General features: G+C 37.7%; 1 protein-coding gene, 1 long non-coding RNA gene and 2 pseudogenes across 18 annotated transcripts; 1 reads left to right on the top strand and 3 right to left on the bottom strand.

Moving 5' to 3' along the window:
• Window positions 1–18,227: 18,227 nt before the first annotated feature.
• Window positions 18,228–23,920, bottom strand: LOC126623179 (protein ACCELERATED CELL DEATH 6-like; annotated as a pseudogene).
• Window positions 23,921–25,051: 1,131 nt separating this feature from the next.
• Window positions 25,052–32,280, top strand: LOC126623190 (uncharacterized). Of its 17 annotated transcripts, none has more exons than XR_007623688.1 (8): window positions 25,075–25,407; window positions 25,749–25,812; window positions 25,922–25,956; window positions 27,247–27,346; window positions 27,430–27,531; window positions 27,680–27,717; window positions 27,994–28,124; window positions 28,261–28,624. It is a non-coding gene; the product is annotated as an uncharacterized LOC126623190 (long non-coding RNA). The 17 variants fall into 17 exon arrangements; XR_007623687.1 differs by having other exon boundaries at window positions 27,237–27,346; XR_007623677.1 differs by adding exons at window positions 30,041–30,338; window positions 31,210–31,437 and having other exon boundaries at window positions 25,118–25,407; window positions 25,922–27,531; window positions 28,261–28,373.
• On the bottom strand, window positions 31,106–43,120 carry LOC126623178 (uncharacterized; annotated as a pseudogene).
• A 23,288-nt stretch (window positions 43,121–66,408) lies between these two features.
• Window positions 66,409–71,382, bottom strand: LOC126623182 (tubby-like F-box protein 8). The gene is made up of 6 exons (XM_050291982.1): window positions 71,133–71,382; window positions 70,616–70,750; window positions 69,697–70,129; window positions 69,370–69,457; window positions 68,513–68,645; window positions 66,409–67,328 (listed from the first exon to the last, which is right to left on the bottom strand). Exons 3-6 carry the CDS (start codon window positions 70,042–70,044, stop codon window positions 66,617–66,619), a joined length of 1,281 nt encoding a protein of 426 aa, XP_050147939.1. The 5' UTR covers window positions 70,045–70,129; window positions 70,616–70,750; window positions 71,133–71,382; the 3' UTR covers window positions 66,409–66,616.
• Between the last annotated feature and the right edge of the window lie 707 nt (window positions 71,383–72,089).

Genomic DNA, 72,089 nt, shown 5'->3' with positions numbered 1-72,089 from the left:
TATGCGCAAACGGATCGTGATTTGGAGTTATAACGAATGAGATATTAACATTTAAAGTAGGGGCATTTTGGTAAATTGGGTATTCTCTAGAAAGCTCCAGATTTTTGGAGATTAATCTGGATAGCCATGTGTGTGGCCTAGATTTAAAGAAAGAAAAGATAGGCGGTGGAGATGAAGGATAAAAGAGAGAAAGGAGGGGCGAGACGCCCAATTAGAAAGAAGAGAAAGAGAGAGTGACCAATGGGGGAGAGAAGAAAGGAGGGGAAATGAGAAGGAAGAGGTGCACCGGGTAACCTTGATCCGTTTCTAACCCGCTGACTCGGTTCCTTGACCCGGTCCTATCCCCTCCGTCCGATGTTCGTTTGAGGTGATTTCGGTGTCTAAGAAAAGCTCTCATCGAGCCCAACATCTCTATGGTGTTAAAATTCTAGATTTCTAACCCAAATTCACAAATTAAAGCCACAAACCCCCGGGGGCATCTGACAATTTTAACCTTTTTCCGGTGGCTCCAGCTAGTTTCACCGTTGATGACCACCACCAAAAGACTCCTCTCAACCCCAAGAGCAAGGCTCAAGCAATGTTTGAGGCATTGGAGTGAGTTTGGAGGTCAAACACACCCAAATCTAGCGTTCCAGCATATTTTCATGAAATTGAGGCTTTTGCCGGCCAAATTGACCTTAGTCACATGTATGAAAGTTGCTCCACTCATTGAGATCTTCATTCTTGTAAAATTTGAGAACTTTTAGTAATAGTTGATTTTTCTGACGAGTCGGGGTGGCTAACCGCCACCTACGGCGGTGCGTGCGGCGGCGTGTGGGCCGAGACATCCCCTGACATTCCTAGGTGAAATTTGAATACCCTGATTCCATTGGTGAAGTTCGATTGACGAATTTCCGTCATTTGAACGTAGTTCCATTAAGGTCCGCCAACGATCCAACCGTTGAATAGTCACCAAATTTTGGTACATTATAGTACATAATATTTGAGGATATTAGAAACTTACGGATCGGGAATCTGACTTACGAATCTTCCCGAATAGGATATGTAAGTTACGTGTTATATAGATAAGAATTTTGAGATGTGACTGAATATTTGTTCTAGGTGACGATCGTTAGTGACGCCTCGATATTCATGCTAGGGGGTTGTAGCGTGGACCTTAGGTGAGTGGGTTTTTGTTTTCTATATATATATATATATTTATGCTTTAGGATTTCTAAAAACTGTTTTTAAATGAATTTATGACTTCAATGCCATGTCAAGGAAGCATTATATTTTAATATTTGCATTAGAATAGTTTTGCATACTATTGAATGATGATGCAGAGGCCCAGGTAAGCTTCAGGTGAGTACATTATGATAATAGTGGTTGCATTGTGTATGATTATGCGTAGATGCATTTAAAGCTTATTATCCTGCACCCCAGTGTTAATGCTTCGCCCACGGCTAGGGCTTAGCCTTCAGGTGATTGTTCACCTCCTGCACCGCATGCTCAGCTTGGATCCAAGTCAGGTGTCAGCCTGTCGTACAGACCACATTAGGTGGTTCCGACTCATAGGTGACTTGCGATTTATCACACAGTCTTCACGTGATCATAGCACTTGAGCTTACTTATTTACACCCAGCCTGTTGTACAGACCATATTAGGTGGTTTCGACTCGTGTGCAGAAATTAGTTTATGAGCTATAGGTTCAGCTGTACAGGTCACATTAAGTGACTTTGGCTGGCATATCATTTTACATTGATTTATTTCACATGGCTTACTTATTTCATTGTTGAGATATTTGACATGGCATATACTTGGTTTTCACTACTCTCGAGCATGATTTCTATATACATATGTATTATTATTTTCTGGGAAATTATATGGGTTTAAAACTTTATTTTTAGGTCCATTCACCCTTGTTTTTGCGCCCCTCCAGGTTTTATCTGCTGAAAGTCGTATCGATGAGGATTCTTGGCAAATCTCAGTATAAGTGGCTACCTCCGAGGGTATGATCCTTACCCATACTATTGTACTTTACTTATGCTCTGACGTTGCATGTGAAATGGGTTCATCCCCCGCTCACAACGCACTCTTGTCTTTAGGTACTTTTAGGTTTAAAATTATTCACATTTTCCACATCACTATACTTTATGGCTCATCACCTTCTAGGTGTTGACCAATACAGCTCGATTCGGAGTCCTAGTGAATATTCCGGGTCAGGGTGTGTCATGTATCCTAGAATCAGACTTGTTCTAGATTAATGCATAAATTAGAACTTTATAATCCTAGATTATAATGCATGATCCTCATGGCCTGTGTATATGAATGCCAAGTTAATTAACAATTCATGGACAATTCTACATGTACCTCTTATGAAGTGAAGTGTCAAATTTTCAAGGACGCCAAAAAAGATGTTGAGACACCTCCTTTGTTTGAATCAAATCATTCAATCCAAAAGGCATGAATCAAAATCCAAAAATATCCATTCTATTTTTACTTTTATCTTCATCAATATATATGAAGTCTCACAATTAGATATCTTCTGTCAATCATTAGTACTTAAGAAGGTGGCAATTTTTCATTTATGCTGCCATTCTTCCTTTGTCTAGAGCGCACGAATCAAAATTTTAAAGGATTTGAAGATTGGGTGCGCTAGAAAAATTCTAGAAAGGTAGAAATTTGGAAAAGAATTGTGAGAGCTTCTTTGAGAATTAAATTAACCTCTTAATGAAAGCACCAGACTTGTGGTAGCAAAAATTATGTCTTTGACGAAATTGTTATTACAAAACAAATTAAACACATTTGGTTGATGCCTAGAACCATGCAACCTGAGAGAAGGGATTTGACCAATGAACATTCGCTAAGTCAAGTTATCTTAAAAAAGAGTGAGATTAGGGTTGAACTGTACTTCAACTTACTTGAGAAGTGTGTGGATTGAGTATTTATAGGAGCATGGATGGTCACATGTGTAGGGTTTTCATAACATGTGACAACATCTTGTTGATCAAGGTGTGTTATCAGATCGATTAAGTTGTACTTGTGCCATGATAGTATTGAGGACAATCCTTGTGGATATTATTAAATTTAATTGATAATATCCTAAGATTATCTTGGAGAATCTTTGGTATGATGTAATTAGGCTTCCTTACTTAAAACAATAAATCTACACTGAGGAAAGATTAAAGGTAGGAATTAGTTATTAAGTATACCTTTAATTCCCTTGTCTTATCTCCTTGTCATGAGCAGTGGAGCTTGAAAAAGTTGTAGTCAGCAACTTAGGTCTTCTTGATGGTTGAACTGGTGTGGAGCGAATGCGGGCCTCACCAAATGAATAAGGGCATTCTCGTCAATTACAGATAAAAGTCCACATGTTAACATGTTAACTCCATGATTTTCTGAATTATTTTTTGCTCCACATGTAGTTCATTAGTTTTTAGAGTTAAATGCATTTTACACCACAAGGTTTGGGAGTCATTTGAAAAATCCGCCACGAGGTTTCAACTTTTGCATTTTACACCATATGGTTTTAGAATTATACCATTTTATTCTCTCTGTCAATTTCGTAATCTTGTTAGACGTTGCGTGTTGATATGGCATAAACTTGTCCCACATTTTATAAAATTGATATCAACGTGTAAATTCCATGAAATGAGATATAAACATTATGCTTTCTAAGCAGTAAAATTCTGCAAGCTACGAGAAGCTAGTAGTATTTATCTGTACAATGTTAAAATAGGTCTAAGTTCAACTGTTTTTTTTTTTTTTTTTTTTTTTGTTAAATGGGAATATAACAACAAAGTTACTGTCCAACAGTCCAAGATGGAAAGTTAGTATTTTTTTTTTCCATTAAGGGAAGAGGTCCGAGGCTCCCATCCCACGGTTGATTGAAACCAAAATAAATCAAGCAATTTTAATGACCAAAGTTGTTTGTAGTATTTGAAACAGGTCTAAGTTCGAATCCCCTTCCCCCGTTCATCGAAGAAAAAACAATTTTAAAACAAAAATTGGTATGTCCCTTGAATGCGTTGATTTAATTTCCAATTTTGTGAAAGAGTCTTATCTCTGTTGTGCTATATATATTATCTTGAGTGGTACAATTTAGAGTATATAGAGCTTAAGCCTAGAAAAACAAGTGTATATAGGCAGCTCAATTCTTAACCCAGAAAATAACAATGTTTAGGCAGAAAGTGAAAGTAGCATGGGTAGAAAATGACAGGACTATCATGTTCCAAAAGAGGAAAAGAAGGTTACTGAAGAAAGTGAGAGAGCTGACCACCTTGTGCGGTGTCAATGCTGTCGTCATTTTCCGTGGTCCGCACGACAACAAGCCGACAGTGTGGCATTCCGGTCAAGTGACGGAAGAATTGCTCACCAGTGTTCAGAAGATGGAAGAGATCACTGACCTTGAGGAAGAAAAAACTAAACTTGAAGAGAAGTGACTGGCGGGAGATTTCTGGGTGTGAATCGTGTGATGGTCCTCACCACTTTGGGGGAGTGTAGGTGCTTAGCACACAACCATTGTTGAAGAGTTAATCTTGCATAATTTTTCTCAATTAAAAAAAAATCAGAAATAAATTGTACTTCCCCAGTTTTCTAGTGCTGTTTGTTGTTATCGTTTTTTTTTTCTTTCTTTTTTCTGGTTATCGTTTTTAATTCATGTATCAGTACTTTTTCATTGGTTTTATGCTAAAATGGAAATAGGGGTATATATGTAATGATCTAAAGAAGGAAAAAAATAATTCTGTATGTAATTAAGTAAAATATATTTTCAGGTTATATGCTTATCTTCTTGCTATTATACATCATTTACAACGACTTAGTATTACGGTCTAGTGGTGCAAGAAACACTTCAAGTGTTTTTGAAATCAAAAAACAATTTCTCTATAAACACTTTCAATCATTTTAAATACACTTCCAAAAGAGTCATTAATCACTTTGGTCCTAAAGAAAAATATGTCCATAATGTACGGCTAAAAACCAATGGTAACAAAGAAAATTCAAGATGAATTTGTTAAAATATGATTCCATGGTTTTTTTTTTTTTAAAAAACATTAAAATGATTGCATAGACTAAATTAGTGAATGGGGAAAAACCTAATGACAAAATGTAATTAACCCTATAATAATTTGATAGTATCAAAAAGTTTAATCTAATAACTAAATTGATATTCATTGATAATCATTTCATTTCTAGTTTTTAATATTGATTTCTTGTGTTTTTATAGAACTATATTTCATTCTAAAGGGTTAGAAATTGTACTAAAAATGCGAAGTGTGTAGATTCGGGTAGGGGTGGGTTTGGTTTTGTTTGGTTCGGTTTTTGGCTAAAACCGGAAACCAAACTGAAATTACTGTTCAGTTCGGTTTTGGTTCGGTTTCCTTTCGGTTTTTTCGGTTCAATTCAACTTCGGTTTTTGTTTTTTTTCGGTTCGGTTTCGGTTTGGTTCTTTTTTTTTCCTTCTGCAACTTTTTTAGGTTGAAGAATAAATCAGTTTGTTTCTAGATCCATGGATTGCAGAACAAATCAATAAACTGACCTTATCATTAAGCAAACGAATTTTCAAATTCAATCATCGAAAAAGTCCAAAATCTGGATTTCATCTAAGTTTTAGAATACTAATTTTCATATCACGAAAATCTTTCATAAAGAAGTGTATCTCTATATAATCAACCAAAACACAAGTCCTAGAAATTTAATTTTCCACAAATCTAAGCATGCATGCATAATATTCGATTAGGAAGACCTAAAGTCATATGAAAATTAGAGAAATCTAAATTCAAATTCCACATATAAATCTTTGAATAAATTTGTGAGGCACCGCTTGGTAGAATCGGCTATGGCGGGCTTGGTGGACTCGGCTATGGTGGCGGCGTCGGGAGCTACAGACGGAGTTAATTTGCTAGAGATCAAGCAAGAAGCGTAGAAATAGAGCTCTAGAATTCCGGGGAGGATAGAGTCGATGGGTGAGATTTGAAATTAGGGTGAGAAGAAAGAATATGTACCCTGTCTAGGGAAAAAAAGAAAGAAGAGGAAGAAAAAAAAATAAAAGAAGAATGAGAGAAGATGATGCGGCTGAGGTCTGGGGAGAGAGAAAAGAAGAAGAAAGAGGGACAAAAAAGAAAGAAAGAAAGATGGAGAGGAGAAGGGAAGGTATGTGGCTCTCTGAGGAAGAAAAAAAAAAGGACAGTGCTAGAGTTTATAACTGGGCTTATAAATTGGGTTGGAATTGGGCTTGGAATTATGGAGGGAATTTGGCTTAAAAATTAAAATACAAAAAAAAAAATATATATATATATAATAATTCGGTTCGGTTCAATTTAGTTCGGTTTCTGAACCCTCAAAACCGAAACCGAAACCGAACAAAAAGATTTCGGTTTAGTTCGATTTTTTCAATTTGATTCGATTTTTTTTTTCGATTTCGGTTTTTTCGGTTTCGGTTCAGTTTTTTGTCCCCTTTTTTTTTTTTTGGTTTTCAATTTTTAGAACCCACCCCTAAATTCGGGTATTTATAGGAGCAAAGTAACTAAGTTACTTGATACTAATAGGGTATTTATAGGAGCATGGCTGGCCACATGTGTAGGGTATTCTATGTCAAGTGTCAACTTCCAGTTGGCCAAGGTGTGTTATCAGATGATAGAGTTGAACTTGTGCCATGACAATACTGAGGATAATCTTTGTATATATTCTTAAACTTAATTAATAATGTCCTAAGGCTTATCTTGGATAGTTCTTGATAGGATGTTATTGGACTTTCTTGTTTAAAGGAATAAGCCTTCGATGAGGAAAGTTTAAACGTAGAGACTAGTTATTAATTCTACTCTAAATTTTCTTGCCTTATATCCTTATCAAGAGCAAAGGAGTTTGGAAAATTTGTAGTCAGCATGGTAGGTCTTCTTGATGGTTGAACTACATGTGAATCGAATGTGGGCCATGCCAATTGGATAAGGTTATTCTCGTTATTTGCAGATAAAAATCCATGTGTCAACTTCATGGTTTTTTGAATTATTTTCTTATGCACAGTTAGTTTTTAGGGTTAACTATATTTTACATCACAAGGTTTAGGGCTATTTTGCAAATGAGCCATGAGGTTTTAATTTTTGCATTTTACACCACATTGTTTCAGAATTATACCAATTTAACCTCTCTTTCAATTTCATCGTCTTATTAAACATTACGTATTGATGTGGCATAGAACTGGCCCGCATTTTAAGCACTTTTTAACTGTCAATTTCAATGTTAACTACTTTACTCTTTTATTCTTTTTGTGAAATATACAGTCAATATGTAAAATTTTATGAAATGAGATATAAACATTACGCTTTCTAAGTAGTAAAATTCTGTAAGCTCTGCGAAGCTAGTAGTATTTGTCTTTACAATGTTAAAATAGGTCTGGGTTCAACTCCTTTTTTGTTATAAGGGAATATAACAAAAAATTTAATGACCAAAGGTGGAAAGTTGTTGGCATTTTATTTCCATTAAGGGAAGTGGTCCAAGTTCGACGCCCCCATCCGCGGTGATTTTTTTTTTTTTTTTTTGGAAAACCTCGACGGTACGAGGGTAATTTTATTAATAACGAAAAAACAAGCTACACTTAGTCAGGGGGGACATAAACCTTACCCCCAAAAAACAGAGACAACAAAAAGGAAAAAAAAAAAGACCAAAATAAATCAAGCAATTTAATGACCAAAGTTGTTAGTAATATTTGTCTTTACAGTATTGGAAGAGGTCTAGGTTCGAATCCCTTAAGAACAAAAATTGGTATCGTCCTTGATTGCGTTGATTTTATTTCCAATTTTGTGAAGGAGTCTTTTCTCTATTGTGCTATATATATTCTCTTGAGTTGTACACAAAGTATATAGAGCTTAAGCCTAGATAAACAAGTGTGTATAGGCAGCTTAATTCTTAAACCAGAAAACAACAATGTTTAGGAAGAAGGTGAAAGTAGCATGGGTAGAAAGTGATAGGACTATTATGTTCCAAAAGAGGAAAAGAAGGCTACTGAAGAAAGTGAGAGAGCTGACCACCGTACGTGCTGTGCGAATGCCGTCGTCATTTTCCGTGGTCCACACGACAACAAGCCAACAATGTGGCATTCCGGTCAAGTAACAGAACAATCTCGAAAACTGATCGTGCATTTCGAACCGGACCTAGATCTTCCATCAAGTTCTTTCTCTCTTCATGAGGGTGAAGACGAGGAAAAGATGATGAGCAAAATAGGAGGCTTCAAAAACGATATGCAAGGGATATGAATGTCACGTAATGGTAACGTTAGAGGAAGTCCAAGAAATGGTATATGGCTTCCTTACGACGTTACCAAAACCTAGAAATTCTCTACTTGTTTAATGTAGAATAAGAAATAATTCATATAAAAAAAATCAGAAATAAATTGTATCTCAGTTTTCTAGTCTTGTTTGTTGTTATGGTCGAATTTTTTTTGTGGCTCATCGTTTTTAATTCATTGTATCAGTATTTTCTCTTCTATTATGAATTTTATATTTTATTGTCTCATCGTTTTTAGTATTTTCTTTCTTTTAATGCAGTGGTTGTTCTTTTGTTGGTTGAATGCAAAAATGGAAAAAGAGCTATATATGTAATGATCTAAAGAAAGAAAAAAAAAAAGAAGAAGAAAAAAAAGAAGAAGAGAGCTGATACGAAGCCATAAAGTGTGATGTTGTGGAAAATTGTGAATAAATTTAAACCTAAGAGTGCCTAATTACTAGAGTACACTGGTGAGCGGGAATGAACCCAATTCACACGTGATGTTAGAGCATAAGTAAGTACAGAAAAGTGATGTAAGAATCGTACCCTTGAAATAGTCTCTGATACTAAGAATCACCGTGAGTCTTTGGTGATAATAAAACTCAGCTAATAATACCTGGAGGGTGAAAACAAAATAAGAGTAAGTGGCCTTGTAAGTAAAATACTAATAGAGAACATATAAGACATGTAATCACTTGCTACAACACCTGTATAATTTCCAGACTTAGAATATAAAATATACATCTTTATATACGTATATTGATTCAAGTCATGCTTCACATATTTATAATCATATGTTAACTTATCGCATATTCATCACGTCTACTAGCCTATCACGTATTCACCACATATATTAGCTCATCACATATATTCATTATATATACTAGCGTGTAAGTCAGAGTCACCTCTAGCGACCTATACGATATATTCATATCTCATCACATATTTCATCAATCGTGGCTAGCATATAATAGTTGTAGTCACCTCTAGTGACCAATACGACATATTCATATCTCATCACATATCACATCAATCATGGCTAGCATATAATAGTCAGAGTCACCTCTAGTGACCTGTACGACATATTCATATCTCATCATATATCTCATCAATCATATATCTCATCAGTTATGGCTAGCATATAATAGTCAGAGTCACCTCTAGTGACCTATACGTCATATTCATATCTCAAGCAACAGAACAATCTCGAAAACTGATCGTGCATTTCGAACCGGACCTAGATCTTCCATCAAGTTCTTTCTCTCTTCATGAGGGTGAAGACGAGGAAAAGATGATGAGCAAAATAGGAGGCTTCAAAAACGATATGCAAGGGATATGAATGTCACGTAATGGTAACGTTAGAGGAAGTCCAAGAAATGGCATATGGCTTCCTTACGACGTTACCAAAACCTAGAAATTCTCTACTTGTTTAATGCAGAATAAGAAATAATTCATATAAAAAAAATCAGAAATAAATTGTATCTCAGTTTTCTAGTCTTGTTTGTTATTATGGTCGAATTTTTTTTGTGGCTCATCGTTTTTAATTCATTGTATCAGTATTTTCTCTTCTATTATGAATTTTATATTTTATTGTCTCATCGTTTTTAGTATTTTCTTTCTTTTAATGCAGTGGTTGTTCTTTTGTTGGTTGAATGCAAAAATGGAAAAAGAGCTATATATGTAATGATCTAAAGAAAGAAAAAAAAAAGAAGAAGAAAAAAAAGAAGAAGAGAGCTGTTATTCTCACTCCAATGTCTTATCTTCCCACCCACATTTTTATGAATTTTTTAATTACAAATTTGTCCATTTGTAAAATGACTAATAAGGACCTTAGTTACTCCCTTTTATGTTACTTTTTTCTTATATAAAAAAGAAAAAAGAAAAGTTTGGACGTGATAACTCTCACGCTATGTTTAGAAAATTTGTCTTCCTTAAACCCTAACTCATATTTCCCATCTCCTTTCATTCAAAGAAAGCAAAAAGAATGAACTTAGAGGATGACGTTTCTATGGAAGAAGTAGATGATTATGTTTCCGTCGAAGAGGTAAAAGATAATTTTATGTGGGTCATCTTGATTTGCTGACATCGTACAATTGAAGCATAGCTATGTGACTTTTTATTTGAATTTGCATTAGATTAAGGTGCAATTTGTTTTTTAATGAGAATTTCTGGAATTGAAGCATAGCTCTGTTGACATCGTTCATTAGGTTAGGGTAAATTTGTTGCATACTGCTGTAGGCGTGGTTGATTTAGAATTGAAAACCTAAACAACGGTAAGCGTGGTTGATTTTTCATTACCCCGTACTTACCACAAGCACCACCTCTCTCTCCCTTTAAGTTAGAATTGAAGCCGAATTAAGCTTCAATTGTTGCATAGGTACGGACTTGAGTAAGCTTCTCCATTTTCAATCCCAACCAAGCGTGTAGGCTGAAGATTAGAAGACCTTGTTTTTTTGTTTGTTTTTTTTTTTTTTGGCTTTTAGAACCTAAACAACGGTAAGCGTGGTTGATTTTTCATTAGCCCGTACTTACCACAAGCACCACCTCTCTCTCCCTTTAAGTTAGAATTGAAGCCGAATTAATCTTCAATTGTTGCATAGGTACGGACTTGAGTAAGCTTCTCCATTTTCAATCCCAACCAAACGTGTCGGCTGAAGATTAGAAGACCTTGTTTTTTTTGTTTTTTGTTTTTTTTTTGGCTTTTAGAAGAGAGTAATATTATTTGTTTATATTCTTTTCTTAAGAGAAATTTATCTCTAATTATATAGAGGGTTATTTTAGGAATAATGGTGGGTGAGAAAATAACATTTTAAATTTTTAACTTTTTATAGTGGGTGTAAATCTAACGTGGGTGGGGAAATAAGACAACGGGGTGAGTCTAGCAGCTCTCAAGAAGAATTGTTGTATGAAATTAAGGAAAATACCTTTTGAGGTTATATGCTTATCTTATCGCTAACTTACGTCCTTTACACCATTTGATCACTTTGGTCCTGAAGTAAAACATGTCCATCATCGGATCGGATGCACACAAGACCATGAAAAATTGTTCCACAACATTGGGGATTGAATTAATCTTAAAAACATAAACCATAATGTACGGCTAAGGGTTGATTTGAAATTGTTTAAACTTTTTTAAAGCAACTTCTTAAAAAAGTTGGGGTTCTAATTGTGTTTGGTAAATGAAATAAAAAGAGTTTTTTTTTTTTTCAAAATTATGGGTCCAAAACAGCTGAAAGCAAAAAAAACTCTACACAATCTTCTCAAAAGTGCTTTTCTTTATTGGAGGCATGTGTTAATGAAACCTTTATATTGACAATTCTACCCCCATATAGTTTACCAAACACTTACCTACTTTATTTTACAATTGTTTATTCTCACAGTACATCAGAAACAGTTTTGAAAAAAGTACAACCCCAAAGTACCCATAAAACCTTAGTCACCTGCATTCTTTGACACAAATTTGACAAAGTTACATATCTATGGTAACAGAGAAAATTCATAGATGAATTTTTTAAAATATGATTGCATAGCCTAAATTAGTGAATGGGAAAAGCCTAAGGACAAAATCTGTTTAACACTATAAGAATTTGATAGTACCAAAAAGGTTAATTTAATAATTAAATTTGATATTCATACATTTCGGGCTTGATAACCATTTCGTTTTTAATTTTTAATATGGATTTCTTGTGTTTTTATAGAACTATATTTCATTCTAAAGGGTTAGAAATTGTATTAAAAAATGCGATAGAGTTGAGCTAAGGCATATAGTGAGTCGACCATGATAATAAGTTATTAAACTTGTCATTCAAATGAAACAAATATGAGACGTCTCATATTAGAGATAAACTAATGATTAACAAATCCTTTTTTTTTTTTTTTCTAAAAACACCCTTATCTTACAGAGCGAAAAGACAACTGTGTTTAGTATTACAACTCCTTTATTAAAAGAGTGTGATCCTTACGCATCTCCTTCTCTATTAGGGGTGGGCACGGGCCGGGCCGGGCCCAAATTTGAAGGGACCGGACCGGACCCGCTTAAAAAGGAAACGGGACGGATCGGGCCGGGTATTGCAAATTTGATTACTGAAACCGGACCTAACTCGGCCCATTGGAAACGGACCGGTTCGAGACGGGTCCACGAGTCCTTCTTTTCTTTTCTTTTTTTTTTGTTTTTTTTTTTCTGGTTTCGAATTTCAATGTCCTCCCGGACTCGCCATCCTCAAGATTCGTCATCCTCCAAATCCTATTTTCTCAGTAGCCAAACAGAAAACAAAAAGGAATGACCATCGATGGTGACCAAACAAACAAAAAAAAAAATAAAAATCAGAAGGTTGGGGGAGAGAGAGATCGAGAGACTAGGGGAAAGAGATCGAGAGGCAGGAGGTTGAGAATCGACAGATCCAAGGTGTGAGAAATCAGAGATAGAGGTGTCGGGAGAGAGAAAAACTGTAGGGGAGAGAGAAAGAGTGAGGAGACTGAGGAGAGGAGAGTCTTCGAGAAGGTGTGAGACACTGCGGTGGAGGTCGCGGTGGAGTGTGGGTGTGGGTGTGGGTGTGGGTGTGGGTGTCGTCTGTCTGCTCCAGGAAGGAGAGTTGCAGAGATGGGGGAAGAACAAACACAGGGAGGAATGAGGGATAAGGATTGAAAGATTGGGTGTGTGTGTGTGTTCTCAGAAAAGCAAAAGTATCAAGATAAGAAAGAGGGATCAAGAGGTTGGGTGTGTGTGTGTTCCATCAAAAGCAAAAGCAAAAGCATCGGGACAAGGAGACAATCTGACAATGTTCACAAGGAGCCTGGGAGACCGAGAAAATATTATATTTAAATTGGGATGTTACACAAACGGGTTGGTCGGGTACCCGTTTTTTTATACTTCTGGACCCGGCCCGCCCCTAAAATTCTAAAGCCCCGCCCCGCCCCGCCCCGTTTCTCTTTTTAAAAATTAGGAACCGGCCCGTACCCGCCCCGAACCTTGATTACCCGCCCCGACCCGCGGTTCCTGTACCCGTTTGCCCACCCCTATTCTCTATAGTTCTCTCTAATTACAAAAGTGAAAATTAAAATGTAAAAAACAGAATGATAATAGCATAGATGACACACCCCGACCCGGAATGTCCACTAGGACTCCGAATCAAGCTGTGCTGGCTAACACCTGGAAGGTGACGAAGCCATAAAGTGTGATGTTGTGGAAAATTGTGAATAAATTTAAACCTAAGAGTGCCTAATTACTAGAGTACACTGGTGAGCGGGAATGAACCCAATTCACACGTGATGTTAGAGCATAAGTAAGTACAGAAAAGTGATGTAAGAATCGTACCCTTGAAATAGTCTCCGATACTAAGAATCACCGTGAGTCTTTGGTGATAATAAAACTCAGCTAATAATACCTGGAGGGTGAAAACAAGATAAGAGTGAGTGGCCTTGTAAGTAAAATACTAATAGAGAACATATAAAACATGTAATCACTTGCTACAACACCTGTATAATTTCCAGACTTAGACTATAAAATATACATCTTTATATATGTATATTGATTCAAGGCATGCTTCACATATTTATAATCGTATGTTAACTTATCGCATATTCATCACGTGTACTAGCCCATCACGTATTCACCACATATATTAGCTCATCACATATATTCATTATATATACTAGCGTGTAAGTCAGAGTCACCTCTAGCGACCTATACGATATATTCATATCTCATCACATATCTCATCAATCGTGGCTAGCATATAATAGTTGGAGTCACCTCTAGTGACCAATACGACATATTCATATCTCATCACATATCACATCAATCATGGCTAGCATATAATAGTCGAAGTCATCTCTAGTGACCTATACGACGTATTCATATCTCATCATATATCTCATCAGTTATGGCTAGCATATAATAGTCAGAGTCACCTTTAGTGACCTATACGTCATATTCATATCTAATCACATATCTCATCAATCATGGCTAGCATATAATAGTCGGAGTCACCTCTAGTGACCTATATAACATATTAATATCTCATCAGTTATCTCATCAGTTATGGCTAGCATATAATAGTCGGAGTCACCTCTAGTGACCTATACGACATATTCATATCTCATCACATATCTCATCAATCATGGCTAACATATAATAGTCGGAATCACCTCTAGCGACCTATACGACATATTAATATCTCATCAGTTATGGCTAGCATATAATAGTCAGAGTCACCTCTAGCGACCTATACGACATATTCATATCTCATCACATATCTCATCAATCATGGCTAACATATAATAGTCGGAATCACCTCTAGCGACCTATACGACATATTAATATCTCATCAGTTATGGCTAGCATATAATAGTCAGAGTCACCTCTAACGACCTATACGACATATTCATATCTCATCAATCATGGCTAGCATATAATAGTCAGAATCATCTCTAATGACCTATACGACATATTCATATCTCATCAAACATATATCTCATCAGTTATGGCTAGCATATAATAAGTTGAAGCCACCTCTAGTGACCTATACGACATATTCATCTCTCATCAATCATATATCTCATCAGTTATGGCTAGCAGATAATAGTCGAAGTCACCTCTAGTGACCTATACGACATATTCATATCTCATCACATATCTCATCAATCATGGCTAGCATATAATAGTCGGAGTCACCTCTAGTGACCTATACGACATATTCATATCTCATCAGTCAAACTAATACCGTATACTTACTTGAGTTTACCTAAACTTACCTGAACTTACCTGAGTGTCATGTATTCACCTTTGCACCTCAGAGCGTTCACAGCACCACAATTATATATATATACACACACACACATACACACAAACAATTCAACTCATCGATTACGCATTATTCAATAGGCATAGCATTTTTAAAGCATAAGTCCTTTAATTGCATTTTCTGGGAAACATCAAGCGTGTATATATATATATATATATATATATATATATATATACACCTAAAACCAAAAGCCCACACACATTGTTCAGTTCCTTAAACAAGACTATGGTCTCGATTATTTAATTTCATTTCTTATATGGCTGCATCTAACATCTCATTAGACTGCTTACGTACCCTAAATAGGGATCAAGTCATTCATAGTTCACAATCATTTATCTCATTAGACTGCATCTAACTCAACCATCTCATAGTATTTTATAACTTATAATTATATGTAAATATATATATATATATATATATATATATATATATATATATATATATGTCATGGTATAAGTTTCTCAGTTTTATTTAAAAGCATTTATAGAATTATCAATCATGAAACATATGATGAGCAAGGACAGATCCACTCACCTGGAGTCCGCGCTACAACTTCCTAGCACGAACATCGAGGCATCATAAACGATCGGCACCTGTGACCAATTATCAAACCATATCTTAGAATTCTCGTTGATATAATACATAACTTACATCTCACTCAAGTCTACGCAATTCGGTCTAGAAGATCCACAAATCAGATCTTTGATCCGTAACTTCCATGGATACACATTATGCTTCTAGAATAACATACTAAAGTTTCATAACGATCCAACGGTCGGATCTCCGCCAATTGCCAAAACCAAGTGGCGGTTAGCATTTTATTTTACGAACTTATAAATCCAATTCGAGGAGATCCATAAGTCGGATTCTTAATCTGTAAGTTCCTATATTCCTCAAATATTATGAATAATAATCTATCAAAGTTTGATGACGATCCAACGGTCGGATCGTCGATTCATATAATGACCTATTAACGTATCTTAGAGAATTTTGGCTCTAACAATCAATCTACGTCATTCACTTCTCAAAACTGAATTCAAGACATCACATATAGTCTAAAAATAGCATTGGTAGCCCTCAGGCCACGCGCCGCCGCACCAGCCGCCGCCCCAGCTCGCTTGAAAATTCAACTATTTCTAAAAATTACCAACATTTTTAGATTTGAAGATCTCAATGAGTAGAACAACTTTCATACCTATGACCAATGCCAATTTGGCTTGGAAACATTCAATTTCACAATATCTGTGTGGACCCTAGAATTTGGTGTGCTTCGATTCGACCACCTAACTTGTTCCAATGCCTCCACCACTGCTTGGGCTTTGTTCCTGGGTTCTAGGGAAGTCTAATGGTAGTGGTAATTGAAGGAAAACGTTTCACAAGTGGTGGATTTCGAGCAATGTTCCTCACGGCACCCACCTTCGGTTTTTTAATATATTACCACCAAATTCCTTCTAATTTTGAATGGAAATGGAAGAGGGAAGGCTAGGAAGTTGTTTCTAGGTGGTGGTTCGAGACAATTCATCGGAAAGTGGCCGGGAAATAGGTGAATTCGGCCTTGGAGCTCAGCCGGGTCCCGCGGGTCAAGAAGAAGACTCGGCGTTTCCCTTCCTTTTCCTTCTCCCTCCTTTCCCTCCTTCCCCTTTTCTGGTTGGCCATCCTCTCCTCTCTTCTCCTGATTCGCCATTTCTTCCTTCTTCCAGATTGGGCAGTTTTGGCCAATCCCGTTCCCTCTATTCTTCCTCCCCGACATCTCTTCTTTTCCTTTCTCATATTCTCCCAATAATTAATAAATTAATAATACTAATAATTATATACATATAAAAATATAAATCGTAACCAAAATAAAAGTACTTCTCGGGTTAGAGTTCCGTAGAACTTTAACCGTAACTCCAAATCTTCTTCTGCTTGCGTCTACGAGCTCGTATTGTCGAGTGCTTAAGGAATACGCTAAAAGAATTCCATACGTCTCACTATACGTAGGTAAATGAAAGTCAAAAACCATTCACCTCTAGGGCATTATCGTAAAATCACGCTTTTAAAATTTATAAAATAATGACGGGTTGTCATAATAAAACTTTTCCGTTATTGAGTATAATTCTCTTAACTGGGGTCGACATGCGGATAGCAATATAGCTATCGTGAACACAAACTTTTTGCCATTGTCATCAAACTTTTTTGATAACCATTTTGTTTTTAGTTTTTAGTTTTTGTTTTCACTTTTTTTATTTTTTTTAACTGAAAGCTGAAATCTTATTTGGTAACTATTTTAAGTTTTTGAAAAACCAAAAACCAAATACTACTTTCTTGGAGGCCATTTGATAACCGCTTTGTTTTTAGTTTTTGTTTTATCTTTTTAAAAAATTGAAAAATAAAATTTTGTTCGATAACTATTTTCAATATTCCAAAAATGAAAACTAAAACTAGTTTCTCGAGTTTTCAAAATTTGACCTTGAGTTTTTACTTTTTGGTTTTTAGTTTTCATTTTTTTGAAAACTGAAAGTAGTTACCAATAAAGATTTGAGTTTCAAAAAAGTAAACTGAAAATTGAAAATTGAAAACGAAATGGTTATCAAATGTTCTCTTAGGTGTACAACATTATTTTTTATCCACTCCTTGCTCCTTGGGGTGTTTTGCCCTTAAAACTCTTTGTTGAGCACTGGTACAGTGAATGCACCAAACAAGTACAAGTACATCTTTCCAAAACTGCTTTGACAATTTGGTCCATCAACTATTATCAAATTAATAGAGGTGATAAGCTTGCAAACTATGGAATTGGATCCTCTCTTGAGCACAATGTGAGTCTCCTCTTGACCAACACACATGTAGGATGTTGGATGAAAATTTAGCAGCTATAATTATTATAATTTTAAAGGGATCTTCTTGTTGGCCCACATGTGTTGGTCAGGAGGATCCTCACCTTGGGCTCGGGAGAGTATCAAATTCCACAAACTATATATTTCACACCTCTCATTAACACTTTCCTAAAAAATTGAACACTGAAATTAAGGGAGTAACAACTATTTGAGAAAAAAAAAATACACTCTAATTATTGAATATAGATTACAATTCTAGTTGTTGAATAGAGATCCCAAATCAAAGATATCTGCTACATATGTAAATGGTAAAAAAGATGCTAGCTAAAAATTCATTAAAAAAAAAAAACCTGGATAGTCAATCGTCCTCTATCTCACCAATTTGTAATTATTGGTATTTATTTTGGTTTGGACTTACAACACACAAATCAACATTCAATAATACCCTTACTGATTGAGGATTTCCTTTACAGGGAAAAACGAAATTGTAAACTTCTTAACTTTCTTAAATATAAATATCAAAGCATGAGAAAATCCCGCATACAAAGGAAGCTGCATACCAAATACAGACACAGGAAGAAACGCAGCAACATAAAAGAGAGACCATGTCAATTTCTCGTTGAGATGAATCAAGAGCACAACTGTAGCAGTGAACGCGAGCATGGCCGTCACTAGCGAGAAGAAAAGAAAGGCAAATCCTAAATGCAGCCTGAGCGGAAGAGAATGATGGAAGTTTTTGTACTCAAACGGAGATGTCAAGATCGAGAGAAATGTGACGAGAGAAGACAATGAGCTGATGAGCGAGACAACGCCTGTGATGATAAAGGTAGTGAACAAAGGAGAATGTTGGAGAACAGGAACACCGCCTGAATTGTAACCCCCGGGAGCAGTGTAGGCGGCTGCAAAGACCACAGTGGCCACTAGAGCTGCCACGGTCGAGCATGACTGAGCAGTGTCTTTTATCCATGTTTGTGCCGAATGAAGAAGCTTTTCATGCTCAATATTGAAGAGCTCCTCCGCTGTCACACCCTTGTTGTTGCGGTGCATGATATAATGAGGTGGCGTTATCTTTCCCGCTCGCTACCAACAAAATGGTAAAACTATTAATGTATGAATTATTCTTAGTCTATTTTTGTTTCCAATATGAACGAAAAAAGGCGCAAAATGGTTTTTTTTTTTTATTTTAATTTTTTCATGGGAGGACCCATTAGATTTTAGATGCCTCGTATTAATATTCAATTAATTATTTGCAACAAATTTATGTAATTTCCCATAATTTTGGTAATTCAGATTAAACTATGTATGCCCAAGATGAAGAATAGTTAATTTAAAATGAGAGAGTGTTCAAGTAGAGCAGTGTCCTCCCACCTCTTTCCCCAAGTTTGAATTTCTCATTCCGTAGTGTAATATATAGATGAAGTTAATGTAAAAATATCACTTGTATTAAAAAAAATGTGAGAGGGAATATAATTAAGGCCAGAATCACTCACCACCATCCAACGTAATTCTTCTTGCAATTGCAATGCAGGACCACTTACACTTTGAGTGTCTGGAGAGTAATATGTCATATCTGCAGCTCGATGCAATATGGTATTTCCATCACTGTCAATCCTCGAAGTTAACCTCCACGTTATCGCTCTGCTTCTCTTCACAAGCCTAAATATCTGCAACTGACGATGCTTAATCGACATATGCAAAATGTTTTGTTGACTGCCGATTTCGTGCGCCTCAATCGCCTGAGGATGTACCTCATATATCCTTTTCACAAGAGGTAATATTCCGGTGCTAGTTGCTATAAGCAGTGGGGTGTAGTTATAAATAGTAGATTTTTTTGTTTCTCTTCCATCACCACAAATAGCAGCAATATCTTTCTGTGAGGACACCAAGGAAATTGTCTTGTCTTTCTTTGGTTTCTTACTTTCTACCCACGAATAGTCTTTCTCCACGAGCAGCTGGGTAAGCTCCGATAGTGTTTTTTCTTTTTTTATTTGCTTCAAGATCGAAAAGACTCGAGGCCATCCTGTGTATGATTGATCATGCATATATATAGGAATTAAAATTATAGTTAACTTTGTTTTACCATCACGCATGCATAGTGATTTTTTTTTCCTCTTTTCCGGATTTTTCTGCGTTTGAGATTTTTATGATTAAGGTTGTATCGGGACCCCATCAGGTTCCATATTTCAAGGCTTAAGTACTGAAAAGAACTTTAAAATAATTTTGGGAAATGATACGGAGATCAGATTTTTATATCATATTTGTATATTATTTAATGTGGCAAGTAATGTGTATATGTTACGTCAATTAATGAATTTCTCTTATTAAATATTAATTATATGCATCACTTGCTAAATGAGATGGTACTCCAATAATGTTTTTTCTTTAATTTCTTTCCTTATCCTATGGTTCTGCGTCTTTTCTCATCCTTCCTCCGCTATTCTATTTCCCACATTTCTGTGCAGGTCTCCTTAATTTCTAATGCAATGAAAACTAAAATTGAAGATGAAATGATTATTAAAGAGGCTAGTAACACTTTCACTTTGTAACAAGAGCTCCAATGGGCTCCTTGCTAAAATTTAGTGATAATTAAAAAATTCATCTTCAATAACATCACCAATCATGCTCCTAGGATAGCAAATCCTCCAGTAGCTCTTAAATATGGAAAGGGAAAAAGAAGCTCCTAATGACTAGTAACGTTAATTTTACTACTATGTTCTTAATATTTGAAATAAAAATTACATTTCTATTGGTTCATAGTCTTTTGAAGCAATTTTAAAAATAAAAATAAAAATAGAGAGTATGATTGGAAAGGTATGAACACATATGTTTTGTTACAATATGAGCATAAGTGTAGGTGTATATTGGTCAGCATGTGAGTTCAAATTGGTTTAGAAAAGTCTAATTGGAGAGGTTTGGATGTCCTAGTTAATAAAGAATTGAAACTAGGAATTTGATCCTAAATTACTCACTTATATTAAATATGGGAGACAATCTACCAAGATTCTGAGGAGAATCATAATGATATATTGTTTGTCAATATAAATTGTAGTCACTTCTCTCACAAAAAAAAAAAATACGCTCATTATAAATTGTAGGGACTTATTGTTTGGTTTTATCTAGCAAAGAGAAAAAGCTTACTATTGAAGTCGATTATAACTTCATCTTCTTTGATTTGTAAAGGTCAGATTTATTCTTACATGTTGATCTTTTAGTCTATATATATAATTAAGAATTGAACAAAACATAAAGTTCACAGGAGCAAAACAGCAAAACAACAGAAGACAATAATAAATACGTCGATTTATATATTCGAGGTTTGAGTTTTATTTACTTGTGAGCTTCTTCGACAAGCAAGCTGTGGGAAGCTGTGGAATCCATCTGCTCTCTATATCACCGTTTTGATTTGGTGCGGCCGCATCAACACTATCATCTTCTGAGAGGCCTCAATATATGTAATTAAGATAAAAAGGGAAGCACTGTAAAGTCTTCTCTTGCACTCCGTTAGCAGGAGTAAAACAAGTATTTTCACTAGAGTACAGGTAATTAGTATAGTTATTTAAAAGAGATTAGAAAGAAATGGAGTTTTTATTTTTTATTTATTGTTAGTTACTAATAATACTATGCACATTATTGTGTTTAATGTAAGCGTATAGATACGTACATTTATGAATAAGCATCTTCCATAAGCTTTCGCGATTGTAGACTTGGAAGGCAGATGGCATCTTGGCTAGCAATTGAAGGCTTGTGAAACCATCGTCTTCCTTTGTTTTTGCAAGAAATGGGTACTTTTTCAGTAGCCAAAGAGCAGTGTCTGCATTATTTGTGAAAAGTGGAAACACAAAAGTCAAACACTTACTCAAACTCTAAATAACATACGCCTTGAAGGAGCCCCACCAATATAAACAAGCCCAACTATATTATATATTAATTATTGTCTAACTTTGATGAATAATTATATTTTGAATGGAGATATATATATATATATATATATATATATAGAGAGAGAGAGAGAGAGAGAGAGAGAGAGAGAGAGAGAGAGAGAGAGAGAGAGAGAGAGAGAGAGAGAGAGAGAGAGACCAAAATGTTGGTTAATGACAACGATATGAAGAACGGACATGCGATCAACAGATCTGGTGAAGTGGCGCTCTATATTCACATTTTGTTTGTGGAAAAAATCGACCAATTTTGTATGACCGTAAGAAGCTGCCCTGTAGATGGGCGTTTCTCCTAACTTGTTCTCGATCTCCACAATACTTCTAGACCAAGCATCAATAACATCTCGCTCGTACTCATTGGTTTGATCAGCATCCTGTCTAGCAATTAGCTCACTCCTAACGCTGTTATCGTGGCTTACCAACAACATTGCAGCTTTCAGGTTTCCCGACGCCACCACCTCGTGGAGGATGGTGTTCCCATGGCCATTCTCCAGCACCAAGGCATGCCGTAACTTTCTAGGGTCATTGGTCGCAGTTGTCACAAGTGAAATCAAGAACTCGAGCACGTCGCTCTGCCCGGCATAGGCTACGACGTGAAGTACAGTGTCGTTGTTTGTTGTCAATGGAATGAATACCTCTTCCCAGTTTCTCTTATAGTATTGTTTCAAGGGTTCCCAGTTGTCGTGCATGGCCCATTTATATGGCCATTTTGATTGACTCAAAGCCTCTCCCGCTCTTTCTGTTTTCTCATCTTCTTCTCTCTCTTTCTCCAACCTCTCTTTCTCTCTCTCTTTCATATCTTTCTATTTTCACATAGGTACGTTGCTTAATCAAAAAACAAAGTTAAAGAATAAATGCAAAGTTCTCTAAGAGAATTATATATGCAATTTGCATCATAGAATTAGATGCTTTCAAATTATGTAATGTCAAAAGCTGAAAAAAGAGAGTTTTGTAAAGATCCAAAGTTACTAGCTGTCTTCCTCTAAAGTGTGTTAGCATTGATCCTCATAGCACTTCCAGCGTGATGCTACATAATTTGAGATAAAGTGTGTTAGCATTGATCCTCGTAGCACTTCCAGCCTAAATCCCCTCTCCCCACCAAAATCCCCTCTAGCCCACCTAAGTTTACTGGGCTACGAGGGAGCCCAGTTAGTCCCCCAAGGTCAGAATTGCCTAGCCCAGCTCCTAAGTTATGTGATATAACGGTGACATCAGTCACTATTAAAAAATTATAAAAAATAATTAAAAGTTAATTAAAATACCAAAAATTATGAACAAATTAATTAAAATTACAAAAAAGTATTTAAAAAAATTATAATTTTCTATAAATACTGAGCCACGTTCTTCCATCTTACACCACATTTTAATATTTTCAAATATTTTCAACCGATCTTTTATTATTATCCAAATTTAAAAATAAAAAAAAATATTTTAATACGAATTGCCTAGAGTATTCAGTTTAGAGGTGTAAATGCACTTAGACAATTACTATTTAGTACAGACAATTACTATTTACTTGGGGGTTTGAATCGCCTATTGCCCAGGGGGCCTAACAACACTAGAACTGCTCCCATCGTTTCCTTCTCTTTTAATTGTTGCTTTTTTCGGTGACTCCTATTATTTTTTAAGGGCGGATGATATTCTAGCCTTTAGTGTTGGTCACGAGAGGTTTTTCAGTATGTTGGGAACACAGTTCGACATACCAAATGTAATAATACACATTCATGTCCTACCAAACGCTTTGCCGCTTCTATGTTTCCCGACGCTTTGCCACTTCTAGGTTTCCCTACGCTGCCGCCTCGTGGAGGATGGTGTTCTCGTGGCCATTCTTTAGCACCAAGGCATGCCGTAACTCTCTAGGGTCATTGGTCGCAGTTGTCACTAGTGAAATCAAGAACTCGAGCACGTCGCTTCGCTCGGCGGAGGCTACGATCTGAAGTACAGTGTTGTCGTTCGTTGTCAATGGACTGAATACCTCTTCCCAGTTTGTCTTATAGTATTGTTTCAGGCATTCCCAGTTGTCGTCTATAGCCCATTGATATGGCCTTTTTGTTCGACTCAAACCCTTTCCCGCTCTTTATATTTTCTCATCTTTTTCTCTCTTCCATCTCTCTCTTCAATCTCTCTCTCGTACAATTTACACAGTGGTATTGTATGTGACTCATTTGCTTCATTTTATAGTCCATATTCTGGCCTTTTTTTCTGTACAATATTCACCATCAAGCTAGCTAGATGGTAAGCTGCACATAGTACATTGCTTAATCAAGAAACAAAGTTAAAGAATAACTGCAAAGTTTTCTAAGAGAATTATATATGCAATTTGCATCAAAGAATTAGATGCATCAAATTCTATAATGTCAAAAGCTGAAAAAAAAGAGTTTTGAAAAGATCTAAAGTTACCATCTGTGTTCTTACCAGCTTTATTGTAAAGTGTGTTAGCATTGATCCTCATCGTTTCTCTTTCTTTTAATTCTTGCTTTTTCTGATGACTCCTATTATTTTTAGGGGCGGATGATATTTTAGCCTTTAGTGTTGGTCACAAGAGATTTTTCAGTGTATCAAGAATATGACTCGATAAACCAAATACAAGAGCATCTCCAACCAATGCTTTAAATTGCCAAGTAGACATGTAATGGTAAAAAATGGTATCTCATTTCATTCCAACCCGTGGATTGAAGGCTTGGTGGGAGGCGTCAAAAGTGCCGCCTCCAAAATGCATATGCCAAATAATAATTATTATTATTATTTCGTTTTTTTCTTTTAACTTTTGGACCAGCCTTGCATTGAATACTTGGTATACGTGTAGATATTTTATATTTCTTTTAATATTTATTATGATTTGAAAAAGTAATCTTAAAATAAAAGTAATATATTAGACACATTGGTTGGCAATTCAATTTTAACATGATGTCAAACTGCCACGTAGATCATCACATTCAAATTTGGTGTTCAATATTTAACGTTTTTTTGGAGATGCTTTAATAATAGAATTGGTTAAAAACTTTAAAAACAATCCTAACAAATTGTATTATAACACTTAATATACTGAATTGTGTTTGTCACGTACTAAAAAATTTCTTGATATTCACAACCTTTTAACCCCCGGCTATAGCTAATTTGATGTAAACCCAAATCGCTTATAGAGCGAAAATACAACTCCTCTATTAAAAGCGTGTGATCCTACATATAATAAAACCCAGTTCCCCCAGCACTGTTTTCATTGTTCATGAACAGTAAAAGTACGGTAATGCCCTCGGGTTTTCTAAGCTTTGCCCTTATGTGTGCAGTCAATTGCCGGTTTTACCCATTGATCCCAAGGGTTCTGTGTCGTTTCTTTCTCTCCTTCCATTCATCTCTTTCACTTTACCTTTCAGTTCTCCATTTTCTGCTTTCCTCAACTGGGTTTTCCTTCGTCGTCGTTGTGCGCTCTGATTTCTCTCAATTTCTTCCTTTTCGTTTCGCGAAATTATCTCCGGCGAGACACGATCTTTGATTTTTGCAATCATTGTTGGCTGTTCTTCTCTGTTTTTGGCTGCCATCCGTACGTTGGATCGATTTCGTCTTTTTCACCGTTTTGTTTCAGCCTGTCTTTTGAGAGAATTTTTACGTATTAAGGTTAGTGATTTCTAAGCTTTTGAGTTTTGCTTTGCAGTTTGATTTCATTTTTGGTTGTCTTGCCCAAATGTTAGAAGCTTTTAATTTTTTTGGGTTCAATTTTAAATGGGTTTTTGGTTTCGGAGTTTTCGTTTGATGACAGAGATGGGGGTTTTTGGGGAAAAACTTTTAATCCGTGAGTGTTTTAGTTAAGTTGTGTTGTGGGTCTTGACAAATGGATTTTTTGTTGAAATTGTTTCTCTTCTCATTTTTGGTTTTTGAATTTTGGATTTTTTTTCTTTTTTTTTTTGCCATCGGGTTTTGCATGTGGGTGTATAATCAGGTTTTCTTTTGAATTTCAGGGGATTCAGGTTTCTATTTTTTTGGAACTTTAGTATGCAGCTTTGGAAGACGTTTATGCTTAAGGTGAGAAACTTTGGTTGCTTGCTTTTCGGTTTTGTTGTAGAATTAAGTTTTTTTTTTGTTTTTTTTTTTAAAGAGTTACATTCGTGGATTTTTGGGTTTTTGTTTTCAGGCTTTAGCGCCGTCGTTTTCCGAAGCCCTCTCAAGGTAAGCAATTTAAATTTCTGGTGGTTTTAGATTTTTGTTTTAAGTTTTATTATATTGGAGTTAAATTCGGTTGCACCTTGGAGTTGGTTTTGTTTAAGTTTATAATGAAGTTGAATTTGGTTGTTTTTTGGGGTTGATTTTGTTTAGTTTTATTTATGCTTTTAACTTAAGGAGTAAATAGGTCCTCATTACAACACCAATGTACCACTTAGATACATATATATATATATATAAGTGAAAGGTCAGACTGATACATTTTGGACAAGTGTATCAGACGTGTACCTCCGATCTGGAGGAGTTTCTCCATTGAAGTGTTTTAATATATGCTCAAAGCATTTAATGTTTCTCTGGGAAAATCATAGAAAAAATTGTTAATCACAATGATGTAGATAGATAAGGAACATCAAGCTTAAACGGGAAATCCAAAAATTTAACTGACTCACAATCTTACTTGGGACAACCAGAGTTTTTCCATCTATACACCTTATATGGTTATAGTAATTCATGGCCTCCTCAGCCGTAGGGAAGAACTGCAGATACATGGAAAAACAAACAAGAAAAAGTTATAGTCATAAGTGCAAAGAAATATAAAGCCAAAAGAAGCACCAACATTTCCACCATACAACCCCAGGTCTTAAGGTGCTGATTATTGATCTTACCTTATGAAATAAGAGAAGGCTACCAATCGTCACTCCTGTCCTTGCCATACCAGCTTTGCAATGAACCACCACAACATTTTCGATGCCCTCCTGTAACCATGAATGAGCACTTCGACAGAAAGATTCTATGAGTTCGATTGGGGGGCAATTATGATCATCAAATGGGAAACTTGCAACCTTAAAACATTCAGAGAAGCCAAATATAGAAGAAGCTGTTATTCAACATGACTGAAAAACAGAATTACAGCCACGAAAAGTTAAACGTTTTAATCTATTTGACTATACTTTCAACTTTCTTCTTTCTCAATATATTAACACATACAAGATAGCCCTCATTAAGTCATCACATCATTCACATAAATATCTTATGATTTCATCAACGGCCATTTTGTTATTTAATCGAGATGTTAAAGTGAAGAACCTTAATAGCTCCATCAATGATACAGAATTCTGTTATTATTATTATTATTTTGCATATAAAAATGTGCCAAGCACCTCACCTAGCAACAATATCATACCTTATTTTTCAATTTACTTATAAGGTTTCACATTTTTGTAAATATCAAGAACAAAAACCTGGAACAGCCTCACAATTTGGTGCACTGACTAGGTAATTGACAGTTGGGTATAGGTATGGGTAGTTAAAAACTATGAGTCATGAAAATTATTGTCAAATGCAAGGACAGAAGGTCGTGTATTTGCAAAGTTGAAGCGGCCCAAGGACTGAGTTGGTATGTTTGAGTAGATTACCTGATCTCCTTAGTTGGGTTTAGGTTTAATGCTCAGTAGTTGTTGTGCTTCTGCTGTTTTTTAGTTGTCGAGGATATGCAGGGAGAGCAAGTAAAAAGATTGTATTCACTGTGTTGACACATTATTGAACAAGAGACCCAAAAGGAAGGACATATTCGATCTCAAGGTCTGTCAGCTTTCACTTCTTAATTTTATTATTGTTAATTTTGTTTGCTCTTTGAAATTTGAATGCATGAGTTTTTTAATTTTTTTGCGATTAGTTTACCTGAGATGGGTTTTGGGTAATCATATGTTATTTTCTGATTTGGTTACAGGATGCGAATCATTGCTTCTTTAGAAAAGATTAAGGAAGGTGAGCAATTTCAGAAAAAAAAAAGCGATTATCATTTTCTAGAGATCATGGCATGCCCTTCCGTTATTTTTTGGTGGTTGTAAAATTATGACCTGACAGGGAAGTGGGTTTTGACAAGATTTTTTATTTTTATTTTAAATTTTACATCTGTAGTGTCATGTTAGCATTATTGCTTACGTATAAATGCGAGTTTGTTTTACATTTATATAATGCCTTTAATTTTAACCTCTGCATTTTCAATGTTCACCTTTAATTACCCTCTGTTTTACATCTCAGTGACGGCACAAAAGCTTCATAGAAAAAGTATCAGCTTTTGACTCAAATTTCAACGGTGCCCCTATCATTTCTCCGAAAATCAAAGCAACCCCAAGCAATTCCGGAATCATTTTTATGTGTCCCAAAATCCAGTATGTATTATCTTCATCTCAAATTTATTCGTCTCACAAACGTTGATATCAAGTTCATAGTTTTTCATTGTTCGAAATTCCACACTACTCAATATTTAATAACACTTTTATTTTCCTCTATTTACCTTTTTATTAGTGATGTTGCAGCAAAGGAAATATCAGACACGACTCTTACTCCAAAGGCTCCAACCAGAAATGTATCAGATTCCCCAATCATTTCTGAAACCATATTTATGGCTGCAAAACAGAGTATGTATACCCTTTCATTGTTCTCTACTTTTTGAATTTTTAACGACCTATTAAACATGATCTCTTTATCCCATTCGCTTAAAACTCAAATAGTTCACTAGATTTCTTTATCATAGTATCTTTCGACCATCTTTTGTATGTAGGTAGGACAATTTCGTAAATCTTTGGTATGTAAATATTATATACATATGCTTCAAGCACTCACTTTTGTATGTAAATAGGATTATCTACCAAATCTTTTGCACGTAAAATAGTATGTACATATAGATCGAGTATTTTTGTATGTACATAGTGCTATACACAAAATTTCATACAGTTTTCAATCCCGCAACATCGTGCGGGCATCTCTTACTAGTCTCCTCTATAGTTCTCTCTAATTACAGAAGAAAGAACTAAAAAGTAGAAACAAAATGATAATAGCATAGAGCTTTTCCAATATTGAGTATAATTCTCTTAACTGGGGTCGACACGTGGATACCCATATAGCTCTCCCCAACTCACACTTTTCGCCATTGTCATCAAACTTCCTTCCTTTGGCTTCAAGAACTTGAGCATGCTCTTGACGCTCTTAGAACCATTTCGTTTTCAGTTTTTGTTTTCCCTTTTTAAAAAACTGAAAGTTGAAATCTTGTTTGATAACTATTTTCAGTTTTCAAAAAATCTAGCAATTTGATAACCATTTTGTATTCAGTTTTTTTTCTTTACTTTTAAAAAAACTGAAATCTTGTTTGATAACCATTTTCAGTTTTCAGCAAAATGAACACTGAATACTACTTTCTTGATTTTTCAAAATTTGGCCTTGAGTTTTTCGTTTTTTGGTTTTCAGTTTTCATTTTTTTTGGAAACTAAAAGTAGTTACAAGAACCAAAACTACTTTCTTGATTTTTCAAAAATGAAAACTACTTTCTTGATTTTTCAAAAAGTGAAAACTGAAAGTAGTTACCAAACAAGAACCAAAACTACTTTCTTGATTTTTCAAAAAAGTGAAAAATGAAAACCCAAAACCCAAAAATAAAAAACGAAATGGTTATCAAATAGTCCCTTAGATATGCAATATTGGTTTCTATCCGCTCCTCGCTCTTTGGGGTGTCTTGCTCTTTAACATTCTTTGATGAGCACGGGCTCAGTGACCACTTTTGGTCTATCAACTATTATCAAATTAATATAGGTGATAAATTTGCCACTTAGTATTACGGTTTAGTGGTATTCATCTTCACTTTTACGTGAGAGGTAAGTTAAATATCATAGTGCGCAACGAACAAGACTACAAAATAATAGGAATATTATTAAACTAACGAGAATGCCGGAACGGCTACAAAACCCTAGAAAGCTACATTGTGACTAACTTGATATTCTACGAGTTACAAAGCATCATATATATAGAGAACTAACATAACCCTAATAAGCAAGAAAACGAAACTCTAATACTAACGGGCTAAGCTCAAATTCAAATAATAAAATAATCCTAAACTCCAACATCGTTCGTCAAACTCACGCCATGAGTTTGCCAACAAGCAGATGCGGATGCAAGCTCCGTTAGGCGGACAAGACAAGACAAGCTTTGTTAGGCGGACACGACAAGCAAGCTCCATTTTTTGTATCTTTTTTTCTTTTTTTTTCCCTTTTTTTTTTGTTTTATGGTGGGCGTGATGGCAGGTTTGATGCAGGTTGATGGGTTCAACAAATATGATCAGGTGGGCTTGGTCGGCATAGCGGCAGATGTGCAGCAGCAGGTTAGGGAGCGAAGCATCTGGAGTCGGGGATGGCGGCAGGTACATTAGTGGTGCAAGACATAGGTGTAGCAGTGGTGTGGTGGATCAGTTAGATCGGCGGGTTGGGATCTAGGTTGTAGGTTCCTTCAGTGCTGGGGTTTTCAGGTATGCGGGATGGATGCAATCGGTTGCTTCGATGCAGGTTTGGGTTCTGGCAGATAACGAACGGCGAACGGCGCGGCGTGCCTCCCAAGTCCCAGGCAAACAGATTCAACTTTTTTCCTTTGTTTTCAAACAACAAAACCCTAATTAAAACAAAACTGATACTGAACAAACAAACAAATCGATATCAACCCCAAAACATATTAATTCTCGAAGGATTTAACCTGCTCTGATACCAAGTTGAATATCAGAGGGCGTAACGAACAAGACTACAAAATAATAGAAATATTATTAAACTAACGAGAATGACGGAACGGCTACAAAACCCTAGAAGGTTACATTGTGACTAAGTTGATATTCTACGAGCTACAAAACATCATATATATAGAGAACTAACGTAACCCTAATAAGCAAGAAAACGAAACCCTAATACTAACGGGCTAAGCCCAAATTCAAATAACAAAATAATCCTAAATGCCAACAGGTATTAGGTTCGATTTTTGCCAAAGGTGAATTTGAACCATATTCTTGCTAGTTATTGTGAGATTCTCTCATCCGTTTAGTGTAGATCGTTTGTTAAAAAAAATATAGGCGATAATTTACAAGCTATATTTCACACCTCTCATTAACACTCTCAGAAAACTTGAACAATGAAATAAAGGGAGTAACAACTATTTGAGAAAACAACACACACTGATTATTGAATAGAGATTACAATTCTAGTTGTTGAATACATTTCAATAAATAAATAAATAAATAATAGCTCCCAAAATCAAAGATATCTGCTACATAGATATTTAAATGGTAAAAAAAATGCTTAGCTAAAAATATAAAAAAAGCTGTGAAGTCAATCGTTCATTATCTCACCAATTTGTAATTATTGGTATTTATTTTGGTTTGGACTTGCAACACACAAATCAACATTCAATAATACCCTTACTGATTGAGGATTTCCTTTACAGGGAAAAACGAAATTATAAACTTCCTAACTTTTTTAAATAGAAATATCAAGGCATAAGAAAATCCCGCATACAAAGGAAGCTGTATGAGCCCAAATACAGACACAGGAAGAAAGGCAGCAACATAAAGGAGAGACCTTGTCAATTCCTCATCGAGATGAATCAAGAGCACAGCTGTAGCGGTGAACACGAGCATGGTCGTCACTAGCGAGAAGAAAAGAAAGGCAAATCCTAAATGCAGCCTGAGCGGAAGAGATTGATGGAAGTTTTTGTACTCAAACGGAGATGTCAAGATCGAGAGAAACGTGACGAGAGAAGACAATGAGCTGATGAGCGAGACAACATCTGTGATGATAAAGGTAGTGAAGAAGGGAGAATGTCGAAGAACAGGAGCACCGCCTGAACTGTAACCCCCGGGAGCAGTGTAGGCGGCTGCAAAGACCACAGTGGCCACTAGAGCTGCCACGGCCGAGCATGACTGAGCAGTGCCTCTTATCCATGTTTGTGCCGACTGAAGAAGCTTTGCATGCTCAGTATTGAAGAGCTCCTCCGCTGTCATACCCATGTTGTTGCGGTGCATCATGTAATGAGGAGGCATTATCTTTCTCACGCGCTACCAACAAATTGGTAAAACTAACTATTAATGTATGAATTAACCATTTCAATTCTTAGTCTAGCATATTTTTGTTTCCAATATGAATAAAAGGAAGGCTCATTATTATTTTTTTTACTTTTAATTTTTTATGGGAAGACTCATTAGATTTTAGGTGGCTGATATTAACTGTCGAATATATTCAATTAATTATTTACAACAAAATTATGTAATTTCCCATAATTTTGATAATTCAAATTAAACTATGTTTACCCAAGATGAATAATAGTTTATTCAAACTGAGAGAATGTTTCTCCAAGTTCGAATTTCTCATTCCGTAGTTTATATGTCGATGAATTTAATGTTAAAATATCACTTGTATAAAAAACCGTGAAAGAGAATATAACTAAGGCCAGAGTCACTCACCACCATCCAACGTAATTCTTCTTGTAATTGCAATGCAGGACCACTTACACTTTGAGTGTCTGGAGAGTAATATGTCATATCTGCAGCTCGATGCAATATGGTATTTCCATCACTGTCAATCCTCGAAGATAACCTCGACGTTATTGATCTGCTTCTCTTCACAAACCTAAATATCTGCAACTGACGGTGCTTAATCGACATATGCAAAATGTTTTGTTGATTGCCGATATCGTGCGCCTCAGCCGCCTGAGGATGTACCTCAAACATCTTTTTCACGAGAGGTAATATTCCGGTGCTAGTTGCTATAAGCAGTGGGGTGTAGTTATAAATAGTATATTTTTTTGTTTCTCTTCCATCACCACCAATAGCAGCACTATCTTTCTGTAAGGACACCAATGAAACTGTCTTGTCTTTCTCTGTTTTCTTACTTTCTACCCACGAATAGTCTTTCTCTACGAGCAGATGAGTGAGCTCCGATAGTGATTTTTCATTTTTTATTTGCTTCACGATCGAAAACACTCGAGGCCATCCTGTGTATGATTGATCATGCATATATAGGATTAAAATTAACAATATAATTAACTTAGTTTTCACCATCATGATGGGCTTAAGTAGTTTACCGAAAAAACAAAGGCTTAAGTGAAAAGAACTTAAAATAATTTTTGAAAGAAGATCTCATTTTTGTATCACATTTGCGTGTCATTCAATGTGACAAGTGGTGTGTACATGTCATGTTAATTAATGAATTTCTCTCATTACATGCATCACTTGCCACATGAGATGATACCCTAATAATTTTTGGTCTTTAGTTTTCATTTTTTGTGTCTTCCTTATCCATTTTCTACATCTCTTCCCATCCTTCCTTCACTATTCTATTTCCCACATTTCTATATAGGTCACATCTATTTCTAATACAATGAACACTAAAAACTCTAAAAATAAATGATTAGTAAAGGGCTAGTAACGCTTTCTAACTAGAGATTCTCCAATGAGTTCCTTGCTAAAATTTAGCGATACAACAACAACAACAACAACAACAAAGCCTTTTCCCACTAAGTGGGGTCGGCTATATGAATCCTAGAACGCCATTGCGCTCGGTTTTGTGTCATGTCCTCCGTTAGATCCAAGTACTCTACGTCTTTTCTTAGAGTCTCTTCCAAAGTTGTCCTAGGTCTTCCTCTACCCCTTCGGCCCTGAACCTCTGTCCCGTAGTCACATCTTCGAACCGGAGCGTCAGTCGGCCTTCTTTGCACATGTTCAAAATCACCGGAGCCGATTTTCTCTCATATTTCCTACAATTTCGGTTACTCCTACTTTACCTCGGATATCCTCATTCCCAATCTTATCCTTTCTCGTGTGCCCACACATCCCACGAAGCATCCTCATCTCCGCTACACCCATTTTGTGTACGTGTTGATGTTTCACCACCCAACATTCTGTGCCATACAACATCGCTAGCCTTATTGCCGTCCTATAAAATTTTCCCTTGAGCTTCAGTGGCCTACGACGGTCACACAACACGCCGGATGCACTCTTTCCATCCAGCTCGTATTCTATGGTTGAGATCTCCATCTAATTCTCCGTTCTCTTGCAAGATAGATCCTAGGTAGCGAAAACGATCGCTTTTTGTGAGCTTCGCTAGATTGCTCCGGTCATTAGTGTGGATAAGTATATAAATGGATAGAGATAGGAAAGCAAACACAAGATGTACGTGGTTCACCCAGATTGGCTACGTCCACGGAATAGAAGAGTTCTCATTAATTGTGAAGGGTTTACACAAGTACATAGGTTCAAGCTCTCATTTAGTGAGTACAAGTGAATGATTTAGTACAAATGCCATTAGGAAATATTGTGGGAGAATGATCTCGTAATCACGAAACTTCTAAGTATCGGAGTGTGGTGTCGTCTTGACTTGCCTTATCTGTCTCATAGGTAGATGTGGCATCTTCTCTGGAAGTACTCTTCCTCCATCCAGGGGTGGTATCTTTAACTGGTGGAGATGCACAAGGTAATGTATCAATTTCACTTGAAGCTTACTTGTAGTTTCAGGCTTGGTCAAGCGCGATACAAACCAGGTAGTAGGAGTCCCCCAAGTCGCCGAGCTAGGGGGTCTGCTGAAAGAGGTGACAAACAAGGTAAGCAATCAGAGCTCCGACTGATTGTTCACCTTCTCCCCATCTTGCAGCAGCATGAAGGATAAAGAGAAGAAAAATGAGAAGAGATGATATGAGATACTTTTGCTTTTGAAGAAGTAACTTTCCACAGGCTTATTCTTGAACTGAGCTGGAGGGTTTTCTGGTTTCCTCCAGAGTATAAGGCCGACTGAAGAATTTGAGGGTCAAAACAAGTCCATCAAATCTAGAGTACGTTCCACCCTGCTGATATGGGATACTTTTGCTTTTGACAGAGTAATGAATGTATCGGCACGTGTGCTGTTACGCTTGTCTCCACATGCTTCCTTGTATCCTTCGCACTTGCCCTATCTGTTCCTCAAGCAGATGCGGAATCTTCCCTGGAAACATAAGATGTTGAAGATGAGTACTCGAGAGCAATGCCAGGTAAGTAATCAGGTAAGGGGTTCCAGGCAGTCAGTTCCTGGCTGGAAGCTTGATTCCAAGTGCTGACTGATTGCTCTCTTTCTCCTTGTCTTGCAGGTAAAAACAAGGCCAAAAGAAAAGACAGGGAAAAAGCATGATATGGGATACTCTTGCTTTTAACCCTGATGATATGAGATATTCTTGCTCTAGTATAGCTTGTTTGCAGAGGTATTATCGGGGGGAAAGAAAGCTGAATATTTCGAAAGGCTTCGTTGGGAGTGCCCTCTCAGATATGATGAAGGGTTGAGCATTTTTGCAGGTCTGCCTGTCCGTTGGGGATGGAGGTCGACATATATAGGAGTCTCCCTAACAACAAGTAGTAATGCTATTCCTTTACCCTGCTTGGTCATAGCACGGTAGTGGGAGCTGCCAGTTTCACATGTTTTAACTCTGTCAGAGCACTTTGAAAAAGTGGTCTGTGGTATCTGGCTCTCGAGATTCGGAGAACGATGCCTCTTCGATTTTTGAGAAAGCAATCATGCTGGGGGTATGACTCTCGAGATTCGGAGAGCAGTGTCTCTTCGATTTTTGAGGAAGTAATCATGTTGGGAGTCTGGCTCTCGAGATTCGGAGGGCGGTGCCTCTTCGATTTTGGAGCAAGCAATCTTGTTGGGAGTGTTGTCTCGAATGTGAGTAAAGGTTGGGCATGTTTGCTAGTCTACCTTGCCACGAAGCACAAAGGTTGACACACAGGGACTTTCCAATTATCCAGCAATGGTACTGTTCCTTTACCCTCTCTTCGATTTTGAGAAAGTAGTCATGTTGGGAGTCTGGCTCTCGAGATTCGGAGGACGGTGCCTCTTCGATTTTGAAGCAAGCAATCTTATTGGGAGTGTTTTCTCGAATGTGAGTAAAGGTTGGGCATGTTTGCTAGTCTACCTTGCCACGAAGCACAGAGGTTGACACACAGGGACTTTCCAATTATCCAGCAGTGGTACTGTTCCTTTACAGTTGTGGGTAATAATATGGTAGCTAGACCTTCAAAATTTATGTGTCTAAACTTTTGTTAGTGCTGTTTCTTTGCTATTCTTTTACCTTTCTTGGTCAGAGCGATGTAGTGGGAGCTGCAAGCTTCACGTGCTCAACTTTGGCAGAGAACTTTGGCAAAGTTATTTGTGGTACCCATGAGCTATTGTTGCGTGTGGGAAGTGGGTGATTGAACAGTAAGATTCATGTGCTTTCTACTTCACCAGAAGTCTTCGACAGAATGCCCATAATTTCTGCAAAGCTGAGTGTGCGTGTGACAGGTGCTGACAAGGCTAGAAAAGTAGGTGCCTCTTCGATTTCTGAGATCGGCCCTCGTGGTCTCTGAGCAGCCCATCTTTTGAGAAAGCGAGCGCCTCTTCGATTGATTCGGAGAACGATGCCTCATCGATTTTTGAGAAAGCAATCATGCTGGGGGTCTGGCTCTCGAGATTCGGGGAGCAGTGTCTCTTCGATTTTTGAGAAAGTAATCATGTTGGGAGTCTGGCTCTCGAGATTCGGAGGGCGGTGCCTCTTCGATTTTGGAGCAAGCAATCTTGTTGGGAGTGTTTTCTCGAATGTGAGTAAAGGTTTGGCATGTTTGCTAGTCTACCTTGCCACGAAGCACAGAGGTTGACACACAGGGACTTTCCAATTATCCAGCAATGGTACTGTTCCTTTACCCTCTCTTCGATTTTTAAGAAAGTAGTCATGTTGGGAGTCTGGCTCTCGAGATTCGGAGGACGGTGCCTCTTCGATTTTGGAGCAAGCAATCTTATTGGGAGTGTTTTCTCAAATGTGAGTAAAGGTTGGGCATGTTTGCTAGTCTACCTTGCCACGAAGCACAGAGGTTGACACACAGGGACTTTCCAATTATCCAGCAGTGGTACTGTTCCTTTACCCTTGTGGGTAATAATATGGTAGCTAGACCTTCAAAATTTATGGGTCTAAACTTTGTTAGTGCTGTTTCTTTGCTATTCTTTTACCCTTCTTGGTCAGAGCGATGTAGTGGGAGCTGCAAGCTTCACGTGCTCAACTTTGGCAGAGAACTTTGGCAAAGTTATCTGTGGTACCCATGAGCTATTGTTGCGTGTGAGAAGTGGGTGATTGAACAGTAAGATTCATGTGTTTTCTACTTCCCCAGAAGTCTTTGACAGAATGCCCATAATTTCCGCAAAACTGAGTGTGCGTGTGACAGGTGCTGACAAGGCTGGAAAAGGCTGGAAAAGTAGGTGCCTCTTCGATTTCTGAGATCGGCCCTCGTGGTCTCTGGGGAGCCCAGCTTTTGAGAAAGCGAGCGCCTCTTCGATTTTTGAGATCGGCCTTCGTGGTCTTTGAGCAGCCCAACTTTTGAGAAAGCAAACGCCTCTTCGATTTCTGAGATCAACCCTCGTGATCTCTAAGCTGCCCAGCTTTTGAGAAAGCAAACGCCTCTTCGATTTCTGAGCAGGCGCCTCTTCGATTTCTGAAGCTTCGTCGAGTGCAGATTTTTATAGGGGCTGGCATTAAGTTCCAAAGCACACTTGAATCTCCACCAGTAGAAGCTTCATTCTTGCACTTCTAAGATCTTGATTTGTCCGACCTCTTCTCTCTTCAACACCTTTGAAAATGTCTGGCCCCTCCGACCGTCGTTTTGACTTGAACCTTGTTGAAGAGGCAGCCCCGCCTTCTCCAGACAACATATGGCGCCCATCCTTCGTCTCCCCTACTGGTCCTCTTACCGTTGGGGATTCCGTGATGAAGAATGATATGACCGCTGCGGTGGTGGCCAGGAACCTTCTCACTCCCAAAGATAACAGACTACTTTCCAAACGGTCTGATGAGTTAGCTGTTAAGGATTCGCTGGCTCTCAGTGTTCAGTGTGCAGGTTCTGTGTCTAATATGGCCCAACGCCTATTTGCTCGAACCCGCCAAGTTGAATCATTGGCGGCTGAAGTGATGAGTCTCAAACAGGAGATTAGAGGGCTCAAGCATGAGAATAAACAGTTGCACCGGCTCGCACATGACTATGCTACAAACATGAAGAGGAAGCTTGACCAGATGAAGGAAACTGATGGTCAGGTTTTACTTGATCATCAGAGATTTGTGGGTTTGTTCCAAAGGCCTTTATTGCCTTCGTCTTCTGGGGCTGTACCGCGTAATGAAGCTCCAAATGATCAACCTCTGATGCCTCCTCCTTCTAGGGTTCTGTCCAGTACTGAGGCTCCAAATGATCCCCCTCCGGTGCCTTCTCTTTCTGGGGCTCTACCGACTGCTGAGACTTCTCCTAAGCAACCTTTGTGAAGGCTCCCTCTTGTGTGCTTATTTTGACTCATGTATATGTACATATTTGTAGCTTATCGGGGATATCAATAAATAAGCTTTCCTTCATTTCAACGTATTGTGTTAAATACACCAAAGCCTTCTTCGCTAAGTTCTTTGAATTTTCTTTTGTTAAAGCTTGTATGTTGAAGCTTTCTGAGTGGAGCATGTAGGTTGGGGTAGTGTTCCCTTAATTTCCCGAGTGAGGAAAACTTCTCGGTTGGAGACTTGGAAAATCCAAGTCACTGAGTGGGATCGGCTATATAAATCTTAGAACGCCATTGTGCTCGATCCTGTGTCATGTCCTTCGTTAGATCTAAGTACTCTAAGTCTTTTCTTAGAGTCTCTTCCAAAGTTTTCCTAGGTCTTCCTCTACCCCTTCGGCCCTGAACCTCTGTCCCATAGTCGCATCTTCTAATCGGAACGTCAGTAGGCCTTCTTTGCACATGTCCAAACCACCGTAACCGATTTTCTCTCATCTTTCCTTCAATTTCGGCTACTCCTACTTTACCCCGGATATCCTCATTCCTAATCTTATCATTTCTCGTGTGCCCACACATCCAACGAAGCATCCTCATCTCCGCTACACTCATTTTGTGTACGTGTTGATGTTTCACCGCCCAACATTCTGTGCCATACAGCATCGCCGGCCTTATTGCCGTCCTATAAAATTTTCCCTTGAGCTTCAGTGGCATACGGCGGTCACACAACACGCCGGATGCACTCTTCCACTTCATCCATCCAGCTTGTATTCTATGGTTGAGATCTCCATCTAATTCTCCGTTCTTTTGCAAGATAGATCCTAGGTAACGAAAACGGTCGCTCTTTGGTATTTCTTGATCTCCGATCCTCACCCCTAACTCGTTTTGGCCTCCATTTGCACTGAACTTGCACTCCATATATTCTGTCTTTGATCGGCTTAGGCGAAGACCTTTAGATTCCAACACTTCTCTCCAAAGGTTAAGCTTTGCATTTACCCCTTCCTGAGTTTCATCTATCAACACTATATCGTCTGCGAAAAGCATACACCAAGGAATATCATCTTGAATATGTCGTGTTAACTCATCCATTACCAACGCAAAAAGGTAAGGACTTAAGGATGAGCCTTGATGTAATCCTACAGTTATGGGAAAGCTTTCGGTTTGTCCTTCATGAGTTCTTACGGCAGTCTTTGCTCCTTCATACATATCCTTTATAGCTTGGATATATGCTACTCGTACTCCTTTCTTCTCTAAAATCCTCCAAAGAATGTCTCTTGGGACCCTATCATACGCTTTTTCCAAATCTATAAAGACCATGTGTAAATCCTTTTTCCCATCTCTATATCTTTCCATCAATCTTCGTAAGAGATAGATTGCCTCCATGGTTGAGCGCCCTGGCATGAACCCAAATTGGTTGTCCGAAACCCGTGTCTCTTGCCTCAATCTATGCTCAATGACTCTCTCCCAGAGCTTCATTGTATGACTCATTAGCTTAATACCCCTATAGTTCATGCAATTTTGTACGTCGCCCTTATTCTTGTAGATAGGCACCAAAGTGCTCATTCGCCACTCATTTGGCATCTTCTTCGTTTTCAAAATCCTATTGAAAAGGTCAGTGAGCCATGTTATACCTGTCTCTCCCAAAAGTTTCCACACTTCGATTGGTATATCGTCTGGGCCTATTGCTTTTTTATGCTTCATCTTCTTCAAAGCTACAACCACTTCTTCCTTCCGGATTCGACGATAAAAAGAGTAGTTTCTACACTCTTCTGAGTTACTCAACTCCCCTAAAGAAGCACTCATTTCATGTCCTTCATTGAAAAGATTATGAAAATAACCTCTCCATCTGTCTTTAACCGCGTTCTCTGTAGCAAGAACATTTCCATCCTCATCCTTGATGCACCTCACTTGGTTTAGGTCCCTTGTCTTCTTTTCCCTTGCTCTAGATAGTTTATAGATATCCAACTCTCCTTCTTTGGTATCTAGTCGTTCCTCTAGTAGCTCTTAAATCTGGGAAGGGAAAAAGAAGCTCCTAATGACTCTAGCATTAATTACTACTATGTTTAAATTAGTTTATAATCAAAATAGGGAGTATGATTGGAGAGGTATGAACACATATGAACATGTTCTATTAGAATATGAGCATAAGTGTAGGTGTATACTGGTCAGTCATTTTAGTTTAAATTAGTTTAGAAAAGACTTATTGGAATTGACTGTCCTAGTTAATAAAGGATTAAAACTAGGAATTGATCCTAAATTACTCACTTGTATCAAAAAATGGGAGGCAATCTTGGTTTAGGAGAATTGCAGGGATATATTATTTGTCAATATAAATAGTAGTAACTGCTCTCAAAGAAAAATACCCTCATTATATTGGACCAAAGACATTGTTTGATTGAGTAGTGTGTATCTAGCAGAGAGAAGAAACTTACTATTGAAGTCGACTATAACTTTATCTTCTTTGATTTGTAAAGGTCAGATTTATTCTTACATGTTCATCATTTAGTCCATATAATTAAGAATTGAACAAAGCATACAATTCATAGGAGCAAAACAACAAAAGACAATAATATATTACGTTCGATTTATTATATTCGAGGTTTGAGATTTATTTACTTGAGAGCGTCTTCGACAAGCAAGCTGTGGGAAGCTGTGGAATCCATCTGCTCTCTATATCACCGTCCCCATCAACATTATCATCTTCAGAGATGCCTGAATAATATATGTAATTAAGATAGAAAGGGAAGCAGAAATATGATCTCATCCTAAATTTTATTCTTGCACTCCATTAGCAGGAGTAAAACAACTGTTTTTACTAGAGTACAGGTAATTAGTATAGTAAAGTGTTGTGAAATTGTTTAATCCGAATATCATGTACACATCATTACATAGTAGCTGCTAGATTAAAGTCGTATGTTATATATGCATGTGGAATGAAGCTACGGAGAACATAAAAAGAGATTAGAGAGAAATGGAGTTTTTATTTTTTTATTTTTTTTTTCATGTTTTTAATTATTGTTATTTACTATACACATTATTGTATTTAATGTAAGCGGGGGACATAATTGGGAGTTTATTTCGATGTGGTATACAATTCCTCTTCTCTTAAATAATAGTATAGACACGTACATTTATGAATAAGCATCTTCCATAAGCTTTTGCGATAGCAAACTTGGAAGGCAGATGGCATCTGGGCTAGCAATTGAAGGCTTGTGAAACCATTGTCTTCCCTTCTTTTTGCAAGACATGGGTACTTTTTCAGTAACCAAACAGCAGTTTCTGCATTATATATGAAAAGTGGAAACAGAACAGAAGAAAGAATGTTAATCAAACAACTAAAAGACTTATTATCGCAATTTAGCTGATTTTTACGAAAGTAAATATTATGATAGCTTCTTGCCACACATCTACCCGTGTGTCAATTGGTTATTTAATATTTTATTCTTTTATTAAAAATTGTATTTACATGTTTTTTCAATAAAAATAAAAATAAATACGTCAAAAACAACCCTCCTGTGCGTGAGGTAATTTCATTTTGGATTTTGCAGTTTTCTTAGGCCTTCGACAGTGGGCCGGAAAAAGTGAGTGTCATACCACTATATTGGATTCATATAGAATCATAGTCTTACAATGGATGAGAAAATTTGAGTGTGAGAATAATATATTGAACTCAGACTAGTGTGGCTGTAATGTTATAGGTATCAAACTCAGGTTGCCTTATTACTAATTAAATTACATTCTTTGAAAATTTAAAGGGAAGATGGGCATTTTTCAAAAGTACAAAAAAATGACACACTTGCGCAAACTCAAAATAACATACGCCTTGGAGGAGCCCCCCCCAATATAAACAAGCCCAACTATATATATTAATTATTGTCTAACTTCGATGAATAATGCTATTTTGAATGTTGAGAGAGAGAGAGAGAGACCAAAATGTTGGTTAATGACAGCGATATGAAGAACGGACATGCGATCAACGTATCTGGTTAAGTGGTGCTCTATATTTACATCTTGTATGTTGAAAAAGTCGACCAACTTTGTGTGACCGTAAGAAGCTGCTCTGTAGAACGGCGTTTCTCCTAACTTGTTCTCAATCTCTACAATACGTCTAGAGCTAGCATCAACATCCGGCTCATACTCATTGTCTTGGTCAGCATCCCGTCTAGCAATTAGCTCTCTCCTAGTGTGGTTATCGTGACTTACCAACAGCATTGCGGCTTTCAGGTTTCCCGACGCCGCCACCTCGTGGAGGATGGTGTTCCCGTGGCTATTCTCCAGCACCAAGGCATTCCGTAAATTTCGAGGGTCGTCGTTGGTCGCAGTCGTCACAAGTGAAATCAAGAATTCAAGCACGTCGCTCCGCCCGGCAAAGGCTACGACGTGAAGTACAGTGTCATCGTTCGTTGTCAATGGACTGAGTACCTCTTCCCATTTTCCCTTATAGTATTGTTTCAGGCGTTCCCAGTTGTCGTACATGGCCCATTGATATGGCCTTTTTGTTCGACTCAGTGCCTCTCCCTCTCTTTCTATTTTCTCATCATTTTCTCTCTGTTTCTTCAACCTCTCCATCTCTCTCTCTTCCATCTCTCTCTCTTTCATCTCTCTCTTTCTCTCTCTCTCTCTCTCGTACAGTTTACAAAGTGATAGTACTGCATGTGACTCATTTGCTTCATTGATAGTCCATATTCTGGCCTTTTTTCTGTACAATCTTCACCATCAGGCTAGCTAGATGGTAAGCTGCACATAGGTACGTTGCTTAATCAAGTAACAAAGTTAAAGAACAACTGCAAAGTACAATTATTAAATATGCAATTTTCTTCAAAGAATTAGATGCTTTCAAACTATATAATTTCAGACGTTGCTTAATCAAGAAACAAAGTTAAAGAACAACTGCAAAGTTCTCTACGATTATTAAATATGCAATTTTCATCAAAGAATTAGATGCTTTCAAACTATATAATGCCAAAAGCTGAAAAATGAGAGTTTTGAAAAGATTCAAAGTTACCAGCTGTTTCTTCCCAGCCTTATGGTAAAGTGTGTTAGCATTGATCCTCATGGTTTCGGTTTTGAAGGCTGGTATCGCAGAGAAAGAAGATAAGTAATTATGATTCAAACCCAAAAAGAAGATTAGAAGTGAAGAAAAGTAAGAAAAAAACATAGCTAGCTTTGTTTTGTTTCCTTGAGAAGTTGAAAGGTGACAAAAATCTTCGCTTGCTTCGTTTCTTTTTCTTTTAGTTCTTGCTTTTTTTAGCAGGTTGACAAAAAAATTTAACTAAATTTGCAAACTAAATAATGTGTTACTAATAGGAAATAAGCATGGTAATCAAAACTTAAGTAATAATCCAATCATCACCATCTACATCATTTGGTTTACAAAATTTGGTTTAGAAATTTGGTCTCCCTAGCATTACCCCTATTTTTTAGGGGAGGATGATATTCTAGCGTTTAGTGTTAGCTACGAGAGACTTTTCAGTGTGTCCGAGTCTAAGGTTGCGGGAGGAAATCTTAATTGAGTGAAAAAGTAATTAATCAAGGTTAATTTTGTTGACGTTTTGTATATTCCTGGGATTCTTAATTTAGCATGATTTCATGTAAATTAGTTCTTTCCTTATTGATATGATTGTATCATCTTATGAATTCCTCCTTGAGAGATGAATAGACATATAATACACAATTCCAAAAGCATTCTCTTCTTGGCACAAAGCCATGTCGTAAAAATAGGAAAAAACTTAGCTGTGCGCGATAGCATTGCCGCAGCTCAGCTATGTTTGGTGCGCCGTTGACCAGCAAGCGACTATCGTCGTTGCTGACTATAGATTAGCAAGCGACTGTTGTCATTGCAACTCCTCTCTGAATTCGAAACGAACAGCGAGCGACCTGTGTCGTTGCTGCCCAGATTTCTTTGAAATCAGTTTCAATCAGAAACCATAACCTAATCATCAGTTTGCCGTTGAGTCTGCTGCCCACTAGCGCACCGGTGCACACACACCAAACCTGAACCACTGACCCTCTGTTGACATCACCATTGTAATCACATGGCTGCCTAGAACAACCGCCTGCACCGCCTACATCCCGTCGCAGATCGTCTTTGACCCCGACCCGACTGCATCCAACTGCTGCAACCCAGTCGACCAGACCTGTTGCCTCACATCGTCACAATCCGACCAGTCGTTGTAGCAGACCACGAACGCATCGCCGCCATTGCGCCGGAAAACGTGACCCACTGATCCATTCTTGCACACGTTCTCACAGAAAAAATAAAAAATAAAAAAAAGAAAGAGGAAGAAAGAAAAAGGAAAAAAAGGATAAAGATAAAGAAAAAGAAAAAGAAATTATTTGAATTTTTTTTTTGGCCCCGTGTAGGCTGACTTGCTTGGACTTGGTTTGATTGTAAATTTGGGCCTTATCCATCACTCTCTCGCGTTGCACTCAACTTACTTAGCTCAATGACATTAGAGGCTCATGTCCATCCAAATCAATCTAACTTAACAAGACAGGAGAGTATGACCAAATGTAAGGCTTTACAAGTTTGTACATCTGTTACGAATAATACGTGGATAATTGAATTCGATGCTACTGAACATATGACTTGTGATTCTAGATAAGTACAAGCCTTAAAACTGTCCACCAAAACTTTCGTGAGTGTTGCCAACGGTAATGTTGCCTCCATTATTGGGGAAGACACTGTCTCCCTTTCTGATACCGTACTTGTTGTTCCTTCCCTAGATTATAATTTGTTATCTATTGCTCAAATAATTGTCGCCCAACATTGTCTTGTGATTTTTTGGCCTTCTTTTTATGTTTTCAAGGACATTCAGACTCGCAAGAAGATTGGTTATGGTGTTAGAAAGGGGAGGCTTTACTACTTGGTTATGATATGTCTAGCTTTAAATTTTGTGTTTGTGAACTGTCTAAGAGTCATCGTACTTCATTTCCGTCAAGTTTGAATAAAAGTTTGACAAATAACTTTGTAGGAATATATATGCAAGGATCTTTTGGCAATTCATCATCATCTGGTACATCTCAAGAATCATCTAGCAATTATGAAGGTATGATTTTCCCTACAGGAGGGACAATCATAGGGGTACCAAATGGTTCTCTACTTTTAGTATGCCATTTCCACAACAAAGTCTTTATGTGCCTTCTTCTAGCTCCTATCCTGCAGGTCCATATCCTTCTATTCCATCACCATAACGATTTCCACAACAGTTTCCTCCATATATGGGAAATCAATATGGTACTCTAGAGTCTCCATACTCAGGTTTGTCTTAACTTCAACAGGAGCAATTTCCTAATCTTTCAAATAGCTATGGCTTTGTGGGACAAAATGGTGTTCTAAGGCAATTTTCTAGTTCTAATGGTAACTACAGGAACTCAAATGGGAATGGGAATTACAAAGGCTCAAATGAAAATGGAAATTACAGGAATTCAAATGGTTCTAATGGCGAAGGTCAATCTTTTGGTGGTAAGCAGAATGGTTGTTCATGGAAATCATGGTATGGGAGTATTGAGACTAGATCACAAATTGTACTAGAATGTCAGATTTGTTCTAAACGAGGTCATACTACCCCTAATTGTTGGGAAAGGTCAACTAATCCTAGTTCTATGGGAAACATTGTGAAATGTTAGATTTGTGGAAAGAAATGGAATAGTGTTGTGCACCTCTTTTATTACTTTAACTACAATGCAAGCTCAAGCTTCACATCCATTTCTTCCCAATGATTCATAGATAGTTGATACAGAGGCATCACATCATATGACAGCTGATATAAACTCTCTGCAACAAGTAACATCATATGAAGGCAGTGACAAAATTACAATTGGTAATGGGGAAGATCTTCCAATAAAACATATTGGTTCTGCAAAATTGGAAATGTTACCACTCTTTAATTCTGAGAAGTGTTTTACATGTTCCAACCATAACTGTTAGTTTGTTATCTGTGAAACAGTTATGCAAAGATCTACAGGTTTATTTGTGATGATTAACTTCTATGTGCATGAAAATGCAACTAAGGTTGTAATCTACCAAGGAATGAGCATTGATGGAGAGTTGTTTCGAATTCTAGTGGAGTTGCTTTCAAAATGAGTAGTAAAGGCAACGCAAGATTCTGTGGCTTTGCTTGGACAGAGAGTGAAATTTACAGTTTGGCATCAAAGATTTGGATATCCCAGCAATGAAGTGTTATCTGCAATGATGAAGTAATCTAATATAGTTAGTTCATTTGATGATAAGCAATATCTATGTTCTTTTTGTATTTCTGGCAAGATGTCTAGGTTACCCTTCACATATATGAAAGAAACTTCTATTTTTCCCTTTCAAAAAGTGCATTCAGATCTTTGTGGTCCTTCACCAACTAGATCCATAGAAGGATACAAGTACTATGTGAATTTTGTTGATGAATTCACTAGATATGTATGGATATTCCCATTGATAACAAAATAGAAGTCTTTGCAGTTTTTCAGAAGTTCTATAACTTTGTTCATACTCAGTTCAGTTTTGATATTGAGTGTTTGCAAACTGATGGTGGTGGGGAATATATGAGTCATAACTTTGATGAATTCTTGAAGAATAAAGGGATTGTACATATGGTGTCTTGTCCATATACCCATCAGCAAAATGGAATTGTTAAGAGGAAACATAGACACATTATAGAGACATCTATAACATCGATGACAACAACAACATTGCCTCAAGACTTGTGGTTCCATGCTTGTTCACATTCTGTGTTTCTCACAAATAGAATGCCGAGTAAGAATCTAGGAATGTAGTCCCCTTATCAGAGGTTGTTTGGCTCTTATCCACAACCACAGGGTTTAAAGATCTTTGGGACAACTGTTTATCGCTATATAAGACCATATAATGAAAACAAACTCCAACCTAGATCATCATTGTGTCTTTCTAGACTATGCAATGGGATATAAGGGAGTGATCTGTCATCATGTGCAAACCAGTAAATTCATCATCTCAAGACATATAATTCATGATGAAAATCTTATGCCATACAAATGTAATTCTAGGAATCCTAGAATACAAGCACAAGTTGAGACTCAAGAATGCAGATCCTTTTCAACTTCAATAATAGTTACACTCCCATCACACTCTATGTCAAGAAATATGTATTATGATATTGTGGATGTTACTTCTTCAGATTATACAACAACAATTGATACTGGGAATTCAAGTTCTATAATGCAGTCTGGTACAGAGTCTTGTTCAGTGCAAACTACAAATTTTGAAGACAGAAGTGAATTCGAAACAACTCCATCACCTCTATCTACAACCTCAATGTTACATGTCATAGATCCTGCACAATTAAAAGTATTACTTCCACTCGATCCTCATATACCTTTTATTCCATCACAAAATAACAATTATGTTCAAAGAGTGCAAACCAGATTACAAAACAGGTGCTATTCCAAGAAAACACTATGCAAGCTACTTAGCGTCATTACCAGAACTTACATCACTCAAGCTTGATGAAGAATCTTATACTAGAGGCTTACCTTTTATTGCAAACATTAGTGATGTAGCTAAACCAACTACATTTCGAAGGCCAACAACAAAATGTGAATGACAAAAGGCAATGCAGAGGAGTTTGATGCATTAAAAAGTCAAAGAACTTGGGTGTTAGTTCATCCACCAGCTCACATATCCATATGGTTCAATTGTAAGATACAAAGCTCGTTTAGTAGCATAGGGTTATACTCAAGAGTTAGGTTTTGATTACTTTGAGACATTCAGCCTTGTTGTGAGACATACCATAGTGAGATTGATTATACCACTTGCAGCCATCATCGATGAGAATTAAGGCAGCTTGACATTAAAAATGCATTTTTGCTTGGGGATTTAGAGGAAAAAGTTAGGCTTTATGGATCAATCAAAACCTGATCATGTTTCCAAGTTAGTTAAGTCACTCTATAGACTAAAACAGGCTCCAAGAGTCTAGAATACAAAATTCACAGGCTATCTTCCAGTAATGGGTTTTCAAATGTCACAGTCTGATAACAGCTTGTTTGTTAAATGTGATGGAAATGATGTCATTGCACTACTACTATATGTAGATGACATAATTTTAATAGGGTCAAACTCCACAAAGGCACATGTAGTAATTCAAGAATTAGGTGATGTGTTTGAACTCAAGGATATGGGGAAGTTGTCCTATTTCCTGGGATTGCAAATTTAGTACAAAGATAATGGTGACATCTTTGTCAACCAATCAAAATATGCAAAAGACTTAATCCATAAGGCAGGAATGGACACATGTAAGCCTACTTCAATTCTTTGTAAGCCACATACTTAACTCTTAGCTTCTGAATGTGTACCTTTGACTAATCATACTATGTATTGGAGCTTGGTAGGTGCTCTTCAGTACCTCACCTTCACCAGACCTAATTTAGCATATTCAGTGAATGTGGCTTGCCAATATATGATACAGACAAATATTTTGGTTATGTAAAAATGATCCTACGGTATGTTCAAGGTACTACACAGTGTGGATGGACATATTCAGCAGCATCTGACAACTTTATCATAACTTTCTCGGATTCAGATTGGGCTGCTGATCCAAACACAAGGTGATCTATTACAGGTTTTGTGGTATATATAGGGTTAAATCCAATCTTATGGCAATCTAAGAAAAAAATCCTCAGTTTCTAGAAGTTCCACGGAAGCAAAATACAAAGCCCTTGCTCATTGTGTAGAAGATGTAGTATGGATTCAATTACTTTTAAAAGACTTACATCAATTTATTTCAGAACCACCTCTACTTCATTGTGACTGTGAAATCCCACCCCCGGATTTTACTATTTAAATAATGAATTCAGTATTTGGAAGTCGCGTTGTGTATATATATATAGAAAACAAAAAGTTTTTACAAAACACGAAAGTGAAGGGCATTTTAGTACTCTTAAAAGTAAAGAGAAAGTTTAATAACAATTGATAAAATGAAAGTAATAACATAATTAAAATAAATAAATAAATAAAATAATAAAACAAAAGATAAGAAGAAAAAAAAAGAAAGGAAGGGGGATGAACGGAAAGGAAAGGAGAAGGAGGAAGAGGGCTCGACCAATGGGGAAGAGAGAGGAAGAACAAGGGAACAATGAGGGAGGAAGAAAGGAGGGAAAGGAGGGAAGAGAGAATGAGGGGAAACTGGACCACCCATTTGACACATATCTCTTGCAACCCGATCCGGTTGGAACCCATGGCACCCAATGGTTCTTCGGCTAATTTCTAATGAATTACACCGAGACACCACATGGAAAACACTCCACGACCCTCCTTCTACCATTTCCACATCAAATTCGATGAAATTAGGCTCGAAATTATGAAGAATTCCACCAGTAGGTGCGTGGTGGTTCCCCGACGGTGATCCGCCATTCCCAAAGGTAACTCCATCAAACACCACCACCAAAAGGCTCCTCTCAACCTCAGGAACAAAGCTCAAGCAGTGGAGAAGGCATTGGAGCTAGTATGGAGGTGGAATCAAAGCCCACTCTTTCTAGGGTTTCTGGCGGGTTTGAGTTAAATTGGGGGTTTTCCCAGCCAAATTGGCCGTGGTCACAAGTATAAAACTTGCTTTCTTCATTGAGATCTACAAATTTATAAATTTTGGTAATTTTTGGAAATAGTTGAATTTTCCGACGAGTCGGGGCGGCGTGTGGGCCGAGACCCCACCTGCCATTCCTAGACTAATTTGGATACCCTGATTCCATATGTGACATTTGATTGATGAAATCTCATCATATGACTAGTTTTGATAGAGACCGCAAATTGGACATTATATGAATCAACCATCCGATCGTTGGATCGTTACCAAACTTTAATACATAATAGTACGTAATATTTGAGGATCATAGGAACTGACTGATTGGGAATCCCATGTAATCCAAGTTTGTAAAACCAAACGTTGATAGCAACCTAATTCTAGCAATTGGTGGAGATCCGACCGTTGGATCATTCCGATATTTTAGAATATAGTTATAGAAGATAAATGAGACCCTTGGAAAGTTACGGATTGGAAATCCATGGGCAGATGTTCCAGATTGACTTTTATAGGGCTGTGGACCCCACCGTTGACAGGGACTTGACTTTTGATGAATAAGTTACGTGTTGATCTTAAGTATTAAAATTAGTAACGCAAGAGGGTATGTAGGGATTAATGGGCCTATATTGGTTAGTGAGTTATCCCAGATAGTAAATACCTCGGTTTGCGTATATGGGACATCATATTGTGATATATATATATGTGTGTGTGTGTTTGTGTGTGTGTGTGTGTGTGTGTGTGTGTGTTTGTGTATGTGTGTGTGTGTGTGTGTGTGTGTGTGTGTGTGTTTATTTATCTTCTTGATAACATGAATGATATTTATGATGAAGATTATGACAATGTGATCCAAAAATCCTATTAGAAGATTTTGTGGAACCTATATGCTTGTGTGACATATTAGTTGGTGGCTATGAGAAGTTGATAGTGTAGGTGACTACGTTGTAATTTATAGGGGTTGAGGTAGTGGTAGGTTGTGTGAGGGATTTACTGCACCATGTAGTAGTGGTACATGGGTGGTCATACTTAGTATATCCGAGAATGGGGGACCATATGCATTCTAGGGGTGTTGAGAATTAGATATATCTGGTACATTCGGTAGGTACTATATCCACTTGGATTCCATTGAGTGATGGTTTGGAATCCCTTCTACTTTTCGATTTCATTGAGTGATGGTCAGGAATCGTATCCATTTGGATTCCGTTGAGTGATGGTCCGGAATCCCTTCTATTCCGTGATTCCGTTGAGCGATGGTCTGGAATCGTATCCAGCTTGGGTTTCATTGAGTGGTTCGTTATGCCTTGTACTCCACGATTCCGTTGAGTGATGGTCCGAAATCGTATCCAGTTTGAGTTTCATTGAGTGGTTCGTTATGCATTGTACTGTGATGGTCCAGAATCGTATCCAGCTTAGGTTTCATTGAGTCGTTCGTTATGCATTGTACTCCGCGATTCCGTTAAGAGGTCAGGAATCCCTTCTACTCTGCGATTCCATTGAGTGGTGGTCTAGAATCGTATCCTGATTTGGATTCCGTTGAGTGGTTCAGAATCCTACTTGATGTTTTGATTCCGTTGAGTGGTCCAGAACCCGATGTTGATGGATTTCGTTGAATGGTCCGAAATCGCATCATTTGACTTGTTGGTTCCTTGGATTTGATTTCAGCATTAAAGATGTAGGCTTCGGCCGAACTGTGTCGCTCTAGCCCTGCATTTTGGTCTATGATATATGTTATTGATTGATGTGATTGTGGAATGATGTTGGTTGTGATTGTTGTCATTATGATTAGACTAGTTAACCAATGTGGCTAGGGAATAATATTGTTCTTCGTTGGTTATTTGATATGTTACATGTTGTGGATTGAAGTATCATGTTGGAAACATAGTGATTTATATGATGTATGGAATGGAAATCTTGAACGTTGTTGATGCACAAAATCAGTGAGGACTTTGGTACAACAGAAAGTGTCAAGTTTGTGACCTTTGTTGGATTGCTCTGGTCACTAGTGTGGATAAGTATGTAAATGGATAGAGACAGGGAAGCAAACACAAGATGTACGTGGTTCACCCGGATTGGCTACGTCCACGGAGTAGAGGAGTTCTCATTAATTATGAAGGGTTTACATAAGTACATAGGTTCAAGCTCTCATTTAGTGAGTACTAGTGAATGATTTAGTACAAATGACATTAGGAAATATTGTGAGAGAATGATCTCATTTTATAGAAGAGAGTTTCTAGCTTTGTTCTGACTTTGATACGTATCGTGATGTGAATGGCCTCTGATGTTGACACGTGTCGCGCTATGATTGGCCTCTGATCGCTCTGTGATTGGCATTCTGGTTGGAGGGAAACTCTTGTGGATCTTTGACAGTATAACGTTGACCGATGCTCAGTAGTTTCGGGATTGGTCAAGTATGGTACAAACAATGCTCCCCTAAGTTCTCGAGTGAAAAAAGCTCCTCGGTTGGGAACTTGCAAGATCCAAGCCGCTGAGTAATCACGAAACTTTTAAGTACCGAAGTGTGGTATCATTTTCACTTGCCTTATCTGTCTCATAGGTAGATGTGGCATCTTCTCTAAAAGTATTTTTCCTCCATCCAGGGGTGGTATCTTTAACCGATGGAGATGCACAAGGTAATGTATCAATTTCACTTGAAGCTTACTTGTAGTTTTGGACTTGGTCAAGCGCGATACAAACCCTATAGTAGAAGTCCCCCAAGTCTCTGAGCGAAGAGATCTACCGAAAGAGGTGATAGACAAGGTAAGCAATTAGAGTTCCAAGTAATCAGTCCCAAATCAGAAGTTTGATTTCGAGTTCTGGCTGATTGTTCTCATTCTCATTGTTCTGTAGACATCAACAAGGACAAAGAGAAGGACATGGAGAAGAGATGATATGAGATACTTTTGCTTTTGAAGAAGTAATTTTCCACATGCTTATTCTTGAACTGGGCTGGAGGGTTTTCTGGTTTCCTCCAAAATATAAGGCCGACTCAAGAATTTAAGGGTCAAAACAAGTCAATCAAATCAAAAGTTCGTTCGACCTTGATAATATGGGATACTTTTACTTTTGAAGAAGTAATAGGTGAATCGACACATGTTCTGTTGTGCTTGTCTCCATATGCTTCCTTGTATCCTTTTCACTTACCTTATATGTTTCTCAGGCAGATGTGGTGTCTTCTCTGGAAGCATAAGATGTTGAAGATGAGTACTCGAGAGCAATGTTAGGTAAGTAATCAGGCAAGGGGTTCCAGGCAGTCAGTTCCTGACTGGAAACTTGATTCCAAGTGCTGACTGATTGCTTTCTTTCTCTTTGTCTTACAGGTAAGAGCAAGGACAAAGGAAAATACAGGAAAAAAGCATGATATGGGATACTCTTGCTTTTGACCCTGATGATATGAGATACTTTTGCTCTGTTATGGCTAGTTTGCAGAGGTTTTATTGGAGGGAAGAAAGCTGAGTATTTCGAGAGACTTTGTTAGAAGTGCCATCTCAGATATGAGGAAGGGTTGAGCATTTTTGCAGGTCTGCCTGTCCGTGGAGGATGGAGGTCGACATATATAGGAGTTTCCCCAACAACAAGTAGTAATGTTATTCCTTTACCCTTCTTGGTCATAGAAATGTAGTGGGAGCTGCAAGCTTCACGTGTTTTAACTTTGTCAGAGCACTTTGAAAAATTGGTTTGTGGTATCCGGAAAGCTGATGTTACGTGTGAAGATTGCAGTCAAGCTTTATCCAAGGAAATCTGGCTCTCGAAGCTTGGAGAGTAGTGCCTTTTCAGTTTTCGAGCAAAAAGATGTTAAAGATCTGGCTCTCGAAATTCGGAGAGCGTTGCCTCTTCGATTTTTGAACAAGCAATCCTATTGGGAGTCTGCTTTCAAGATTCGGAGAGCGGTGCCTCTTTGATTTTTGAGAAAGCAATCCTGTTGGGAGTCTGACTCTCGAGATTCGGAGAACGGTGCCTCTTCGATTTTTAAGCAAGTAATCATGTTGGGGGTCTGGCTCTCGAGATTCTGAGAGCGGTGCCTCTTCAATTTTTGAGCAAGTAATCCTGTTGGGGATCTGGCTCTCGAGATTCGTAAAGCGATGCCTCTTCGATTTTTGAGAAAGCAATCCTGTTGGGAGTCTGGCTCTCGAGATTCGAAGAACGGTGCCTCTTTGATTTTTGAGCAAGTAATCCTGTTGGGGGTCTGGCTCTCGAGATTCTGAGAGCGGTGTCTCTTCAAATTTTTGAGAAAGCAATCATGTTGCATTTTCTTTTATAGGGGCGCCAATTGTGTGCAAGAAGTACGTTCATAGAGTTATTACTTGTAGTAATTTTCCCCTTATTTTTGTACTTAAGAGATTTATTGGACTCATTTTTGCTTCATCATTTCTGAAAATGTCTGGCCCATCTGACCGTCATTTTGACTTGAACTTTGGTGAAGAGGCATCCATGTCTCCTCAAGACAACATATGGTGTCCATCATTCTTATCCCTTACTGGTCCTCTTACCATTGGGGACTCTGTGATGAAGAATGATATGACTGCTGCGGTGGTGGCCAGGAACCTTCTTACTCCCAAAGATAACAGACTACTTTCCAAACGGTCTGATGAGTTGGCTGTTAAGCATTCTCTGGCTCTTAGTGTTCAGTGTGCAGGTTCTGTGTCTAATATGGCCCAACGCCTATTTGCTCGAACCCGCCAAGTTGAATCATTGGCGGCTGAAGTGATAAGTCTCAAACAAGAGATTAGAGGGCTCAAGCGTAAGAATAAACAGTTGCACAGGCTCGCACATGACTATGCTACAAACATGAAAATGAAGCTTGACTAGCTGCAGGAATTTGATGGTCAGATTTTACTTGATCATCAGAGGTTTGTGGGTTTGTTCCAAAGGCATTTATTGCTTTCGTCTTCTGGGGATGTACCGCGTAATGAAGCTCTAAATGATCAACCTCCGGTGCCTCCTCCTTCTGGGGTTCTGCCCAGTACTGAGGCTCCGAATGATCACCCTCTGGTGCCTCCTCTTTCTGGGGCTCTGCCGACTACTGAGACTTCTACTGAGCAACCTTTGTGAAGGCTACCTCTTGTTTGTTTATTTTGATTCATGTATATGTACATATTTGTAACTTATCGGAGATATCAATAAATAAGCTTTGCTTCATTTCAACGTATTGTGTTAAATACACCAAGGCCTAATTCACTAAGTTCTTTGAATTTTTTCTTTTGTTGAAGCTTGTATGTTGAAGCTTTTTGAGTGAAGCATGTAGGTTGAGGTAGTGCTCCCTTAATTTCCCAAGTGAGGAAAACTTCTCGGTTGGAGACTTAAAAGATCCAAGTCACTGAGTAGTCATGAACCTTCCAAGTACCGAGGTGTAGTAGCATATGGTAAGAGTCCCGCAAGTCTCCGGTCGAGGGAGTTGACGAATGAGGTGTCTTGCTAGTAGCCAAGTTTCCAAAGTAACAAAACTTCACCATTTTCCTTTCTAAGTGGTAGCCCAAAACTCCTCCTTCATATATATTTGTTATGAAAGTTGTTAGGCCCAAAGAAGGGGAGGCCTAGGCTTTTTTTTTTTTTGAATTTTCGAATTTTCGAATTTTTTTTTTTTTGAATTTTCGAAAAAATATATATTTTTTAAAGCTTTATAGGTGAAGCTTTGTAGGGTGAAGCTTTGATGTTGAAGCTTTGTAGGTGAAGCTTTGGTGTTGAAGCTTTGTAGGTGAAGCTTTGTAGGTGAAGCTTTGTTGTTGAAGCTTTGTTGTTGAAGCTTTGTAGGTGAAGCTTTGTGGTGAAGCTTTGAGGTGAAGCTTTGTAGTGAAGCTTTGAAGGTTGAAACTTTGAGGTGAAGCTTTGTAGTGAAGCTTTGAAGGTTGAAACTTTGTAGGTGAAGCTTTGTAGGTGAAGCTTTGTGGTGAAGCTTGTAGGTGAAGCTTTGTGGTGAAGCTTTAAGGTGAAGTTTTGTAGTGAAGCTTTGAGGGTTGAAGTTTTGTTGGGTACCATGAATTGATTTTGCTTCACACTATCTTGATCAAGAGTGTATGAAGTTTTTGGCATTTGTAGTTGTCATCCATTTGTTGAAGCTTTTGTTGGTGAAGCTTTTGTGGTGAAGCTTTGTAAGTGAAGCTTTGTAGTGAAGCTTTGTTGAGTACCATGAATTGATTTTGCTTCACACTATCTTGATCAAGAGTGTGTGGAGCTTTTGGCATTTGTAGTTGCCCTCCATTTGTTGAAGCTTTTGTGGTGAAGCTTTGTAGGTGAAGCTTTGAGGTTTAAGCTTTGTTGGGTACCATGAATTGATTTTGCTTCACACTATCTTGATCAAGAGTGTGTGAAGCTTTTGGCATTTGTAGTTGCCCTCCATTTGTGAAGCTTTTGTTGGTGAAGCTTTATTGGGTACCATGAATTGATTTTGCTTTACATTATCTTGATCAAGAGTGTATGAAGCTTTTGAGAATTGTAGTTGCCCTCCATTTGTTGAAGCTTTTGTGGTGAAGCTTTTGTGTTGAAGCTTTGTAAGGTACGATGAATTGATTTTGCTTCACACTATCTTGATCAAGAGTGTGTGAAACTTTTGAGAATTGTAGTTGCCCTCCATTTGTTGAAGTTTTTGTTGGTGAAGCTTTTGTGGTGAAGCTTTGTCGGTGAAGCTTTGAGGTTGAAGCTTTGTTGGGTACCATGAATTGATTTTGCTTCACACTATCTTGATCGAGAGTGTGTGAAGATTTTGGCATTTGTAGTTGCCCTTTATTTGTTGAAGTTGTTGAATTTCCCAATTTCCTTTTTTTTTTTTTGGGGAAAACTAGAAATTTGAAAATGTGGGACATATACAAATTTTGCTTCCACACTGTTGAGCAAGAGATTGTGATGCAAGCCACACCTTGTAGTAGTCGAAGGTTTGGATGAACCATATAAATTGAATTTGCTTCGAACAGTCTTGATCAAGAGTATGTGAAGCTTTCTACGAGTTGTAGTGTTTGCATTGTTACAGAGGAGAAATGTCTGAAGCTGATGCAAGAGGGCTGAAGAGCTTGATCTTCGTATACCATGCATTGAAGCCGTTGTTGGCTTGCAATAAGACTTTGTTGGTGACTGATCCGATGAAAGTTAAGCACTCAAATTAAACCCTCTTGTTGTCAAATTGTAGTATAAATGCAAGTATGGATCGTTCTAAACCGGGGATTAGGAGGGCTTGTTAAAACCTCTAAACTTACTCAAAAACATAAAAACAAAGTTAAAAACGTTTGAATAGACTCAAGGGACTCAAAACAGATTCTAAAGACTCAAAACTGCCTAAAAAAACACAAACTGGGCAGATTTGACTCTAACACAATTTTGGACGAATTTAGTGTTTTGGTTTGAATCAAAACACTAAAAAACACAAACAAAACCGAAATTTAACACTTTGAAACAAGAAAGTAAAATGGGGATTTTGGTTTTGATGAATTTGAAACAAACAAACAAGTTATAAAACTACGCAGATTGTAAGACAAATTTGAGGAATACGATGATGGATGGATTAGTTAGAGGTCCATTATTCACACATGACACACTTGTACATGAATAGATTTCCAATTGCTTTTCAATAAACTATTATGCTCAACACCCCAGATTAACCGTGATGCACAAATTAACCCTCATATTTTCCTTTACTCATTGAATTGGATGAATGCATGCGACAACCCAAATCATTCTCTAAAAGTCCCCTATATGAATGCATAATAGAGATACAATCAGAGATCATTACGTTCAATGAAAATCATAAGTGTTGACGAGGCAATTATAACTATGAATGTATGATACAATTGCCAAGAATTCAATTAACACGATTGTGATAAACAACCTTCACTACTCATGAATATAAACTAGTAACGATTAGGTGAAACTCATTTATATTCTAGCATCTAATTCATGCATGAAAATTAAGTATGCATCCTTAATAAACATACAAGAATCAGTTATGAATAAAATAGATAATTGAATTGCAATCACAACTTATCAAATCACAATTGGAAGAAATCAATTCATATCTCAAGTATGTTCATGACTTCAAACTTCCCCTTAACTAAATGGGGGTTTAGCCACTCATAATTGCAACAAAATCAGAAAATGAATTTAACATTGGAAACAATAGAAAGAAAACACCTAAACACTCAAACGATCCAAGTTGACAACACGCACGTCCAAGCACTTTCCTTTCCTTCCTTTGCTACGGCACAAGGTGTTGGTGAGTGTTTGAAGGTTTGTTTGTATGGAGGAATGGATGTGTTTGGTTGAAGGTTGTACTGAAATGGGAGTGAATGATCTAAAAAATATATCAACTCCATTTATGTTACACACACTTCCTTTTATAGAGGAAGTGCAAGGCAAAGCATGGGTAAAATGGAGTAGTGTTGAAATGATTCAAAGGTGAAAGTGGAGTAATGATGCAAAGCATGGGTAAAATGGAGTGGTGTTGAAATGATTCAAAGGTGAAAGTGAAGTAATGATGCAAAGCATGGGTAAAATGGAGTGGTGATGAAATGATTCAAAGGTGAAAGTGAAGTAATGATGCAAAGCATGGGTAAAATGGAGTGGTGTTGAAATGATTCAAAGTAATGATGCATGAAATCTGAAATGATGAAGGGAACAAGGAATGGTGTAGCAATTGAGTGCAATGATTCAATGTAATGATGCATGAAATCTGAAATGATGGAGGGAATAAGGAATGGTGTAGCAATTAAGTGCAAGGAGGGAACATGGATGATGATAAGGTAATCTTGACTCATGTTTCTTCTTTGGTTGCTGAGCTCTTTGTCATTTTTACATTAATTCTTCTTTCTTTTTAACACATTCCAAGCCTCTTTAATCTTCAATTTCGTCCATCCACCTTGCTCCATGCATGTGCTATCCATTCCAAGCCCAAAACTACTCCAAAATGCACCAAAATGCACCTTATTGCTTTATAAGGCCTATGGACCTACAAACACACGAAAATAGCTTAAAATACATAATTAACTAAGAAATAACAACATAAAAGTATGAGAACAAGCTAACTCAATCGCATAAATATGCTCCTATCAGTGACTAACTTTTGTTAGGCATAAGTGCTCCCCTAGTTGAGTTGTAAAGCTTAAGGGTTTTTGATTATTTGTAAATGCTAGGAGTTCACATGTACAAGTTGTACCACTCGTCTTCTGGTTGGTGGAATGAATGGTCAGTTGCTTTCATCACTTGGTTGATGGTACGAATGTGGGTTCATTCATCACATTTCATCACATTTCATCATCTGGTTGGTGGCACGAAGGTGAGTTCTTTCTTCACCTAGTTGGTGATAAGAGTGGCATGTTGCCAAATAATATTAGAGTATAGGTTGTACATTTCATCACCTGGTTGGTGGCATGAAGGTGAGTTCCTTTTTCACCTGGTTGGTGATAAGAATGGCAAGTTGCCAAATACAAGTTAGAGTACGGGTTGTACATTTCATCACCTGGTTGGTGGCACGAAGGTGAGTTCCTTCTTCACCTGGTTGGTGATAAGAGTGGCAAGTTGCCAAATAATATTAGAGTACATGTTGTACATTTCATCGCCTGGTTGGTGGCACGAATGTGAGTTCATTCATCACCTAGTTGGTGAGGATAAGGGCAAGGTGTCGAGGCACATTGTAGCAAGTGTCGAATGACACAAAGTATGTTGAACCCTTTCGAAGCACAGTTGGCTTATGTATGGATGTGTTGGAATGTATGATGTTTATGTATGAATGTGTTGGAATGTATGATGTTTATATATGAATGTGTTGGAATGTATGATGTTTATGTTGATTGACATGAGTGATGCTTATGAATGTTTTGCTATGCATGAAGGGATCCATGCTTTCGATATGTGAACCATGTTGGTTGTAACACTTAGTATCACATACTTTGTGTCAAAGTATGCATGTTGAAGCTCTGAGTTGGAGTATAGAGGTAGGTCAGCGTAGACCAAGTGTTCCAGTGCTAGGAATGCAAAAGACTCAGAAGTTGTTTGAATTCCCTATTCTTTAAATATTTGCCGAATGGCTTGTGTGACAAAAGATCTCAAGCGGTTGAGGGTCAAAACATTTGTAATGTGTATGCCTTCTTATAATAACATTTCCTTCAATATCTAGTCCTCCACTTTGAAAGAGTGAGGTTTGGCCCCATAGTCATAATAGTCAACCGTACGTTCACCCCTGGTTGTCTTGATACGAACTTTTATCCCTCTTGTTGTAATGGGCTTGCTGAGAGTAAAAATCCTTTCTCTTACCAAGAGACAAATACGTTTGATGACTTAGCGAGTAGCTAAATGAGGCAGGAGACGATGCAATGGGTGTCTGAATAGCCAAGATCTCCTATGCCATGGTAGATCAAAGAGGTAGATATGCTCAATCGGATCTTCCCTCCCAGTATAAGATTGCAAGCCAAGCTTCTGTTTCATTTCTCCTTGTAGAGGGGTGCCAAGGATTCTCTTTGTCAGAGGGTCGGGCCTTGGTTGATCCCAGCCAGGGATTTGGACATGACGCTCGGCCTTTAGCATGTTCACCTCTTCGAGGAGATGCAGGATAAAAGGGTCTTGAGTGGAGTCAGGCATCATTAGAACTCCCATTCGTAAGTTTTCCTCATCCCTTGGAAGTATGGAAGTTTAGTTAAAGTCATGTGGCTTGTTCTTAGATTCACCGTACTAGCTTTCTAGACGTGCCGTTTGGAAGTCTCTCGAGTCTCCTTCACCTTCTTGTCCCTCCAAGGCATGTGGTTCCTTTATTGGATTAGGCGTTGGCCTACGTTGTGTTAGAGGACCGAGCCCTTTGATGACTCTTGGGTCTTCGATCCTTGAGCCTATGTAGATAGAATTTTTTCATCGCTATCTTAGAAAGTCTCGACAGTCATGGTAACCGGCTCTTGATCATTCCATTCTTTCTGCAAGAAGGTGCCTTCCTCCACTTCTCATACTTCGGGTCGAAACAGCTGGGTTGAGAGAAGTCTCATGTTGACCGACATTTCGATGAGTAGCTCGCTCCTCGTTAGGAATATCCATGTCGAAGGCAGGTGACCCTCTGTGTTGGGGGGCACCCAGTTGATGGTTGACTTCCACGGAAGTGATGAGCTCGTGTGTTTGAGTATGCCTAGCCTCATAGAGCGTCTCGAAGAGCTTCTCATACTGCTCTTGTAAGACCTCATTCTTCATTTCTATCTTGTTGTTCTGAGCCTCCAGCTCTTCGACTTTAGCTTGAAGAGTGAACTTCTTTCGTTCCTTCTTTCACTACCTCACACTAGGCAGGATGAGGGTGTCGTTCTGTGTGCTATGGCTTCCTTCGCTCCCTATGTTAGAGAGGGATGCCTTGTCAAAAGAGAGTGTACCAATGGTGGAAACCAGCTTGACAAAGCTGAAGAGAGTATGAACAAGTGCGATTTCCCACAGACGGCGCCAAATGTTGATGCACAAAATCAGTGAGGACTTTGGTACAACAGAAAGTGTCAAGTTTGTGACCTTTGCTAGATTGCTCCGGTCACTAGTGTGGAAAAATATGTAAATGGATAGAGACAGGGAAGCAAACATAAAATGTACGCCGTTCACCCAGATTGGCTACGTCCACGGAGTAGAGGAGTTCTCATTAATTGTGAAGGGTTTACACAAGTACATAGGTTCAAGCTCTCCTTTAATGAGTACTAGTGAATGATTTAGTACACATTACATTAGGAAATATTGTGAGAGAATGATCTCATTTTATAAAAGAGAGTTTCTAGCTTTGTTTTGACTTTGACACGTGTCGTGTTGTGATTGGCCTCTGATGTTGACACTTGTCGCGCTATGATTGGCCTCTAATGTCGACACATGTCATGCTGTGATTGGCCTCCTAGTTGGAGGGAAACTCTTGTGGATCCTTGACGGTATAACGTTGAACGGTGCTCAATAGTTTCGGGATTGGTCAAGTATGGTACAAACAAATGTCAAGTGGGTTTGTTATGCAGCTTTGCACCTACTAATTTCATGCTTGTCAAGTTTTAATAAATGATTAAGGAATGCTATGCTTTTATGCTTGAACATATTGTGATAAACGTCGGAGTGTAGTAAATGGTGAACTACGAATGGCTTGATCCCTTTTTAGGGTACGTAGGTAATCTAACGAGGAGTTCAGATGCAGCCATAAAGTATACAAAAATTTCTACACAATTTGAATCTTGAGCTATGCTTTGTACATATTTCAAAGGCGGGGTATGTTAGATATACGGATACTTGATGACGCACGTGTCGATTCTGGACATATGTCGGGATCGGGGAGTGACAGTGACAACCTATCAGCTTTGGCATTATGTTCTAATCTTGTATTTCACACTCGTATCAAACATTTGGATACGTATTTTCACTTCATCAGAGAGAAAGTTCAAAAGAAGGATTTGGTGGTGCAGTACATCTCCATTGAAGATCAAACTGCTGATATCCTCACTAAAGGTTTACATGGACCAACATTTGTCAAACATTGCTACATCGAAAATACAGCTCGACACACCAAATGTAAGACCATCTTCAACCAATGCTTCAAATTGCCAAATGGACGTGTAATAGTAAAAAATAACATCTCATTTCATTCCAATCCATCAGCCAAAAGCTGATGTCAGAAGAAGGCTTGGTGAGAGGCGTCAAAAGTCTGCCTCAAAATTTATATGCCAAATAATTATTTTAGTTTTTTTTTTTTAACTTTTGGACAAGCCTTGCATTAATGCTTGGTATAAGTGTAGCTATTTATATTTCTTTTAGTATTTATTATGATTGAAAAAAATTAATATATTAAAATACAAAATAATATATTAGACACATTGGTAGGAGATGTAATTTTAACTTAATGTCAAACTGCTACATAGATCATCAAATTAAAATTTGGTGTTCAATATTTCACATCTGCTTTGGAGATGTTCTAATAATACAATTGGTTAAAAACTTCATAAAAAAAATTCTAACCAATTGTATTATGATACTTAATATATTGGACTGTGTTTCCAGTAACGTGTTTTAGGAAAAACCCGAGTCACATCAAATCCCTTGACCTTCATTCCACTGCCATCTCTGTATGGCAGATGTAGAATGAGTGTGTTTAAGCCGATTACTTATGCCCCAAGTTATTCTGACTTCTCATTATCAAAGGATTGTCGTGGATAGGTTAAGTCCACATTAAGTTCTTTTCTATGCCTTGAGATCAAAGACTTTTGTTTATCTTGTATGCTTTAAAGGGTGGAGGTCCAGATCTGATGAAAACATCAGTTTCATTTACTTTTACGATAGTAAAAGTATTAAATGAACCAGATCTGAGAGTTAATGGAACTTTGGATCATTAAGAGACCGAAAATAACTTGCATATCTATTGAGGGATACATTATAACACTAGATCTATAAATGGAAAGGCAAAAACAAAGAGAGTCAGGTAAGATTTCACCTTGTCGGGTAAGGTTAAAACGTTTTGCAGTCTCTTTTCTTAGTAGTTACAAAAGGATTGAGTACTAAAGGGGATGATTGGAAAAGAGTTTACACATGAAAGATCGATACTACAACATTTAGGAAAAAGGTAGCAGAGCTTTTACATAGACAAAAGATGTCTTTCTAAGTGAGTCAAAGGCTAGAAGGGTGCAGATTCTGGACAAAGCACAACTTTCTAGGTATTTGCTTGGCTAAGAGACAAGTTGTATGTTTGTTTGTTTGATTGATTGAGTGTCCTTGTCTTTAGGCCCTCTTCCCCCTTTTATAGACGAATTAGCCCAGCTGTGTTGTTTCTGTTTTTGCCCGAAAGTCACTGAAGGGTAGTGAGTCATCAACCTTTTACGTGTTTGCCATCCAAAAAGCACTTTTGGGCCTAGAGTTGGTGAATTTCCATCGGTTGTCACTTCTTGTAAGCAACTAGCCTTTGCATTAATGGGGGAGTGCCAACTGGTCTTTGAGATGGATGATTTGGGTTTCGGTGTTGGGTCTCGGGCGAAATCTCCTTCTTGAGCTCTTTTTAGGCTTCCCTTCCTAAAAGCCCAAAGTTTAGATATTAACCCAAACACTCTCTTCTTGCAGACAAGCCCTTCCCCCATTTTCTGACGGTCCCGACCCTCACTTCCCCGGTGAGAACACCCTTGTTTTCTCCAGTGAGCCCACTCTCAAATCCCTCACTTTCCGATGACCCCACCCCCAATTCCTCTGTTCGCCGACAAGTCTACCATCAACCCTCCCTTTGACGACGATCCCACTCCAGCACTTTCCGATGAGGTTGGTGTTGGGGTGTACGAAGAAGAGAAAAGGCTTGAGGTGAGGAGAAGATAGGTGTATGGTTACAAGGATAACAAATGGTTGGGGAGTTTTAGATTAGACAGGTGGACTATTCTTATTGGGCCACATTATAAACTCAGTAAATTTGGTACTTCCCAGTGAGCACCCAAATATTGTCTCCTTTTAATTATGACAAATTAGGAGGGAAGGGAGCCAATTGTAGTGGCAAATTTTGTAATTTCTATTTAAGTACATTAATATACCACAATACATAATCGATTTACTTATAATTAGCAAAAACATTATTGATATCTTCTTGTTATTATCCAAATATAAATAAAACTAACTCGCATAGCTTGTGGAATTTTACTATTTGGAATGCGTAATGTTTAGGGTTAAGCACATTTCACACCCTCAAGGTTTGAGGTTAGTTTCAAAATGGGCCACTAAGTTTCAATTTTGTAACATTACACCCAGATCTTTTGAAATTCGACCAATTTGCACATGCCGTTATATCGACCGTTAGGTCAACAATTAAGTAATTATGTGACCCATTTCCAAACTGAAAGCCAAATCCTGAAGGTGTGAAATGTACTTAACCCTAATGTTTATCTCTCATTTCATAGCCTTCATCAGTCTAGACTGTTCTTGTCAAAGTTATTAGATTTATGCCCATGGACCAAAATATCGATATTATCGGCGATAATATCGTTTTTGTGAGAGGGCTATATTTTCACGAGTATCCATTTAATTATCGTCAATATATCGCGATATTATCGATATTATCGGACGAATTCGTCGTTGTCGTCTGGAACCCTACTCCCCCATTGACGACGACCTCTTCGATCGCCTCTTGGACTCCTTCCTTGTCCTCGTCTTCAACAAGATCGGTGACTTGAAGACCCTCGACCGTCGTTGTGTCGTTCTCTGTGGCGGTGAACGACTCCTGACGATTTGGCAGTCATCGGATCCCATTCATTCGACGGCGGGACCCACTTGAACCCCTTGTCGCCTCTGTCCACGAGGTCCTCATATGTGCACAGAAAGTGATCGAGTGGTGCTGTGCGTGACGGCGCGCTCGAATCGTTGGCGATGAGGATGAGTCGAAGGAGGGGGTGTTTGTCGGGAAGAGAGAAATGGCTTTGCTGTGGTGCAGGAGTACGGAGACGGTGCGGGTGTCCAGGCAGGTGTTGATGTTGTTGAAGATAGTGCTGAACATGGGCACGGCGAAGTGAAGCTCGTACATGGCTGGGATGTTTGGGGAAAGGGTTTGCAGAGGAGAAGGGATGTTTGGGGAGAGGGCGTCCAGAAACGAGTTTTTTTTTCCCCTTTTTTTCTGTTTTTTATTTATTTTTTAAATGTGGACCCATATGACACGTGGCGCTTATTTATTGTCCACGTGGGCGCCACGTCATCATTTAACAGAAGTTCTAACGAAAAACTTAACGGATGTATGAAACTGTCCCAAAATTAAGACTTGAGGTATGACTCTGGGATGAAAAAAACTTCATATATCAAATGTTGAAAACCACGAAACTTTAGGGTAGTAAACAGAGATTAACCCTTTAAAAAAACACCAAGGGGATTCGAACCCCTCCCATTTTACTCCTTCAACACCTTGACCACCATATCACTTATGTTTTTGTGAAAATATGCTAAAATACACTTACTCTACACATAAAGATGATGAAGATAGTGAAAATTTTGAACCTAATAGGAACTCTACGTGGTACTAAATCACTCATGTATTTTACCATGCAATGTATAAAGTGTAAAATATTGTACTAATTCATTATATATAAATGATTATGGTGTGTTTAAACTTCTTTCATTAATTACTACATATTTTCTACTCACAATGTTTGTCAGCTCGCTATATAATCAACTTAAATCAGTTAAATCCATCATGCAATGTATTTCCCTCCAATTTTTTGTGATAAACTAATAGATAATTGACTAAATAAACATCCTCCAAAGTTTCAATAAAAATTTCCAAGTTTTTCTTACAATTTCCGTGGTTTTTATTCAATTTTTATCGATATCGATAATATCCCGATATTTTCATCGAAATTTCCGTGTTTTTGGACTACCGATATTTCCGATATCCTCGATATTTTATATCTTGTTTATGCCTTTATAAAAAGGAAATGATATATACACATTCAGGTCCTACGTGTTCGCTCCCTATTGTTATTTTTAGGAACTAAATGGTTATTTTTAGGACAACTAGATGATCAATCTTTTACATTTGATTGGAGAAATGGTTAGTTTTTTTTTTAACAAACGATATTATCTATCCTAAAGAAAAGAAAGTGAGTTCTCACTTACAAGTGAAAAAAAATATCACTAAACCGTAGTACTAAATGACATAAATGATCAGTTTTTATATACCATATTTTATCATCAATGTGTCATCGAAATGTGATGTTTCCAAAAACGGATCATTTTCGTAACCATATGTCAAAAACTCAACATTCCTGCTAATTTTGCCCAAATTTTTATCTCTTGATTCTCAATTAATTTTTCTTTCCAAAGCATATAATAAAACAATATTCTTACAAAAGAGAAAATTTGAAACAGAACAAAAGAAAGAAAAAAACTGAAAAATAATATAAATATTTAAAAAAAAAAAAAACACAGGCGCCCTCATGCAGTGTGCACTTTTGTTCTGCACTTCCAGTCTACTATGAGTTGTAACAGTGTCATCATACAACAACAACAATCCATATGAGAAGCTCGAAAAAGATGAAAAAAGAATTACCAACTACACTTTCTATTTCTTGCCATAATTTCTCTCCTCTATTCACATGCTAATTTGGTGTCGAAGCTGCTCAAGCAGATCGCAAAAGCCTGAAACGCAGACAACGGATACCGGTAATCCATGGTAAACATATCCTTGCCAACTTTACCAAACTGAAGTATGACCTTGTCATGGTCAGACGAGGTTGGCTGTGGTGGTTGAGATGGTGTTGGCGCGCCAGCAGAAGGTGGTGCGGCCGCTATTAACTGAAAGTTTTTGACAGAGGCAACTGTCACCCTTCCCCGGAAGTTTAAGCACCAACACTGCAACTGTTCATGCCACCTTGGTGCCTTGTTCCGAAGAATTAATGGTCTTTCCTTTCCATCTTCTTCGCAATGGGCCCCAACTATATCAGAGAATCGTGCACTGCTAAACTCACTTGAATCAACAATTGATTTTGAGAAGGAAATGCTTCGGAATGAGTCCTCAAGGGAGCGTTGGAGAATCTCAGGCTGGCCAGGGACAATGCCACCAGGCTCAAGGGATGCTGCAGGGATTGAGTGCATGGTGCAGTGCATTCTTCGTGGCCCCCGTGTGCCAAGCACATTTAACTCATACGACACCTGTGCGATGTTGTAGCTGCCAGTGGGGAGCTTGGGAGATACCTTTTTAGAGTAGAACCGACGGCTTCTCCCAGGTGGGGAAAGCTGAGCACTGTTGTAGGGAGGTTGGGTATCATAAATAATAAATTTGGTGCCTAGAAAATTAGACCTGAAAAATATGGGAAAAGGGGAATGGCAGATGAACGTTAATCTAAAGTCTCTAAGCCCGATGTAATCAAAATTCCAGGGAGAGGAGAATAAGGACTTTTATATGTCACATATCAGTTTGTTTTTCAATGCTACTAACTGCTAAAAATTCATGAAAAATGTCTACCAAATAAGTATAAATTGAAAAAAATATGAACTTAGGAAGCACCAATTGTGGACGGCATGCAAAGCAGCAAAGATTATTCAAATGAGTGACAATTAAATGTGAAGTTGTTGCATTACTAAATACTAATTAAATGGCCTGAAATAAGTGGGCTGGAATTGAAGGTTTATAGAGAACAGCAAATACATGGGATAGAACTTTTACTTAGAATTGTCAAACATGTGATTTTGCCCCCTAATATAAACAAGTTGATACTCGCAATTAAATTCCTACAAGTGAGGAGCTTCAAAATATACCCCACGCTAGTAATGTCAAATGAAAATATGCTAGAAAAGATAATCTTAGAACAGTCTTCCTGAGCACATTCATATCTTTTTAGTAAATAGAAGACGATCTTACAAGTTCCTTGCCCCAAAACACTTGATAGCCAGACAACCCTTGCGATTTATTCAAAACCATACTCAGAATGCACTAACTTAAGTATTATTCATGTTGAAATCTCATTTAAATTTTAAGGTATAGCAATGAAATCATAATGCAACCAAAGAAGCAGAAATACTGTTCAAGGTATAAGAAAAAAGAACTGCTAATTATAAAGATCAACAGTTAAGCATCTTAAAACTCTTTTTCATTTATATTACTCACACAAAACATATTTCTTACATAGTCACTTACTGCAAACCAAAGCAAAGGAACAATATTGAATCACATTGATGAACCCCCATATTAATTCTGTATCAATGCAGCAACAGGTGAAAAAGAAAAGAAATTAATTAATTAATTCAGACTAGATCCCTCAAATGTGCGCAATGATTTTAAAACAAGGGCATTTTCCCAGTTCCAATTTCACACCAAAGTTTAAAAAATTGTTCGCACAATAACGTTTTCCTTTTTTGGTTATTAAGAATGACACATCTTTTAAGTTTTTAAGTCGTGTACATAATTGTTTTTTTTTAGAGTTGCTTATAAATGAATTTCAGCACAGATACGAACAGCTCAAAAGAAAGTTGAAGAAAGCCCACCTCAATTTCCCAATGTACTTGTTGCTTGATCTTGAAATATTATCAGCATCCATGGAGATCACATACTCTGTGCAAGTAGTTCTCCGCGTTCGCTTTGCAGAGAGAAGAAATTTCCCACTTTCAACAAGCAAAGCTGCAAGGGCATGGCATTGATCAAGAGAACAGCCTAAAATAAATGCGAACGCACTAAAGCAATCAAGGAAAGATGTTCAAGGTCGAGTTATGCTATTCAACCCTTACTGATAAAGTTTTTGTTACATAAACCCTTTATGTAGCAGCGGCAAGCAGGGTAAGGGTAGCTGGTTTACGTTGAAAAGAAACAACACAAAGGGAGAAGTAAATAATTCTTATTGCTGTATAAAGTGGGATAAGTGCACTGTATCTAATATTCATACGGCAATGGTCAACCACTTAGCATTAAAATAAGCTTCAGCCTTGCACATGCTATTAAACTCAATCACAAGAACATGTCTTGATACAAGACAGTGTGACTGACATAACCAAGTTAGAAGTTAGAAGTTAGAACTAGTGAGGTATCACCAGACCTCTCCGCCTACCTAGGCTTTAGGGCCTTGGATGCACTAGTCATCATAAAATAGGGGCAAGATGCACAAGTAAATGACTTGCAAGAGCAGAATATAATAAAAATACACAGCAGGAGAAGAGATACTAGTAATTTATAAAACCCTGACCACTACAATATTTATACCGTGATGGCAATGCATAACCAAAAGATATTCACTATACCATACACAGAAAGTTTGGAGTTGATCATCCAACCAACCACAGAATATGAAATGTCAAATTGAGTGTGGTACAATACATGTGCCAACAAAACCATCTAAAGAGAATCTTACCACGGCTAAGGCAAAGGAAAAGGTGGTAAGTTAAATTAGACTTGTCCCTCTTAATAAAGCACTGGATGGTTCCATCCCGAGATCCTGGCTGTGAAGGGCAGAAATTTCAACAATGTGTCAGCTACCAGATATCATAAATACCATCTTTCTTTTTAGGAAGGCATAAACATCGTACTTCAAAATAGAGCATCTAGGTGGATAAACACTGATGCAAATAACTTAAACAGAAACAACACAGTAACTACATTAAACGAAAAATATTTGGGCATTGTTGTCTTTATCAACAAAGTCCATCCTATAAGAAAGAACATAATGTGAACCTCACACCTGCTTCAAGGCGACTGGGAAGGTAATCTGCCCACAAAATTCAGGACTTCTGACGATTTCCTTGCACATTTCCCTCCATGATCTGCACACAGCAGCACAAGCAACAACATTCTTGCGAGAAGGCCACGTACTCTCACTAGCCTCCAATCTTTTTATTACATCACGCAGCAGTTCGGGAGGTAGGCTAGCCCAACGGCTATTTTGGATTACCGAAGGCTGGTCATGCACCTCATGGACTGAACCATGAGATTTCCCCCTGTGATGACCAGGCAGCCTCACCTCAAAACTTCGTCTTGACAAACTTCCAAACCCATCCCTTACATCGCGCACTATACTGCGGAATGACATTTACTCCGACGTGCCTACAGATCCAGATGTTAAGTATATTCCACTTCAAGTTGGGCTGGCCCCAAAATTCTAAGTGCGGGTTCAGCTGCATATTAATCAAACTTGATATAAATTCCTGCTGGAATGCTTAATAACAAAGAAAGCAATAAAAGGAAGAAGACTGACTGAGAAAAGCACAAAGGAAGAAAAGGAGATTCTCACACATGGACTTAAAGCAGCCTAAAGTATCAGACTTTAATCAGTTACATCTTTTGGCGGGTTTTAAAGCTGACCTTCCACAAACCAAACTACAACTAACTCAAACCGGTTTCAAATCAAAATCCCTATTTGTAATTTGTAAGTGTTAACCAAATGAAAAAATCAGAAAACAAAACCCAGATTACCAAATATGAACCCAAATGATAGATGTAATCTGAATAAAAAGAAAAATAGTTCTAAATTTATGTTCACCTAGAAGTTAAACTCAAATCCTTTAACTAAGAGTTAGCTTTATAAGTCACACACACCCTCCTGTTTAATAATATATCTAAACATATATAGAGAGAGAGAGAGAGCGAGAGAGAGAGCCAACCCTAAAACCACAAAAGTAGAATTCCAAAGACTTGAGTGTGATAGCTTGGCACTGATCAAAGATACAATGCTTCACAGCTAAGGCCTTCGGAGATCAGTGAACAACTTGCAAGGATAAAACCTTCTAGGAGAGGTCCTGCAAATACAAATACTACAATCTTAGAAACGAGAAAAAAAAATTAACAAATTTAGCTTACAAAGCCCCAAAAATTGAAGGCAAAAATCATCAAAACATGGTTTTTTTTTATTTCTGGTTTTCCATTTACTGAAATTAAAAATTAGATGATGCAAAGCCAGAAGAAGCAACAAAAATTATTATGAAAAATAAACAAACTGGAGCAGAAAGCACATCAAAATGTGGAGCTGCAAAACCCTTGGATTAAAAAAATGAAAATTTAGATGTTATCCATAAGAGATTTACAACCCACCAACTAAACAAAACCCACATAAATGTTTCAAAGAATTAGACTTTCTAAGACCCTTTTGGAGCAACAAAGTAAAAACCCAGAAAACTTTACCTTGCAAATCCAACAACCAGAGAAATGAAACCAGGTGGGCCTGCAAATTTTCCCGAGAAACAAACAGAAAAAACAGGTCCAGTAACCTAAACAAACATCTGAGACAAGTGATATGATTCAGTCCTTCTGAAAGCTGCGATCCAAACACCAGATAATCAGAACCAGCTCACCATCTTCCACTCTCCCTCCCGCTCTCTCTCTCTGAGGTGGTCCGGACTTCAACTCTTTATTCAATCCAGTTCACCTACTATATAGCTTTATTAACTTAATCCAATTTGTTTAATGTTATTTTTTGTCTGAATTTATTTAATTAACCCCCACTTGATAGAATGACCATTATGCCTCTAACGGTTGACTTCTCTCCGTTGCGCGACCAACGGCATATCCTACGAGATTCGGACGCAATCCGCTTGCATCACCTTCGGCGTACTTTAGCAGCGACGGAATAGGATCTCTCCGGATTTTCTTTATGGAATCCGTTAACTGTGTTCAATTATTATACATTGTGCGGTTAAAAATTATTTTTAATTTTTAATTTAAAATTAAATATAAATAATACTTAACAAAAACTGCTAGTACAATATACGAAAAATAAATAAAATTAATTAATCTTCAGATTTCCAGGATCTAGTGAGGATCTTGTCAGCAGCGACCGCTTTCCGCTTACGACTAAGCTTGCTTCTAATTTTATGAGGATGTAATACAGTGCTTATTGGTGTACTTTATTACCTTGTGGACGCAATGGAAGTGTCCATCTCGACCGTTGATGTTGTTGAAAAAGGTCCGGTGTGTGCATGTGGGGAAAGATTACGAGATGAGGCACACTGTCATGATGGAGGCCTGTTGGATAGTGAAATGACTTTTGTACCCCTGTTGGGCTATGGTATGACGAGGTTGTCCCTTGTGGTTGGGACTCTACTTACTAGGATGCTGCAGCTCCTGCCACGTGTGTAGTAA

Source organism: Malus sylvestris, chromosome 5 (genome assembly GCF_916048215.2).
Source record: "Malus sylvestris chromosome 5, drMalSylv7.2, whole genome shotgun sequence".
Classification (NCBI taxonomy): domain Eukaryota; kingdom Viridiplantae; phylum Streptophyta; class Magnoliopsida; order Rosales; family Rosaceae; genus Malus; species Malus sylvestris.
The sequence above is the reverse complement of the archived record's forward strand: the minus strand, read 5'-3'. Positions and strand labels throughout refer to the sequence as shown.

Coding starts and splice junctions, on each gene's coding strand:
- LOC126623182 (XM_050291982.1), bottom strand. CDS start 70,044: ATGTCATTCCGCAGTATAGTGCGCGATGTAAGGGATGGGTTTGGAAGT. Junction 69,458..69,696: donor TCCCAGTCGCCTTGAAGCAG/GTGTGAGGTTCA, acceptor TGCCCTTCACAG/CCAGGATCTCGGGATGGAAC. Junction 67,329..68,512: donor AAGTACATTGGGAAATTGAG/GTGGGCTTTCTT, acceptor CATATTTTTCAG/GTCTAATTTTCTAGGCACCA.